The 67,220-nt window shown below is 43.4% G+C and overlaps 2 protein-coding genes and 2 non-coding genes across 7 annotated transcripts in view; all 4 read right to left on the bottom strand.

Annotated features, from left to right (window-relative positions):
* Nucleotides 1-7,654: 7,654 nt before the first annotated feature.
* On the bottom strand, nucleotides 7,655-49,223 carry LOC111861277. The gene is made up of 6 exons (XM_023845711.2): nucleotides 49,085-49,223; nucleotides 36,421-36,513; nucleotides 21,854-21,989; nucleotides 18,443-18,652; nucleotides 12,350-12,583; nucleotides 7,655-8,692 (listed from the first exon to the last, which is right to left on the bottom strand). The coding sequence occupies exons 2-6, from the start codon at nucleotides 36,467-36,469 to the stop codon at nucleotides 8,275-8,277; spliced, it is 1,047 nt and encodes a 348-aa protein (XP_023701479.1). The 5' UTR covers nucleotides 36,470-36,513; nucleotides 49,085-49,223; the 3' UTR covers nucleotides 7,655-8,274.
* A 7,837-nt stretch (nucleotides 49,224-57,060) lies between these two features.
* On the bottom strand, nucleotides 57,061-57,132 carry Trnam-cau. The gene has a single exon. It is a non-coding gene; the product is annotated as a tRNA-Met (tRNA).
* A 1,952-nt stretch (nucleotides 57,133-59,084) lies between these two features.
* Trnav-cac lies at nucleotides 59,085-59,157 on the bottom strand. Its single transcript has one exon. It is a non-coding gene; the product is annotated as a tRNA-Val (tRNA).
* Nucleotides 59,158-64,814: 5,657 nt separating this feature from the next.
* The window catches only part of LOC111861278, a 15,975-nt gene continuing 13,569 nt past the window's right edge, over nucleotides 64,815-67,220 (bottom strand). For all 4 annotated transcript variants that reach the window (XM_023845714.2, XM_023845713.2, XM_023845712.2 and 1 more), the window contains one exon: nucleotides 64,815-66,851. In XM_023845714.2, the coding sequence (XP_023701482.1) occupies nucleotides 65,616-66,851 (1,236 nt within the window). In that variant the 3' untranslated portion in view covers nucleotides 64,815-65,615. The remainder of the gene's footprint in view (nucleotides 66,852-67,220) is intronic.

The following is a 67,220-nucleotide window of genomic DNA, read 5'->3' as shown; positions in this document are numbered from 1 at the left end:
CATTCCCGATGAGGTCATTGGATTTTTCAATTAACCTAATCCTTCCAGCCGCACTATGATGGCATAACCTTAAACTTTTTGGTTCAAGATGAACTGGAATATTTCCATTGCACTGATGCACGCTTTCATTCGGGTTGGTAGTGATGCACCCATGATTCGTCCCCAGTAACAAACCCTGTTAGGCATATCTTCTCCTTCATCTGCATACCGTAAGAGATGTTACAAGGACAGATCCATTCGATTCATTTCTTGTTGATCTTTCAGTTTTCTGGGCACCCTCCATGCGTGAACTTTTCGTAGCTTCAAACGATCATGCATTATGCATTATTATGGGTTTTCGGACTTTATCCATCGTCCTGGTTTTAAGATAACTAAGAAAAAGACGACGTACACTGTCTATTGTTAACCTCCTCTCAGGTAAAATCAACTCTTCCTCCCGCTGCACAGTCGCTTCTGTCGCAATCTCAACAGTGTGACCTCGTGGGGCATCATCTGCGAATTTCGAACGACCTCGAGAGGAATTCTCGACCCAGTGCGTCTATAGCATTCCCTGTGAATGTGGTAGAAGCTACATTGGCGAAACAGGCAGACCTCTGGCCGTGCGGCTCCGGGAACATAGGCATAACCTCAAAGAAGGTCTTCTAGAAAAATCTAAACTAGCTCAACATGCCTATGAAGAGGGACATAGGGTAGGCTGGGATGAAGCTAAGATTTTGGATATTGAAAGCCACATCAGGTATAGAAAATACAAGGAAGCGGCCCATATGGCATGCTCGACCAATCCAATTAACCAACCCAGTTTGGACTTTTCTCCCATTTGGATCCCCATTATCAGCAATGAAGTCACCAATTCACATAGAAGATCTGTATGACGTGATATATGTTTTTATTGATTTCTATTAGGTTCTAAATTAGATAGACGTGATTTACTCCATTGTTGACGCTAGTTAGACACTATTAGTTTTTTACTAGTTCTCCTGTGAGGTTATGGACCTAGTTATTAGTTTGGTTTCGTGACATAAATTTCTACGGCTCTATCTATCCTGGTTCCACGCTTGTACGTGTTTGGAACAATTTGTAATGTATATTTTTCTTATTAACTCTCATGGACTTAGCCTGGTCTCAGGTATTTATAACCTTTGTGTTTTGGAATATCTGTCGTAAAGTGATTGAGGTTACCCTTTTCTAAGAAGCTGACCACAATAAGTGTTTCCCCCCCTCATTTGAGGGCGGTGTGTTTTTCTTAGTTATCTTAAAATCAGGACGATGGATAAAGTCTGAAAACCTATATCTCTGTGTGTTATACACCATCGTCAGAATCCTGTAGTAACTACATGCATTATGCTGTATACTAAACCATGGAAACACCCTAGTGAACTTGGTACACTGTCTATCGTTAACCTCCTGTAAAGTAAAATCAACTCTTCCCCTCGCTGTACAGTCGCTTCTGTCGTAATCTCAACAGGGCGACCTCGTCGGGCATAATCTGCGAATTTCGAACGACCTCGAGAGGAATACTCGACCCAGTCGTGAACCGCTGTATGTGTCAAACACTTCCGACTGTAAGCAGGGAATATTTCTTTATGAATATCCTTAGCAGTGAGTTCTTGAGCCCACAAGAACGTTACTTTTCGCTGGTACATTTCTCAAGCACGGACGCTATTTGGGCTATTCAAACCACCTCTAAGTATGCGCATGCGCGTCTACTATCCAGACTGTCATGAAGCTGGACTGGGCTGCTACCTAGTGATACACGTAGAGAACCTATTACGTCCATTAGAGTTGCTTCACTTCCGTTTGTGACCTATTTACTGACTCTCCCTCGTGCGTAACGGTTAATATAAATCTTCATTTAACTGATTATATTTAAAAAGAAAAAACAAGTAAAAGATTGACTCGGCGCCAATAATCTGGTTATCTACAAGTGTGTAGTTCTTTTGCTTATGAATGAATTCCTATCTATCGTCTCCAACTGGAGCTGAAAATGGGAGTGCGCGTAGACAGACTTCCCGTTCAGCTGTTTTACTGTGAGCATCAACTCTTTGAGTCAAGGAGCCCGGAGACCTGAATGACGGCGCACTTCTCCCGAACTTGCACTGTACAATTTCCCTCAGCAATTCGGTTGTTCATCTTCCCCAGGATTTTCAACTGATACTTGAGCTCCCATATTGTCACACGTATGAGCGACTATGGACGGGGTACGGATTGGTAATGGATTCACTGAATCCTTACAGATCGTAATTACAAGAAAATATAGCGCTATAGCTAATTCATATGCAGTGCAGTTCACTACAGCATCCGTCTTCTCAGTCTGCTGGGTCTTCACCAGTCGCTGTCTGGTAACGGCTTCCAACGACGAACGTTCCCCTTGAATGAATGTATGAGGTAGACCTTCTCGGCCCGTGCACCGAGACTACAGTGGTCTATTGTCCTCACTTATCCGGCCCCACGCAGCGGTTTTCAGCTCTCACCAGCCAACTCCACTCCACTGCACTGCACTGCACTATCAAAGTCAAGGTCAAAGTTACTTTACGACTGGTGGTTTACCGCCAGTCAGTCCGTCTTGGCGCCAGTATATTTAAAAGAGAGTTTGTGTGTTGCTACATTGGACAAGGTCGTTACTTGAGTAAATTATATTTATTACATTTTATGTACATAATTATTGCAATGTAAATATTATACAGAAATAATACTTTACAGCTAATCATAAATTCATTTTCTTAAATATCCCATGTACATATTTATATTTAATCAAACATATAATAATAACAGGCCTATGTATTAGTTTGCTTCAAACCCGGCTTTTCAAATAATTACTTATGATTAAAGAGTATTACGTTCGGCAACGTCCGCTATAGCATTAGGTGAGCGCCTGTGAGTTACGTAGTGCAAAATGAACGCACCTTTGGCAAGTTTACAGCTCTCTCGTCACTGCAACACAACTTCGAGAGTGTATATCCCCCGGGCCCCAGAAACACAGCTACAGGTACTCCCTGAACGCGTTCTTACACGTAACTTGTGGGTTGTGCGTGAGGATAAGTATGGCAAGAAGTAGGGGGCAGTGGTTGCAGCCGAACTGTGGAAGTACTGTAGCCAAGGCTTATCTCAGTGATTGGACAGTGATTGGATCTCAGGTGTGTAGGACAGTCCGCAGCGTGTTAGTGCTGAATTGTGTAACCTGGGACACACAAGATTGTGCCAGGTGTTAGAGGAGATGGACCCAGTGGCTTAGCGAGAACTGGCACAAGGCGCAGGGACAGCGCCACAGACACACGGAACGTGGAGTCTCGGGTTGGAGAACGGGTTTGCAATTGTCCAGTTATCACGAGAAGTCCACTGGGAGGAACGTGTCGTAATTGTGACGCAGACATGTCTTCCTGGACGCATGAAAATTCTGGCTCAAGAAAGTAACGCAGAAATAAATATCAGTATAAGTAATAAAAAAGTAAATTTGTCCCTGTGCTTGACTAAGCATTACCCCATGAAGGCGTATGAGGGAGTAGATATATAGATCCATGATTTTCACCTCAGCAATGGTTTGGAGGCGGGTTGAGTAAAAATATAATCTCAGTAACAGACACGAATTATAATAACAGTGATGCCCAGCTGGCAGTCCGCGGACCGCGGTCCCTGTATTGGTCACGTAACATCATACAGACTTACATTTTATTATCTTACCGCTTCTAGTTTCCTTTAAGCAACCAAATAATTAAGTATTTGCCCGTTTTCAAATTTTCATCGTAAAGCCTTTTAAATTTCTTGATCCACTAATCGTTTCAATTGGAATGGTACCAGATAACTTCACGTCATGTCATGTTTTGTCGTGTTGTGTCCTGCTCAAAACGAAGTTTCCAACGAGTGTAGTAAAGTATACGACTGATATGGGCTGGAGTTTTACATGATGCAATTTGTCAACATAAGCTCTCCCTGTTTGCCCGGCACACTAGCATGCTAATTCCGTTCGTTGGTTATCTTGGTGTGCTTTCTTTCTCTCAAAATGTGCTAATTCATTCATTTTGTGTCTTATCAACTAGAATAAATAATCTAATAATTTGCTGATTGCGTGACAATCATCATTGCATCATTTTAATTCAACACTGGCGCCGCTGAAGGTGTGAAGAGAGAGAGAGAGAGTGTGTGTGTGTGTGTGTGTGTGTGTGCGCGCGCGCACTTTGAAACCCGGATACAGTGTCTGTATCAGACGGACCGGCAGTGCAGTGCACACAACCAGAGCACGCACTTTGTTAAACAGTCATATCCTGCTGCGCACTCGGTATTCTGCGCAGAGCTGTGATTAGCGCGTCATGCTTTCGTCACTCATCAATTATGTCTCTGTTTAAAGCTGTCCGCCTACCTGAGTGAATGTGGATAAAATTTGGTACTGGAGACATTTCAACTGCTTGGTACAAACTGTTTCATTAGATCGGCATTTCCCATACTTTATGTACAATGCGACCCCCCCCCCAGCTTAGGAAAGACGTCATCACGCCCCTCCCCCTTCTTAACTTTGTGTTTAATGTAAAGAAATTAATTTTTGGATTTTCATTTTTAACACATATTTGATTCTTATCTGTTAATAATATTTGTGAGGATTTTGAATATTCACGATATTAAACTTCCGATCTCTGACATTTTGAAAGTTACAATCAACTAGTTTTACTACAAAATTGCAGCACTGAAACTTGCGCATCTCGAACGCGCATGTGCGTTTGTCGACGGGCCATAGCTCCAGCCGCACGTGTTCCCAGTAGTGAAAAGGAAGTTGCGTTGTGCAGTTGTTGGAAATGGGTCTCTCGACGGAAAAGAAAAAAATATTCATAGTTGAGTATTATTTCCGCTCGTACGGAAGTGGTCGCCAGACAACTCGCTTCCTTGGTTTTGAGCAGCCATATGTTATCGTCCAGAAACCGCTACACAGTACACGTGTGACGCTATGGTGTGCCGTCTCAGCACACGGTATATTAGGCCCCTATTTCATTGAGGATGAGGAAGGCAATGCTCTTACCGTCACCCAAGAACGCTACAGGGACATGGTGATCGGACAATTTCTTTAGGATTTGAAAAGGTTCTGTCGTGCAAGGGGCCTTCACAGGAATAGACAGTGGTATCAACAGGATGTCTTTTCATTTCAGTATTGTATCTTTGGCGCATACTGTATATAAATTTCCCAGAATATCCCGCGGTCCCCTACCAGCCGCTCATCCCCCCCCCCCAAAGAGGGATGCATCACAATTTGGAAACCAATATTATACAATTTTACAGTCAAATGAGCCTTCAAAGGAAACGAGGAAATTTCTGTTTTTACATGTGAAGACCATGAAATTTCACAATCCTTCACAAGAACCAATAACCAGAGCCAATCAAATTTAGTTCACGTCAGGAAAGCATATTTCCTTATGAACTGTCGAACCGTAACACTGAAACATGAGAAACAGCAGTATCTTCTTTCCACAGTTTATTTAAGTACGGCAAATTGTGACGGTTTCGTTACCCCTCATGGAGCTGCACAATCTGAACACCGTTGAAACACGTAACTAAGTGAGTTCAGTGTATCTTGCTTAACAGGCTGTCATGGCGGTACACTCTACACTTGTATTTGAGTAATGCTTGGTTCGAATCTCGGTCGTACACCGGCCGTAGTCACGGAGATTCCTTTGGTTCTTTGCGGTCACTCCAGGCGAATACCAGAAGAGTACTCTCCTAAGCCATAACTGCTTCCTTTCAAATAACTTGCTAACACGCTATGTAGTCCAGACTGTGAATGTTTCCCAAAACAACCGACAAACGTTCAGCAGTGTGTTTTTGCATGTTAAACAAACGCTATGCACGTCACATTTGTTTCCTTCTAAAAAGACACACTTATGGGGGTTGGAACATAATGTACTCGGCGCTTCTGACATCGTTGAAAACAGTTTTTAAAATCCTGAAGAGGAATCTCTGCCAATTTCTTTCCACAGATGACTTAATGTCCCCAACTTCCGAGAAACGCTTTGCTTTCAGCACACTCTTTGAGTTCTGGAAGCAGCCAGAAGTCAGCTGGAGCCAAGCCAGGAGAGTACGGCGGATGGTCCATGGCAGAGATGTCTTTTCCTGCTGAAAGCTGTGACACTCGAAGCGAAGATTCAGTGAGTGATCTCTCTACATCTCTCCTCGCTTGCGCCTGATGGCAACAATACAATACCTGCACGTAGAACGTCTGATTAACAGTGGTCCCTGCGGGTACAGATTCAAAGTGGATGATACCACTGATGTCGGAAAAGCAGATAAACACTGTTTTGATCTTGTTCTTTGACTTCCGTGGCTTCTTTGGCCTGGGGACTCGCCATAAACTGGTTCTAACATCTCTAACGTTTCTGTAGTTTGACACAAACATGCACAGTCACTCTCTGTTCCGCCGTACGCTCCATTTTCACGTCTGGACAAGTGACGAGACTCAGCGAACTAACGAGCTACTGTTCAACGAATACTGAACGCAGCTTATCCAGACTTTCCATGTGAGCTCTGTCTTGTTGCGTCACCGAACATTCCAATTAGCAGTGTTGCCAGATCGACCGGCGCGAAATTAAAAACGAGACTCGAAACTTATTCGCCCGACCATGTGTAGGTATACTGCACCGTCTTGCACAGCCACGTGTAAATAACTGTTTCATAAACACCTTTGTGTTAGTAAACAAGCTGCAGCCCCTGCTGATATCTGACGTAAATCATATAACTTGCAGACTTAAACGGCAGTGACATTTACATCATAAACAAAACACACACGAGTACAGGTACAGTTCTAGCGAATGATATAACTTCACGTATTTTGTAATGCCGTACTACTTAAAATATTGTAAATTCACTTAATAAATATAATAAGCATACCAATGATTTTCAGTAAATAACAGGATAGCGCATTGGTTATAGCGACGGTCTACGGGCTGGACGACCCGGGCTCGATTCCCCGGCAGTCCAAAATTTTTCTGTGTCCTACAGCGTCCAGACGGACTCTGGAGCGCACCCAGCCTCCTAGCCAATGGGTAGCGGGGATAAGGCAGCAGGGACGTGAAGCTGACCATTCACCTCCGTCTAGTGCCGAGGTCAAGAATGGTGGAGCTATACCTTCACTCCCACACATATCTTCATGGCGTATTGCTTAAATGATTAAAACCAGGGACAACTTTACTTTATATATACCTAGGGCACTGGGTTTCGTTTCCGTCGGCTCCTGTAACTCGCAAGGGTAGAGTGAAAGTTTTCGAACCCGCCTTCACGCGGTGTTCCTCCACTTATTATATTCGACACGGACCGCATAGAAAACACCACTTCCAACAGTTCTTCTATTGTTGCGTTTGTATTCGTTGCGGAGGGAACGTGTTTACCGATCCGTTGCAGAGCAATGGCAGGTGTCATAAAACTCCTTTCATTTTTTAGGGAGCAGGAGAAAGGTAAGCTGTCTTGTTAGCCCATTTTCTGTATATTGAAAGATAAATTAAAGTAGGTTTATGCGATATCTATGCTGTCTGTGTGTGTGCATCCCTTGTATTTAGTTTTGAATGGCTGAACCGATCTTTATGAAACTTGGCACCTGAACCCATCTCAGAGGCGTGCTTCATAAATCCCTCCCATAAGCCTGTGTTACTGTATGTGTATCCCATATTATTGCTAGGCAACGCATCAGTAAAAACATTACCGCGGCAACAAATACACACACACAATATAAGATTTGTTGGAAGAGTTGTTTTGTATGCGGTTCATGTCAAGGAAAGTAGGCAATTAGTTCTTCCCAGAACCTTCTGTTTATAATGATCTACTGCAATTTGTATATACTGGACATTTTGCAATTTCTGTTTTTTGGTTAAAAGACAGGACATTTCGTAAGCTAGTTCTGTTTCCGTCATTAAGTAAAAATATGAATTATGTTGTACTGAGTTCATATCCTTGGAAGGTGTACAGATTAGCTCCGCCCAGTGGGCTCACCACGGCAACTTCCGTAGTTGTTCCTAATGCCCTAAGGAGATTCGTAAATGTTGTGTTTCCTTTGTAACCGAAAACTAGCTGGCGGAAAAAGTCTCAGGTAAGTTCAGAAACTGAAGTTTGGAGGACGCTGTGACCACTAGCGTGCTCCACTTCCTGCTGCAATCATAAAATCGTATCACACAGGCGTGCACATCTCCCTCACTACTCAAAGGTTCAGGAACTCGAGTATTTCTTAACCACGCCATAAGTATAAACTCGTGGTGCGTGATGTCGGATGGCTCGCCTGATGTGCGAGCCATCGCGTTTCAGTGCTAGTCAATAGACGTTTCTCTTGCCATATTGTATATAGGCCAATATGGGAAGTCGCTGCGTCAAAAAGACTGAAAGCCACATACCGAAATTTAATATAGGCCTCCATATCGAACCCAGAAACCAATTCCTGAGCACCACTTCATGCACGAAGATCTGGTACGCAAGAAGCGCTCTGCTGTGAAATGACTGTGGGGATTTGTTCTTGCTTTCTGTTGTCTCGACGCCTGCTAGACGCATGGTGAAGCTCAAGAAGGCGTCGTAGTCGAGGAAAGGGACCATGGACCACATACCTTGGATCAAGGAACGCGACATCTGGTCGAATCCCTCTGAAGGTTTGCGTAATGCAGGCACAAACACCTGTTCCAGCATCGCCTGGCACAGCTGTCTCGTCTCGCGCAGATTGCACCTGCAGATGTTGAACCTGCGAACAAGTCGTCAAACCTGCCTCAACATCTGCTTCCGTAGCAGTTACAGTGTCTCTTGGCGCTCTCGTGGTGTTCCTCAGTATCTCAAGTTGAATGCCAAAATGCCATCCCATACAGATTAGGGAGTGGGGCACGCGGTAGTGTAGTTGGTTAAGGCACTATGCTACAGGCCGGAAGGTCGCGAGTTCAATTCCCGATGAAGTCAATGGATTTTTATTTGCCCTAATCCTTCCAGCCGCATTATGGCCCTGGGGTCGACTCAGCCTCTAACAGAAATGAGTACCAGGAGTCTTCCTGGGGGTAAAGAGCTGACAGCCTAACCACCATCTGTGAGCGGATTGTCTAGAAATTGTGGGAGTCTCGACGTCTGACAACCCTATGGGCCTCCACTGCCTGTTACAGGGGTAGCTTTACCTTTTTCCTTTCCCCATACAGATTCATAATAATACACCATTTTTATCCATAAATTCTGTGGTAATTATAGTGCATTGTACAAAGTATATGTGTATTTTGCCGTAGTTCGTTAGGTACAAAAAGCAGCGTAAGCAAGGTCGTATAACAATCGGGTTTTAAGAACATTTATTTCCTGTGACAGTCTTGTTACGTCGATCCCTTCTTAGAAATCTGTTAAGGGATGAAGTGAAGATGGCTTATACAACACTTAAGCTGTATAGGGTACAGTGGGTCAATACAGATCAAATTAAATTTAGTAGAAATCTGTTGATCGCTTTCGGAAAAGAAAGTGTTAGGCTGCAAACACGGATGTGGGGGATGTGTGCTCGTTTGCACAGCGGATGAACTGTGTACACGTCTATCCTTGTCTGACTCCACGGCTGATTGCAGAGCTGCTTCGAGCGACTGCTCTGCGGAGCAAGCTATCCTACTAACAATGCTGGAGGCTTCTTGCCAGTAGGATTCACTCTAACAATGTATGGCAGAAACAGAAAGTAACATGACTCCCTAAAGATTTTACTCTAGCGTGTATACTGAAGTGTGCATAAGGATCCTGGAGGTGCAGTCCAGCCTGTGGATGATGCTTTGGTGTATAGACCCGCTGCTAGGCAAAGACCTCGACACAAACAACGAGACAACAGCCATGCTTGACGCCAAAACAAACTGATTGGCGGTACACCGCCAGTCGTAAAGTAACTTTGACTTTGCTGAGGGGCAGTCAGAGAGTGTAGTTACGGGACCTGAGCGTGGGAAGCCGAAGGATCTCCACTGTTAAAGCCGTTGCTATGGAAAGATTGCTGAAGACAATGCAGGCTGGAGAAGACTCAGTGTTTGCAGCTGTGTAGCGCTGTAATTACTTGTAGTTCCGAGTGGTGAGTGTATAAGTGATCAATAAATCCATTCAATGAGTCCTTGCCCCGTCTATAGTCACACCCCAAAATCGTGACAATAATTTGGTCTGATCTGAAGTTATGTGTGATATAGGTGGTGATAAGTTCATAATTTATTCATCTTTAGGAAGAGTTTTGGATGAGGTTCTACTGATGACTGTGATGATTTAAGTCTCTCTTTTTTATTAATTATCCGTCGTTGCATTAGATTAATTCTTCAAAGCGTTTAGTTGCGTTTTATTTTGAAGTGAAATCTGAGTTGATGATTGTACCTATTTTTGCCTCTTGCTGGAAATTGTGTTGTCCCGATATGCCAGAAAACAGTTTGTCTTTGGGAACGGAATAATGAAGCGACTTTTTTTTTTCTTTCTTTCTCGTCCGCAAGGTAAGTGGAAGAATATTGTGAGTTTAGAATCTTATCCTCGTGGACTGTTTCGAGAAAACATTTATTGCAGTCAAGTATCAAGGACAACCTTTGACAGAAGAAGGAGCTCTTTTATCGTTTTACAGTGATGCGTGTTAAAGAGAGCATATTTAGAAAAGTTGTCGACTGGAATGTATCGCAATGCAGTCCGTTTGGAAGTCACCCGACGTTTCGGAGGGACACGTCGCCTCAATCTTCACAGTCGAAAAAAAAAGCGAAGCAAGAAACCAGCTGGCTCCGCTTGCCACCTGCTTTGACTGAAAATGGTGGTGACATTTCCATCCGAAACGTCGGTCGACTTTCATCATACTACATGGCATTACATCTCACAAGATAAGCACCTCTGTGAGAACCTGTTTACAATGTTCTGATTGCCAGTGAACGTTCCAGTGAGAACATTACGGAATCCCTGCACCAAGAAGCAGTACCGAAGACTGAAATGTGCAGGTTTAGCTAGTTCTTGTGATATGTGAGTTCGAGAAGTGAGATTACGTTTTAATTCCATCTATGACAATGAATGGTGCTGTTCCTTTAATGCGAATGGGTTGCCGGTCGTTAGAGGTACGGGGAGAAGGGGGGGTCAGAATATTGTGTGGGTTTGTGGTGGAGGAAAGCAGGGGGGAAGGGAGAGTCGTGTTTGATGGATGGGAGTCCAGCCGCGGCGACATTTTTCTGGAGCACAAGTGTCGCAAAATTCAAGGAATTGCTAATTGTTCATTGCAGCTATCTGTTCATGGTCCATTGTCTCGTCTGAATATCAGCGAACGGGGCCCCCCTCCGAGTTCTCAGGCTCAAAATATCCTCTATTGTTGAAAAAGTATAAAATCTTGGTTTCGAGAAGCTCTTAAAAAAAAAGAAGAATTTCTTATGAAAATGACGAGACAGCTGACGACAGAAGTCTTTCCTTGGGAAATTAATTTTCCGGCAGAATTATTAATATTTGAGAACAGAGTGTGTAGCGCTCTTTCTGCGCACTGTGTAAAAATAATCTTGTTCAACGTCATTACATTATTGTGGCATATAGACCCGTTGCTATGCGACGGCGCGAGATAGGAGACTGTACAGAGGCCGTTGCTAAGCAGCGGTCCGCAAACAACAGAGGGATGGTGCTTTCTGCACAGTCCGCTAGGCAACAATTCGATACAACAATAATTGGCTCCGCAACAATGGTACGCAACAGAGGAACAATGTCTTCTACGCGGTCCGTGCCGATCTCTACTTCTTGCATAGCTGCGGCCCGCATAAAAGACACCTATGATCGTTCAAGTGACTAGACCGCTGTGGTAGCGAATACTACTAGAAATAGGGCATAGTCTGCTGTACTGAGCCTGGATTGACAGAAGCCCTGTTTATATTGTACATAGAAATAGGAATTAATATTAAATTTGTAAATATATGTAAATACTGACAATGAACTTAATAATACAGGCTATGACTGACAAATGACAGACCCGACCTCTCGTCAGAGAGGGCGCCCCAAATGGACAGGACAGTAACTCTCATATAAGTAGAAAGAAGACGGTCAGTCGCAATGCGACTTTGACTTTGACTTTGACTAGAGGACACCACGTTGAACAGTTCCTCTGTTATCGTGTCGGTTGTCACAGGAACGCTGTGTTTAGCAACTTGTTACCTGGTAACGACTCGTTCGTTGCTGTCTGTTGTAACGGAAACTAGTGTTTGATTAACCGTTGCCCATCAACGGACGTCTAGCTCTGGCTCCACTATTCCGGCTTTCAGCCGTCACGTCACAATATTTCCCCCCGACGCTATATAGTCTCTAGTGAAAGCGCGCTCAAATAACCCGTAAAGAAACTGAAGTCCCGTTACAGGGTCCTCTCGAAACACTAGAGACCAGGGAAATGCTGTGACGTAATTCGAGTTACCTGTCCTCAATCCCCAGAAGATGGCCCACTGTTCTCCAAAAGTGGACGAAGCCCTCCTGCTCTTCAGGGGATCCGATGAGCCCCAATTTCTCTGACGCCAGCAGCCCGAAGCCCATAAACCCGAACTGGGTCATTGCCATGTCCAGCTGAGATATGGACCCTAATCCCGCCTTGCGAGCCTTTCGTGCGGCGGTGCAGTGGCGTGCCCTGACCCCCAGCAGGGACATGTGGGCCCTGAAAGAAAACAAATCATTTGCGAAGCTTGAGACATTGGCAGATAAGCAACTGCCACATTCTGAAGAGTTCTGACGATTCTGTCTATCGTCCGGTATCCTAGAGGACACAACGTTACGGAAATCTGGTCTGTTTCCGGTATCCTAGAGAACACAACGTTACGGAAATCTGGTCTGTTTCCGGTATCCTAGAGAACACAACGTTACGGAAATCTGGTCTGTTTCCGGTATCCTAGAGGACACAACGTTACGGAAACATGGTCTGTTTCCGATATCCTAGAGAACACAACGTTACGGAAACCTGGTGTGTTTCCGGTATCCTAGAGGACACAACGTTACGGAAACCTGGTGTGTTTCCGGTATCCTGGAGAACACAACGTTACGGAAATCTGGTCTGTTTCCGGTATCCTAGAGAACACAACGTTACGGAAATCTGGTCTGTTTCCGGTATCCTAGAGAACACAACGTTACGGAAATCTGGTCTGTTTCCGGTATCCTAGAGAACACAGCGTTACGGAAACCTGGTCTGTTTCCGGTATCCTAGAGAACACAACGTTACGGAAATCTGGTCTGTTTCCCGTATCCTAGAGAACACAACGTTACGGAAATCTGGTCTGTTTCCGGTATCCTAGAGAACACAACGTTACGGAAATCTGGTCTGTTTCCGTCCTCAGTCGAGAGCGGCAAACGCTTACTCTGTTGGGTCCATCGGAAAGAGCTAACCTCAATCATTGCCGAGATTCTTCTCAGGGACCCGCTCACCTGAGGACTGAAACGGTTCCAGTTTCCTAAATATTATGTTCTTTAGAAAACCGGACGATGGACAAAATAAAGAAAGAGTAATTCTGAACTATCAGGCTGCCTGCAATCTGTAATGAAGTTACGCTAAACCGGTAAATGATGTAACTATATTTTAAGTTTTATGAAGTTTAATGATGTTTTGTTAAGTTAAAAGGGCACGAAACACTGTAAGATGCCCTTCGGTCATAGCATAAAGCGGCAGAATAACCCTGATGTAAATAGTTATTTTGCAATAGCGAAATTAAGTCCTACGCTCTGCACACGGCTCTAAGAGTGACGTTATAATTCTAAGAATTAGCTGAGGTCTGCAGAGACCAAGCTGAACATTTTGTATATTCTAATTTTTATGTTTTTGGACAACAGACGCAAGGTACTAGACTGAATGGTAACAAGCATTACCCGAGTTCAGTCTCCTCTTAATTTCATCCTGAATCAGGTTTTGAATTGTTATCCTCGTTCCAAAATATCTGAACTGTGCCACATTTTCAAAACATCTGTTTCCTATTTTTTTTATTGCTACTGGGGTGGGACTAAGTCCCTTGTACTGGGGCCACTTCTGGCCTATTGTACCAGCCCCAGATGATAGGTGAGGGTCATTGTGGAGCAATTGGTGGAATGAAGATTGGCAAGGGAAACCGAAGTACTCGGAGAAATCCTGTCCCAGCGCCACTTTGTCCACCACAAATTCCACTTGACCAAACCCGGGATCTAACTCAGGCCGCCGCGATGGAAAGCCAGCGATCTGTTTCCTTTCTTTATGTCATAATTTTGCCCTGCATTTTGGTGACGAGACAGCAACATATGCTTAGTTTTATCTGTGTTTACTTCTAGACAAACCTCCTTACTTGCGTCAATTAAAGTCTGTATGTTTTTCTTTATGGTATCTACATTATCACCCAGTAGATTCACATCATCGGCGTAGACCAACAGCTGATGTGTCCCGTTTAATTTAAGTTCCACCTGGTTTCCCTGGTCCTTCCTAATGGCATTATTGAAAAGGCGTGGCGATAAAGCATCACCTTGTTTTAGACCATTCTGGATAGGAAATTTATCAAACAAATACGTGTATTTACCTATACAGACATTACTATACGTTTCGTTTAAACACATTTTAATCGGCCGAACTAGTTTCGTGGGTACCCCAAACTCTATCAGAATATTGTACAACACTTCCCTTCTAACTGAATCGTAGGCTTTCTTGCAGTCTATGAATAGCTAATTTCGTGTAAACTTTCATGCCTATTTGTTGGTTTGAAAATTTCTTCCCTACCTACTTTGGCATTGAAATCTCCTAACAAAATTTTCATATGATATTTAGAGAAATACGAGTAGATGTTCTATTTCTTCATAGAACCACTCTTTTAAATCACCAATTTTATCTTCTTTTGGGGCATGAACATTCACAATGGCATCACACCAGCGACATTTTAGTATTATGTACGACATCCCATCACTAACGAACTCTACCCTCTTAACTGCTGATATGATTCTCTTATGTACGAAAAAACCTGTACCTAATTCATGATTCTCAGTCCCCTTTCCATAGGAAAATGTATAGTCTCCTGCTGGTTCTGTACCACCTGAGTCCCATCTGACCTCCCGCTAAATCTAACTTACATTTTGAAATTTATTCCGCCACTGTCCTAAGAAAACTTGCCCTATACAAAATTCTAACATTCCAAGTACAAAATTTCATATCCATTTTCTTTCGCTTAGGTCGTTTATCCAAGGGATCCGTCTAGGTCAGAGGCTTCTTGTGATCTTTCGTAACAAGCTTATTTTTTACGGTGAGGAAATGTTAGCCCTACGCCCAACACCCCAGCCGTAGTATCACCCCTTGTCGGCTGTCCGCGACTACTTATTAAATATATTCATAGCCTTCCTCCATACCTGGAGGGTGTCTGCTCCATCCGCAACCTGAGGACGCGCCCTGCCGTGATGACAAGAGACCCAGCTAACATGGTTGTATCTTATTATTACTACTTATACTTCTACTACATTGTTCTTTTTTTTTAATTTTATTAGTGTTCTGTTAATGTTTCTTTCTACGTATTCATGCTGGCTTTTTAAGTGTCCTCTGCGCTGTTAAGTTTGCACGTAAAGAGACAAGAATCAAATTATTGTCGGCAGTGTCCTTAACGCAGGCTGTGTAGCTGTGGCTACGGCAATGCTTAATGAAGAGCAAGTAGCAGGGAAGTGAAGGGAACCAGTTTAGGCTCAAGTTAGCTTACATCCCTGCATTTGCATGGACGAACTGAGGAAAACTATGAAGATGAGCAGCCGCCGAGTTTCGAACTGGGCACCTCCCGAATGTAAATCAGAAGAGTTGCCGCTTAAGATAACCTGCTCGTTGAATTCTTTCTCTCTGGTTGTTTCTTTCGTCTTGCTAGCTGATTCGCTTATTCTTCGACCTCGAAGATAGTAGCAGTACGTTACTCCGAAACACCCATGAACTTCTACCGGACTTCATTTCAAGCACTAATTCAGATAAGCTGTAGGAAGTGCCTCTGCTCTTGTATGAAGTTACATTTCAGTTATCGAACCTGTAGACCTGTAAATGCAGAACGAGAAACTTCGGCAATCTTCGGGTGTGTTTGCGAGACCGCTGATGATTCTTGATATGTAAAGTTAGTAAAAATGTTCGTACAGCTCAGTCGACATAGCGATTAGGCTATGGGATGGACGACCGGTGTTCGATTCCCGACAAGAGTAAGAGACTGTCCTCCATAGCATCCACACTGGCTCTGGGGATCAGCCAGTCTACTATCCAGGGTGGTGCCGGGGATTACATCCCTAGAGGTAAAGTGGGGCGTGAAGCTGACCACACACCTCCATCTAGTGCCGAGGTCAAGAATAATGGAGCTATACCTCCACTCCCCCTTACGTCTTCATGGCTTGGTGCTTAATTGCATGATTAAGTACGGGAATATCTTTACTTAGCGTAACAACTCTTGCTTAACTACGAGGAAGGATCAGTAAATAGATCGCAAATGGAAGTAAAGCAGCTGTAATGGACGTAATACGTTTTCTGTGTGTGTCACTAGGTGGCAGCACATTCGAGCCTCGTGACAGTTTACGTAGCAGACGCGCATACACATGTTCAGAGAGACTGGTTTTAGTAGTCAAAATGGCGACCGTAATTGAGGAGTATCCTACCGAAGGTCGACGTTCTATTGTTCGATTTTTGTGGACAAGGGAACTCAGTGCAAAGATATTCATAAAGTTTTTTTTTTTTCTGTTTACGGTGGGAAGAGTTTTTCGTGTAAATCGGTTCACAGCTGGATCGAGAAATTCTCTCAAGTACGTTCGAAAGTCGCAGATGATGAAATGGAAGTGCGAAAGTGGCTGAGACAACAGTCAAAAGACTTCTATGCTGCGGGTTTCGACGCACCGGTAAAACGATGGGACATATGTAACGATGTTGGTGGGGGATATGTCGAGAAATAAACTTTTTCCATGTGTGAATATCATATATTTTTCGCTCTGTATCCATTTGAGACCTATTTAAAGACTCGTACCTTGTAATCCGTATTGGACCTACAATGAGTGCGCCGTTTTCCCCCACAACCTTTGCTCAAAACTCTTCTCGCTTCGATAAATATGCAACGATTTGATCTCGAGATACGAGGACAAATTCACGCATGTCGTCACATAAAGTGTCCATAATTTATGTCCCCGTTTAATCAAAACTGGAACGCACTAATGTATTTTAGTAGAATTCTCTAACATCACATGTTATTGAAATCCATTCAACGGTTATCGGTCTCTTTCATGAGTACAGAGAGAGAGAGAGAGAGAGACGGAATTTCAATATGCCATCAGCAGAGTTGTGAACGATCTTAAGATCAAACGATTGGGCCATGCTCTATGTGATGTTTCCTTGTACAAATGATTATGGATGTTAAATGGAACTAACTTCATGGAGCTGAGCCCTTCTTGAGAAGCCGCTAGTTGCGTAGCTCCTCAAGAATTTCCAAAAATTTTATAGAACCCGAAGGTGTTTATCGTGTTCACGAGAGCCCTCAACTGGTCCCTATCCTGAGCCAGATCAGTCCAGTCCACACCACCCCATCCCATCTCTCTAAAATTCGTCTTAATACAGTTAACCTTTGCTAATCCGGTTACAATTAATCCTAATGCTGGATAATCCGGATCGAAGTAGGAAAAGTTAACAGTTCTGTTCACAGTTGAGTACATACTTTGGCATTTAGAAGCAAAAGGGATTAGAGTAAGAGGAATTTCTGACTGTGTTCAGGACAGCTGGAGAGACTGAAACTACTCAAGAAAAAAAAAAGACTGGCTCGAGCTGGATGAAGGAGAGCCCGGATTTCATATTCTTACAGAGGAAGAAATTGCTAAGATTCTTTTCTTTAAGGGCTATGTTTTGCTTCATTAATCCGGGTTAGCGAGGTTTTATTGTATTGTCCTCCTACCTACATATATGTCTTGCTAGTGGTCTCTTTCCTTCTGGCTTTCCCACCAATATCCTGTATGCATTCTTCTTCTCCCCATGCTTGCTACATGCCCTGCCAAGTTCGTCCTTGGCGAAGACATCGAGGAGACGGCTTTCAGATACGGAAGGTAGCTGTGAATTTAATATGACTTCAGCAGAGTAGGAGCCGGGATAGCGCAGTCGGTATAGCGACTGGCTACAAGCTGGACGACCAAGGGGTCAGAGTTCGAGTCCTGGTAGGGCCAAGAATTTTCTCTTCTCCGCGTCGTCCAGACCGGCTCTTGGGTCCACCCAACCTCATACCCTATGGGTACCGGGGGCTTCTTCTCCGGGGGTGAAGCGACAAGTGCATGAAGATGACCACTCACCTCCAAATAGTTCTGAGGTCAGGAAAATGTGGATCTACACATCCAGTCCCTCATACGCTTTCATGGCCTAGTGGTTAAGCACAGAGACAACTTTACCTTTACCTCAGTAGCGTTGTGAAATTGCGTTAAAATGGAACCTGGTCTTAAACGTAAAAATGTTGAATCAGATCCATCGGTACCACGTTTTGAAGATGTACAAAGCTGACATGTTGAACGTTACAGACGAGTGTCGGCCTACCTGGACGTAGGCTCCAGTAGATCACCTTCGTACCACTCAAGCATATGTGTGAGGGTTGCCACATAGCGCCTGAACGCTGTCAGAGGCTCGCTGGACTGGCGAGTGAGCCTGAGCACGCGCTGAATGCTGGGAATCGCCAGGATGGTGAGCAACCCGCACAGCTTGGCAACAAACAGCGCGAAGTAGTTGTTGTGGAAGTACTGCTGGCCCCTGGTAATGTGACGCAACGAACGGGTTATTGCTTCGTAAGAGGGAGGGAGGGATGAAAGAAAAAACAAAGCAACAAATTCTGCCGTACTGCAGTTGTTCGGTCATTTGCGGTTAATCACTTCTGAAACTGCGTGCGGTGACCCCAACCCCTCTCCTGGAGGTCGCGACCCTCTATACCAGACACCTGAGCAATTGTTTAAAACACAGATGTACCCATGCATAGTTCTGCGAGTTAATTAAGTCAATAAGATTCAATATAGGTTAAAGTAAGTAAAGCTATCCCTGTTAAAAGACCGTGGAGGCCCATAAGGTTGTGAGACGTTGAGGTTCCAACATTCGGCTCACAGATGGCAGTAAGGTTGTCGGCCTCACGCGCCGTCCGCCATTTACCCCCCGGAAGATTCCTGGTACTCATATCTGCTAGAGGCTGAGTCGATCCAGGACCATAGTGCGGTTGGAAGTTTTACGTAAATTTAAAAATCCACTGACCTCATCGGGAACGGAACCTGCGACCTCCCGGTTTGTAGTATAGTGCCTCAGCCAACTACACTATGCGTGCCCCCGATCTTATGTAAGTGTAGAGAGACTGTAAAGCTATTTAGGTTCCTGCTGTCACCGTACAGACTGATAGGGACCTGCAACAGTGTGTAGAACTGAACTTTCCGTGACTGCAGAGGAACATTTTATAGCTTACTGTAGGTGTACAGAGGCTGTAAAGCTATTTAGGTTCCTGCTGTCACCGTACAGCCTGACAGGGACCTGCAACAGTGCGCAGAAGTACATGTCTCGGCGATCGGCAGGGACTGGAGAGTGGGGGATTATATAAATGCAATTATTGCTTTATGGGATTGCGGTATCGTAAATTTTGAAAAGTCCTGGATTAATTGAGTCGTATTTATCACGAAGAACGTAACTGTCACACCGCCATTTTGGCCACAGGACTCCTCACTGCTTGACTCCACGGCCCCCTAGATCTGAACACGCGTAAATCATTCTCTGGTTGTTGGAGTTTAGGTTATCGCAGCGGTGGTTGTGAAGAGTTCTGTCCTCTGCAATATAACGACGCGTGGTCCGTCGAAAGTCTGCAGACGATTCGGAGAGAGATGTACGTGAGAACTCACTCATCAGTCTCTCATTTAATGGTTTCATTTATTATCTGACCCATTCAAATTGCCATCGCAACCGTATCAAACCTTCACTCGTCGTTCTACACGCTTGTGAAATTTGTTATCAACATCCTTTACTCTTCTAGTAATTCTTGTGTTACTGTGGATAGGCAGTATACCCGAGAGTTCTGCATGCCTGACGTTCTGTCGAGAGATACACTCTACCGGCCTGTTAGACAGTATTGTCAGGTGTATGAGTGATTATAGACGGGGTTTGGATTTGTAATTGGAAGTACTGAACACTTACAGAACGTAACTACAAGTAACTATAGCGCTATCGCTAATTGACACACACTGCAGTTCAATACAGCACACATTAAGCCTTCTCAGTCTGCTGTACCTTCACCGCCTGTCGCCTAGTAACGGCTTCGAACGCCGTAGCTTCAGTGTTCACGTCCTTACTGGCTGACGACTGTCTAACAACTCACTAAACGTTAGACTTGTCCTGCTTTATAACACCTTGGCACGGATTGCACAGAAAATACCTCTCTCTACAGTTCTACTGTTGTGTCACGCAGCTATCGCAAAGGCCTCGTAGAGAACACCGTTTCAAATTACTCTATTGTTGCTTGTTACGAATCTGTTGTGACCATTTCCTAGCAACGTCCGTTTTTACAGAGCCGATGGCTAACAACGGCCAGTGTATAGGCTGCATATTTCGTGGTCGCTGCCTAGAAACTGGTCTACGTGCCACAGTATAAAGAAACATGAAGTGTGTGTGTGTGTGTGTGCGTGCGTGCTAACACGCGGAGGGACGTAAACGCAGTGCATTTGTTCGTACGGAAAGAACTGTCGGTGTAACACGGGACGGTATAATAGGAAGTCCAGGAGAAACTGCTAGACGTTAAGCATAACAGACGGGAGATCTGTCATCATGGCTTGACGTCGTTTCCGTGTAGAACGCAGCGGAGCGATAGGTTACGCTTTTGCGAGGGAGCTCGGAGCGCTACTGGAGGGAAATCCGGGTGTCTCTAGTGTCACCTCGTTCTCCGATGAAGCTCACTTACACTTGGATGGTTACATTAACAGCAGACTTTTGCTTTGATAACAGACACTTTATGATCCGTCCTGTACGACACCAACTTGTTACTCAATTCAGCACCGTCAACGGCAAAAAACAAATTTCTCAGGTGTATAGAGTAGTCCGTGGAAGTCTCATATGCGGATGTCTGATATTCCGGTTCGAAATATGAAGAATGAAAAATTCTGTTCACAGTTGAGTACGTATTTGAAAAGACACGTGAGGTTTAGGAGCAAGAGGACTTCTAGACTGAGTTGAGGGCAGCTGGAGAGATTGAAACCACGCGAGAAAGTACCCGAAAAGCGCTCGATTTGGATGAAGGAGACCCTGGATTTCAGCTTCTGACAGAGGAAGAAATTGTTGCAGTGATTTTTTTAATTACATTCATCAACACTACCTACATAATTAAAATTTGCATTAGTTTGTTTTCTAAGTTCTTTTTTTTGGTCTATCACTGGTCAGTTAATCCAGATGACCTCCCCCTAATTAATCCAGATTAGCAAGAGCTTACTGTAATTGTGTTCAAAAGGCTGACAATAACACCGCCATCTGTGAGCCGACTGTCTAGAAAATATGGGAGCCTCGGCGTCTCTCAACCTACTGCCTCCACGGCTTGTTACAGGGATAGCTTTACCTTTTCTCTATTTACCTTTAACATACAGGTCGGTTGAAATAATCTTTTCGTGTTTAGCTACTAATAACTTTGCTTTGCAGTTTTTGTGAATAGGCAGCATCTTATCAGTCAAGAGGCCCTTTCAGTGATTCAAGTGGATGACACATTTATTGTTCAGTTGTAACTCTTTCCAAGTATTTCGTCCACGAAAGTGAGCATCAGGCCTCTACCCGACAGTATCAATAAAGGAAATATTTTTGGCATCTAATACAGGACGCTTCACAATGGTGATGAAGTAACAAAATAATACAATGAAATACGGCATGGAGAAGGTCAGTGTATGTATTGCCATTAATGCAATGCATGCAGAAGGCTACGGTTTATACTCATATAGGACTTACCTCCGAAACTTGTCCCAATCAAACCATGGCGGTAACTCGATGGTGTGATTAGAGTTGGCAACAGCAAGCGCGCCATCTGCTAGTAGGAACTTCAACTCATCAGTCACACTCAACGTTGACTTGGAACTACTGCCATCTGTAGGAAATTAGGGATATAAATTTTCGCCATCTGTTGGGAATAGATCTCATTACGTCATAATATTGTTATCCGCCATCTATTAGCAAATTATGTTACATACGACGGGCAATTTCGTATTGAACTTTAAGCATTCCATGTACGGTGACGTCAGAGGTGAAAGTGAGAAAAATGTGCCGAAGCATACCTGAGAATGTAAAAGTTTTCCTTTCCTACTTAAGAACCAAATAACCAATGAACTTACTGACGCCATGAGTTGCTAAGAGTACTTCAGGGATATAATGCGGTGTAGTCCACTGAAAGTGAGCCGATGTTTCGGAGGAACATATTACTTCCATTTTCCTTGGCTTGGAACCTGCTTTCACGCTGGTGTCTTGTTCGGCTTATTAGACCCTGAAGATGGGGGTGATATGTTTCTTCGAAGCGTCGGTTGACTTTCAACGGACTACACAGCGTTATGTCACAGAAGATATAAACCCCAAGGTTTACAACAGGCCGGTATTATACCCTATCCTAGTCCAGTTTAATCCACTTCATGGCCTCACGATCTATTTCTTAACAAGCCATTTCAATACTACTGCGATGTATTTTGGGGGCATGCGGTAGCGTAGTTTGTTGAGGCACTATACTACAAGTCGGAAGGTAGCAGATTCGATTCCCGATGAGGGAAATTGGATTTTTCAATTGACCTAATCCTTCCAACCGCACTATGTCACTCAGCCTCTAACAGAAATAAGTACCAGGAATCTTCCTGGGGTAAAGGGCGGCTGGCGCGTAAGTCTGACAATCTTACAGCCATCTGTAAGCCGATTCTCTAGAAAATGTGGGAGCCTCGACGTCTCACAACCCTATGGGATATCCAGGGCCTGTCACAGGGATAACTTTACCTTTTTTTATCTTTTACGATGCATTTATGTACTCTAACAAGAACGACAAATGCTTTCTTGGCCTGACATGAAAATAATGCACGACTTTCGCGTACACAACATTACTGTCTGTTGTTTAAACAAAGCGCTGTAAATGCAGAGGACAGTACTGCATGTTCGTATTGTGAAGACACCTTATAGCCTGGTAGGTGAGTACAGTAAGCCTTCGCTAATCCAGAATAAATTGGTGGGGAAAATCATCAGGATTAGGCGATAATCCGGATTAGTAGAGTAAATGATAGCTCTAAAAGACAAAACAACTAAGAACACAAATAAATGTAAAGTTTAATGGTAGAAGTAGTGATGCTGAAAATAAATACAAAAAGGAAATGTCACTGTAGAGCCTTTATTTAAAATCTGTAATAAAAAGACAGTACATTTATTCAGCGATAGAACACTCAGAAGCTGTACTTTTTTTTTTTTGAAAGTAATAATGTAGGTTTGAAGAGACTGTCAAGTTTTGTCTCAACACACAAGTGACTCATCTGCCTTCTAAAGTATGTACTCAACTGTGAAGAGCATTTTAAAATTTTCAAACTTCGATCCGAACCTACTGTAACCGGATTAGCGACGTTTCAAGGTATTATACAAATGCGTTGTTTGCCGTTTCGGATATCTCATTTGGCTGGATGTTAATGTACTGGAGATAGAATTTCATAGCTTACGTTTCAATCCAGATGATGCATACAGCGATACAGCGCCTGCCTCCGAAAACTCGGAAAAATTATACCAGACTAGACAGCTTCACGTCCGGGATTATGGTACTTTTCATAGTAAGCACTGTGAGGACCCTAGGTCTCGTAGTCGAAGGCATAGTTTTCATGGAAACCCTCAAATATTTCGTAAGTTAATCCACAGGGCACTTACAGAAATGGCAGCAGTAACACACGGCAAACTAAGATGAGCTTGTCATCTGCTTCTGCTGGTTTCTTGCCTGATTTACTCTTCTACCATGAAGATGGAGGCTATACATTTCTCCGAAACGTCGGTGGACTTGTACCGTGGCATTTCAACCCATAAGAGCGTACTCTTCATAGCCACCGTTTTAAAGACCTCAAATCCAGTCTGTTCTTGTTATTGTCTCATTAAGAAAGGAGAACTTTACATCAATAACAAGAAAATACTTCAAAGGAGAGATTTAAAAGTATTTTTATGCAAGAATTTACATACAAAGAGAACATAAATCACAGCCCGTTTGATTTTCGACCGCTCTGGGTGAGACGGAGAAGTGCCCCTTTTGTGTGCGTGCATTTTGAGCGTCATACATTCGGTATTGAAAAAGGCAAAGCTATCCTTATAACAGGCAGTGAAGGCTCATGGAGTTGTGAGACGTCGAGGTTCACTCATTCTCTAGACAGTCAGCTCACACATGGCGGTGAGATTGTCAACCTTACGCACCGGTCGGCCGCCCTTTACCCCGAGAAAGACTCCCGGTACCCTATTCTGTTAGAAGTAAGTCAATTGAAAAATCCAATGGCTTCATCTGGATGAGCATGGCATGTAAAGCGCAAAAAGAGAGGAGGAATATGTTTAAATTGAGTTAGCTATCCAGAAGGAAAGAGACCACTGGGAAGACATAGACGTAGGTACGAAGATAATTTTAAAATGAATCTTAGAAAGATAGGCTGGGGTGTTATAGACTGGATTGATCTTGCTCAGGATAGGGACCTAAGTAACTGTTCGATTGCCTTCTTCTCAAAAAGTACTCAACTCAATGGAGTTAGCTACTTTGTAGGTAGATGCCTTGCGACGGGCCGATCGCCCACCCAAGGAGTCCTACCAAATATCTATATACAGATTCCGAAACTCGGCCAATAGGAGTTCTTGGACCACACTGGTCCGTCGTGCTACACAAGAAGTAGGTAATGTTTAGAGTTAAGCCGAACTCCATGCAGACGTATGGGAAGAGTGAAGGCGTGGCTCCTCTCAATTTGAAACTCTGCACTGGATGCAGGTAGGATTGGTTATCTTGACGCCCCCATCACATTAGTTCTGGCTTGGTGGGCCGCAAATCCGGCTTTGAGGTTCTTGAGCCAGTCTCTATACCGACTGAGCTATCCCCACTCCATTGAGCCAGTCTCTATACCGACTGAGCTATCCCCACTCTGTGGAGCCAGTCTCTATACCGACTGAGCTATCCCCACTCCATGGAGCCAGTCTCTATACCGACTGAGCTATCCCCACTCTATGGAGCCAGTCTCTATACCGACTGAGCTATCCCCACTCCATGGAGCCAGTCTCTATACCGACTGAGCTATCCCCACTCCATGGAGCCAGTCTCTATACCGACTGAGCTATCCCCACTCCATGGAGCCAGTCTCTATACCGACTGAGCTATCCCCACTCCATGGAGCCAGTCTCTATACCGACTGAGCTATCCCCACTCCATGGAGCCAGTCTCTATACCGACTGAGCTATCCCCACTCCATGGAGCCAGTCTCTATACCGACTGAGCTATCCCCACTCCATGGAGCCAGTCTCTATACCGACTGAGCTATCCCCACTCCATGGAGCCAGTCTCTATACCGACTGAGCTATCCCCACTCCATGGAGCCAGTCTCTATACCGACTGAGCTATCCCCACTCCATGGAGCCAGTCTCTATACCGACTGAGCTATCCCCACTCCATGGAGCCAGTCTCTATACCGACTGAGCTATCCCCACTCCATGGAGCCAGTCTCTATACCGACTGAGCTATCCCCACTCCATGGAGCCAGTCTCTATACCGACTGAGCTATCCCCACTCCATGGAGCCAGTCTCTATACCGACTGAGCTATCCCCACTCCATGGAGCCAGTCTCTATACCGACTGAGCTATCCCCACTCCATGGAGCCAGTCTCTATACCGACTGAGCTATCCCCACTCCATGGAGCCAGTCTCTATACCGACTGAGCTATCCCCACTCCATGGAGCCAGTCTCTATACCGACTGAGCTATCCCCACTCTGTGGAGCCAGTCTCTATACCGATTGAGCTATCCCCACTCCATGGAGCCAGTCTCTATACCGACTGAGCTATCCCCACTCCCTGGAGCCACTCTCTATACCGACTGAGCTATCCCCACTCCATGGAGCCAGTCTCTATATCGACTGAGCTACCCCCACTCCATGGAACCAAGTGTAGAACAAAATGGATATTGGAGTACGCCATCTTGCGGCTCCTCACGAGGTCTCCTCCTTTCGTCTTCATTTCTAATTCTCAAGTTCCGAAATATTTGTATTTTTGTGGCAAAGCAGGTTTTGATTTAACCCTTTGAAGACAAAATGCGTTCAAATCATATTGTAGCACGTAGACCCGTTGCTAGGCAAGCGACCACGAAATAAGCAACTATAAAACAGCCATTGCTAAGTAACGGCTCTTTAAGCAAGCATGTTTTCACGGCAACAAGAGAATACAGCAGTAATGGAAAAGACGTTTTCTACTCGGTCCGTGCCGAGATTTTATAATCAGGATCACTTAACAAGCTTACAACCGTTGTAGTAGAAGATATGAAAAGTAGGCGTGATCTGATCTGCAAAGTCTTCACTGAGAGAGGGCTTGTATATAATGCAGAAAGAAGATTTTTCAGTAGCCTGCTATATCTGCGATACGTACACTTGAAAGATGCGAAGCCTATTCATAACAGACAATTCCACCTTCTCGTCAGAGAAGACCTTACGTAAGGACTATGACCGCAAGAATTTAGTTGAAAGAAATCTCTGGCCGCCAGTCTCGAGGGCTTGGCGCCAAGACGAACTGATTTGCGGTAAACCGCCAGTTGTAAAGTAACTTTGAATTTGAGCCTCAATCCCCGCGTGGAGGCGGATTCGAGAACCTCCACCGCAGCCCTCCGAGTCGTAGGAGGCGATAAAAAGAGAACCCAGTGCCTAGAGCTACAACTGGGCCACCCTCTTCCTCCAGGTTAGGGGAATCTCGAATCTGAGACAGTAAAATATAGTCATGAGTCCTGCGGGACTCGAACCCGAGAATGACTGCTCTGGTGAGGACCAGCAGCAATAGTAAACGACAGACCTGTCCTCTCGTCAGAGAGGGCGCCCCACTTCAACAAACCCTCAACTCTCTGACTAGCAAAAATTGAGTTTTGGGCCCTAGATGGGGGCTTGACACAAAGACAGATAGGCCGCCTGACAGTTCAGTCGTAACGTACCTTTGACTTTGACTCTGACTTCAGTTGAGGACCGCTGTGGTTCACTCGCTGTGAACTGTCACTTTTAGAAGCTAGTAGCCGAGGCCGGGGACAGTTCGGGAACCCACAGGAAGAGGAACGTCCACCGTTGAAAGCCGCTACCAAGCAACGGCAGTGAAGACGTGACTGTGGACACTAGTGTGTTTGCGTAACAGTAAACTATAAAGTGTAACGGCGCGTTATATCAAAGTGTCTAATAAACTGAGTCATCAATCCAAACCCCCGTTGTAACGGAAGGAGCCGGCAAACGGCAGAATGTGCCAGCATAATGATGGTGTCGCATCCAGCTAGTTGTTATTCACCGAGTGCTGCGATCGGCCTGCGATTATTGCCTTGTCGAGCAAGCGTGCCAATTAGCCGACCTACAGCAGATGGCGGCGATAGGCACGCCGGCAGAACATACTAACACCTTCCGTCCGCACTTCAATCGGACTGCGTGCGCAGTATGAAGAAAAATTGTAATAATTTATTGCCCTTCCTGTCGCGCAGACTCGCCCCACTACTCTCCCCCCCCCAGTACAGCCAGTGCCTGGAACAGCAATGCGCGAGATTCGTTTCCATTGGAACACGCAGCCTTACTAAGCTGATTGTTGGCGTCGTTTCGAAGGCACGTGCCGCCTCCATGTTCAAGGCAGAAGACTAAGGAGATAATTTCGGAGGGTAGAAGACTAAGTATATTGTTCCCGATGTTTCACTGAGACTTACGCCTCTACCCTCAGGGTATAAGCGTAAGTAGATCGTTATCGACATTTCAGAGGGACTTATGCCTCCATCTTCAAGGAAGAAGCCTAAGGAGATCATTTCGGAGGGTAGAACACAAAGTAGAATGTTACGGACTTCTCGGAGGAATATACTGCCTGTGTATTTAGAAAAGAGTAAATCGTTACCGGCGCTTCGGAGGTATATGCTACTTCCATCTTCAGGGTAGAAAAGTAAAATTAGAGCAATCGCGACGTGATACCCCCACATCTCGAATAGTGCACAAGATTTCGTCCTACCTTCATACCTTGGAACATACTACTTGAATTAAACGAGTATTGAAACAATCTCTGTTAGTAGGGCACACTTGTCACGGCCTGCATCTATGAAGGGCGGCTTAAAGTGTCGCAGGCAACAAACAACTGGTGCCCCCCCCTCAGATAGGGGGGCGGGGCGGAAGACTAACAACCCGTAACTATATTTTACACGTCCCCCATTTGGAGCGCCTTAGTAACACGGCGCTCTGCTTGCTGTCTACTACATGCTGATTTTTTTACTTGCGTTACTCCTTGGTCCTGAAGACAGAAGTTATATGTTCCTTCGAAACGTCATTTGACTCTCGCCTAACCACATAACGTTATATCCCAGAATATCCTTCACATTGTTGAACTTCGGGTTCGAGCAATTTCTTGGCCCGTCTGGACGTCTGAACTTTCCCAAGAAGGTACGTTCTCCGTCTTTATTTCCCACCGAGGCACCTACTGCACTGATTGGCGTTCCTCGTTGTTTCTCTCAGTCACTCCACATCAATGATTCGGCTACGGCCACTTGCTTTGTCATCGTTTTCAGTTATTGACTATCATCCAGTTACTTGACGCTCTGTAGACTGAGTTACTGACAACGCATTAAAATAAGANGTGACTATGAAGAAGGCCATCTTCTGGGATGTGGTGCCGTGTAGATATTGTGTTAACCGGCGTTTCGGAGGAACGTATCGCCTCCATATTCAGGGTAGAAGAAAAAAGAAGAAAATCCGCAAGCGAAGAACCAGCTAGACATTAGTCTATTTGCACCTGCTCACGCTGGTTCTTCACTTGCGGATTTTCTTCTTTTTTCTTCTACCCTGAAGATGGAGGCGATACGTCGGCTAACACAATATCTACACGGCGCCATAACTCAGAAGACTACCATCTTCATAGTCACCGGCGTGAAAACCTCAAATCTTACATAAGCAAATAGTAAATTAAAACTACTGTTCTGTTTGTTGTTAGAATCATAATTTGTAGGCCTAGGTTTGAATCCCAGTGGCAGGCCGAACACCTGTAACGTGATAAGATGCTGTAGGATGGCGTTAATAGCTGCTGCTGCAAACTGAATTTGACCCCACGGACCAGTGCACAGAACTGGACAGTTCCTCTAGCGTGAGCTGGCGTCTACTACATACATCTGAATATTGATAATAGCGTTGCTTGAACAAGAAACAGTATTGAAGGGGTTAATAACTTCAGGACAAATTGTGTAACCCTCGGTTCGAGATTCCTCTTCCAATGTTGGACGGTTCTGGCGAGCCTCAACTGAAAAGAAATCTGTCTTGACACAGAAAGTACTTCAACTCTTAGCTACGTTCACAGGGCTTCATCTGATGAAACATTGGGGTCAAGCTACAAATGTCACTTGCTACCTACCAGAGCAAGTGCCTTCTGGTGTCAAAAGAAATTAACAACTTTCACAACGCCCCAAGCGTCGTCATGGTTACTTCAGTTTCCGCGTTACGAAATACCAAACAGATCATGTAGCTGCATGCCTTCGTCCTTCTCAGACAATTTTAAGCGTCCATTTCGAAACTGTTTGCTGTCACTTGACCGAGATAGACATATGAATAGAAGTAGTTTAAGTATATTTCGTCAGCAGAGAACGGATTGGCGTATTGCAGACATTCTGCCTCTCCCTGACGGCACGATCTCCATTTGCGCCACCGTCACCGAACAAAATCGAACGTCTAACTACCACCGAATAGACAAGTCCCTGAAACACAAACAATACAGCAAGAGAAAAGATAAAAACCTCAACAAAACGACCATGACCAGAAAAGATGGACCATATTAACATTCAGAAAAATACCGAACAAGTCACAAACATTTTCAAAGAGATCAGCATGAAAATAGCCTTCAGAACATTCAACTTCTTACGCAAAGATTTAGAAGAAAAGCAATACAAGAGCAATAAATACGAGAATAGTGGCATGTTCAGGCTAAAATATCCTGATTGTCCCCAACAATAAACAGGCCAAAAAGGACGACCCTTCAGCAAAGATATGCAGAACATATACAGGTGACAGACACAACAAAGACGTACCTATACAGGGTGTTTCACGACTTTAGGGCATAACTGCAGGAGGTGATCTCCTATGTCTTTGTGATCAAAACAGTTCATATAAACATGTGTCCGATTTTGGACGGTTACGGAGTTATGACCGTCTTTCCATTACCGTACACGCCCTCGTGTGTACCGCGTCTGTCATCTGGCAGGTCGCTATTTTTAGCTAGCTACAGACAGAGCGTTCTCGTTATCTCGACACTTGAGAGCTACCTAAGGCGGGGTGGGTTGGTATGTCCGGCGCGGTTCACAACCGAGCGGCAGCCTGTGTTGCGGCCGGCGGTGGCATTTTCGAAAATCAGCTTTAAGCACCAATCAATTCAAATTAAAGGTAATTTCACGAAGTTAACTTTACATTTATACTTTAAATATATCATGTATTATGCTGGTTTATTATTTTGTTCCGTTTGTCAGTAATCGTTACCTTCTATTCTGAGTTTAAAACGGTCATAACTCCGTAACCGTCCAAAATCAGACACATGTTATATGAACTTTTTTGATCACAAAGACCTAGGAAATCACCTCCTGCAGTTATGCCCTAAAGTCGTCAAACACCCTGTATATGCATAACATTTTAAACATTGAATACAGGCATAGAAACATAGATAACACTATGACAGTAATCCTACTAGCCCCAAAAGTACTACATACACTGAACTTGCAGGTAAAATAAAAGTATTAACAGAACCTCAGCAGATAACAACAGTCCTATATACTAGACAACTGGTATGTTAATGACATATAGACGTATTGCCAAGTAACAGTTGTGTGAACATGGAACAGTACAAAAACCGTTGATAGGGAACAGCTCTGTGGACAAGTTTCCCCGGCAACGAGAGAACACGCAACAATGGAACAGACGTTTCTTGTGTGGACCGTGCCGAGGCTATATAACGAGGACTAATATAGTACTCTTGACGAACGGCCAAGCGTATTCATAAAAGACAAATCCATCTTCTCGTCAGAGAGGATGTTACAGAAGGACTATTACCGCAAGAATTCAATTGGAAAAAATCTCTCGTCGTGGGTCTCATGGGGCCTGACTCCAAGATGAATTGATTGGCGGTAAACTGCAAGGCGTAAAGTAACTTTGACTTTGACTTTGACTTTGACTTTGTTGAGTCAGTCAGTCAGTAAGTATAAGAAGCTTAAACTTGGCGACGGTGAAGCATACGACCGTTCAAGTGACTAGACTGCCGTTGTGGTGGAAGCTACTAGAAAAGGTCCCAAACCAGGGTGACGTTCCAAGTATGTGTAAGATTAATAAATTCAGAATTACGGTAAACCGTTGCTAATCCGGAGTAAAGGGGAGCGAGAGGTCATCCGGATTAGTGAAGCAAAAGGTAACCATAAAAGGCAATAAAACTTGGAACAAATAAATGGAAAATCTAATATAAATAGTGCTGATTAAATATAAAAATATCAATGTACAGCCTTTATTTAAAAACTATAAAAAACGATACATTTGTTTATCGATAGAAGACTCAGAAGCTGTACTTGTTTTTGGAACGCAATAATGCAGGTTTGAAGACACATGTCAAGTTTTGTCTAAAGAGACAAGTGACTCATCTGCCTTCCTAAATGCCACGTGTCTTTAAAAGTGTGTACTCAACTGTGAATAGCATTTTTCATATTTCGATCCGGATTATCCGACTCTTGAATTATCTGTGACGGGATTAGCGAAGGTATGCTCTATTCTGAACTTTAACAGCCCCGAAGGAAGAAGAAGAAGAAGAAATTAGTGACGTCTGTAGTGCAAAATTATAGGAATCAAGCAAAGCATTCATACACAAACAGATCACATGAAGTTGGTATGACTGGCTGTACTTCACGGTTCAACTTAGTGTTTAGTGCAATCCGAGCTCAGATGCCGAACTGAGACCGGCTTCTATGGCTTGCCTCAATACTTCCGCGTAGTATGCACCTCAAATTGAACACGGCCGTGTCCTGTCCAACTTAGTATTCATTAATCTCCCCATTCGGTAGCTATTGACGGCGTCATTTAATAAATCAAAACGGTAAGGTTGTTATGCTTATTTATGCACCGCGGTACGAAGATTTATGTGGTAGAAGTACAGCTTCAAGCATTGATAACCTCAACATTAAATAGAGGTGTCACATTCCAGCCGTTTTAACCGTACACATTCAGCGGGAGGCTGGGTAGACCCCAGAAATGGCTAGGTGTTATGAAGAAGAGAGCATTTTGATACCTCTGCCTTGCATCGAACACCACCCTTCAGTCGTAGAGCCCGTACTCTGGTCACTGTATCGACTGAGCTACTCCAGCTCCTAAGTATGTAAATAAATAAATTATTTCATTCTATACAAATGGTTTGAAAGTGAATTGAATTTAATCGCGAAGTTAGGAAACTCTTTTTCTCACAGCTGTAATTGTGAAGAGTACGGTCTTATGGGTTCGGATAGAATTGGACGTTTCGTAGGAACATATCGCCTGCAACTACAAGGTTGAAGAGTAAGCCAGACAACAAAACCAGCACAAGGAACACGCAAGATTTGTTGCCTTATTGCCTGGCATAATCTTCAACCCTGAAGTTGGAGGTGATATATTCCTCTGACATGTCGAAATGTCTAAGAACTTAGAATCGGAGTGGGCATTGGCCAGACTGCCAGTTTCACAACTCTCGTTTTCCCTACGCTGTAAGTCCACTGAGTATCTTCAGACTGGTTTGTTGTTCCCTCGAGCACAGAAACGAAAGTTGAATTCCATGACGACCTGCCTCAAGAAATTGCCGTGTTACAGCGAACTATCGGGAGCGACAGACCGTTCTTGTGAATGTGTGACCAGGTGCCGGATCTCATTCTACAGCAGCTGTGTTACTGGATTCAGATCACAATGAATCTTACCACGGTTGGCAGGTACACTCCATCTGCTATGGGAACGAGATTCCGTCATCTTCAGCGAGTCTTTACGTCATCATTAGAAGCTTACCAGATTCTAATTTCAGCACACTTCCAGTATTCATACGCCGGTGGGAAATGCAAATATAGTGTGATACGTAGACCCATTGCTAAGTAACAGCTGTGTAAACAGGCGAAAATAAAACAGCCGTTGTTAGGGAACAGCTCTGTGGACACATGTTTCCCCGGCACCGAGAGAACATGAAAGAATGGAAGAGACATTTTCTGTGCGATCCGTGCCGAGGCTTCTGTTGTAAGGACTATGACCAGAAAAGTTGACCCATTCAAGTACTAACCAAGCCAAGCACTAACCACGCCCAAAGTTGTTTTCAACATGGTATGGCCGTTCATACCCGTGTGGAGGCTGGGTCGAATACCTCCATCGTGACCCTCCGAGTCGTAAGAGGCAACGAAAATGGAAGTCTCAAATATGAGACAGTAAAATATGGTGCGAGTCCCAAGGAACTCGGACCCGAGAATTTCTGCGCTGACAAGGGCCAGCAGACACATCCGTCCTGTCGTCAGAGAGGGCGCCCCACAAAAACAAATTCGTAACTGTCAAACAGTAATAAACATCTGGTCATGATTACTGACTTACTGATCGCCAGTCGCAATGTGACTTTGACTCTGACCTTTTGGAAAAGTTCAGTTGAAAAAAATTGGTGGTCGTGAGACTCAAGGGGCTTGGCGACAAGACGAACTGACTGCCGTAAAGTAACTGTAACTCTGACTCTGACTCTGACTCTGACTCTGAGCTTTTAGTTGAGTTCGAGGAGATTTGTAGTTGTTGGAATTGTAAAACTGGTAACTGAGACCGCGGAGAGCCCGGGAACCCAGAGGAAGGTAAAGGTCCTCTGTTGGAAGCCGCTACCAAACAACGGCTAGTGAAGATTGAGAAGACTTCATGTATGCTGTAGTTATGGTGATCTTTGGCGTGCATACTCAGCGAGACTGTCATAGTTACTGGACACTTGTCCAGTAGAGCCGGTTACCAATCCAGATCTGTCTAGAGTCACTAAACACATGACAATTCGTACACAGGAATTTTCTTCCAACACAGGCTATGATGATCCGTGGTTCAAAGCGTGAAATGGCTTTACAAAGGCATCTCACATTGTTACTCTAGCGAAAGTTTTACGATACGCTGATAGTGGGAATAAAACGGAATTCTAAATGCGGGGACCACCGAATTTTATGAATAATTCTGTTTGCTCGAATTTGTTCTACCTGTATGTCTTATGGTTGAGGAACATTTTAATATGCTATGCTCGGTCGATTGACTCCTTCAGTCTGACGCTTTGTTCATCTTTACCAGCGTTTCGCAAGCTGGGAGCCGCGGCCCCAAATTGGGACCCTGAGTTTCGACGCCCGCTGAATGTATTAATTATCTGATTATCGAAATAATTATAAATTTACGATAAAGGGACTCATTAAGCTAGAAACAAAATTGAATAATTTGGCCTACTTTGAAGACATAGTTTCCGTTAGTGTTTATATTTCTAATTTGCTAAATCGTGATTAATGATATTCTTAGAAATTCGAGGCTTCACGTATTTTTCTTCACATCAAGGGAGATTCAGTGTAGAGGAGTTTGGGAGCCATTGATCTACTCAGTTGAGAAAGCGACATTGCATAATCCAAGGAACTCAGCAAAGTACAGATAAAGCTAGCCATTCATCAATCCATACCCCGTCTGTAGTGACATATACGTGACAATGTTGTGTGTGAGCAGCTTAAATCGCAGGCCCCTTCAGCACCGGTACCCATTGGAGAGACGGCTGCCTGGGCCCGGAATACGTTTGGACGCTGCGAAGAAGGTTCCTTGTTCAGTTAAGATGTGTTTCATGTGCCATCAAATGTTAATGTACTTCTTTATTGTTTATTTAACGACTCTGCCAATAGCTTAGGCTACACAGAGCGGCCTCCGTAGTCTAGGGGTAACGTTTCCACCTCATGACTCAAGGTACGCGGCTTCAAACCCGGCGGAGGTCGTGGAATTTTTAAGGGCGGAAAAATTCAGGGAACAAGTCCTCCGGGAGGGACTTTAAGCCATGGGTCCCGTGTCGTAGATTTACGGCACGTAAAAGATCCTCATGTCTCTAGGAGACCTCTGAACAAAATTAGGTAAAAGTTTCCCGCCCAAGTAGTTTCCAATGCCTCCGGTAGATGGCGAAGTATTGGGAACCACTGTCAGCTTCGCAGGGTATGGTGATTGGTAGAATATCAAAGGGGGACGTACAATAGACTATTAGTCTCGGTGCATGGGGAAACCCAACCCCTCCAATAATAATAATAATACTAAATAATAATAATAGGCTACACAGTGTTGGACGTTAGGGTGAATAGTAAATGAAATGGGAAATGTGGAATCAAGGGGCGATTCCCTAATTTGACGTCTTTCCCGGAATTTTTCCAGGAGGGACTGAGGAAAAGCAGGAAAACCTGAGTCGTGATAGCCGGTATCGGGGCCGACAGCTCTCGAACCAGAAGCTAGGGCGCCACCCACTCGACGGCAAGTTTCGATACTATCAGTGCACAGGTTATCAGCAGACACAAACAGAGTGAGCATACGTGAGTGAGCAACGTCTCGCCTCCACCTTTCATAGAACTGCTCTTGTCCGGATGTTTTTAGGGACAATCAGGGGACTGCGACCCACTGAACTGGTCAGCATCTAGAGCAGTGGTCCACATACAGTAAACCCTCGCTAATCTGGATCGAAATATGAGAAATGCTGTTCACAGTTGAGTACACACTTTAGAAGACACGTGGCCTTTAGGAAGGCAGATGAGTCACTTGTCCGTTCAAACAAAACTAGATAGTCTCTTCAAACATGAATTATCACGTTCAAAAAACAAGTCTTATACCGATGAATAAATGTATTACTTTTTCATAGTTTTTAAATAAATGCTCCACAGTAATAATTTTTGTATTTATTTTCGTCAGCACTAATTATATCATTAAATTTTCCACTTATTTTTTCTTTTTTTGCCTTTTAGGGCTACCTTTTCTTCACTAATCCGGCAGATAGCCTCCCCCTAATCACTCCGCATTATCGAGGGTTTACTGTACTTCTTTTCTCATCGATTCCCAATTTAAAATCACATTCGCCTTGCAATTCGAAGGTTACAGGCACCTATTTACCCCCATCCCGAGCAATTCGCCGTTAAGAAGAAACTTATACTGAAATTGCCTATGCTTCCTGTACTTACAGAATAATTTTAGCCATAATATTCGCTTCATTGTTTTGGGCATTCGCGACGCAAGTTCGGGTCACGACCCCCCGGTTTGGGAACAGTTGCTCTCGAGCATTTGTCGTGTACTTACCGTCCTGGGACTGCGCCCCCTCCACAGCCACTGGATGTTCCCTGGACATCCTACAAGTGTACGTGTACCTTGCTTGCCGTCAGGATCCGAACCCTGTAAGAGACAAGATCATTACTGGACCGCGTCCAAGGGCTGGGGAAGCCACTTGCCGTCATGAGTGTGGGACCTGGGCTTGCAGACTTCCCAGGCCGCGACAGGCATTGGTAAGACCGTCGGCTCGCAGGTTCTGCGCTACAAACCCCTTCCGGATCCTCTGCGGCGGAAGTTGCTCAGCCCAAGTCAGGCTCGCAGATGAGGGTAAAGCTCATAACTGGGCTTCTAGAGTCTTCTGTTCCGAACAGAATGCAGTGCTTTAGAAACGGATGTTTCCGTCCTCAGGCGAAATGTAGGAAATCACCAACTCAGTTGGGTCCTCTAGAGAGACATAATCTCAGTCACTGGTCCAGTTTGGTCCGTTAGAGACAGCTCATCTCAGTAATTTGTCCATTGGGGTTTACTAGAGAGACATAATTTCAGTCATTGGTCCAGTTGGGCCCGTTAGAGATCTAATCTCAATCATTGGTCCGGTTGGGTTTGTAAGAGAGATCTAATGTCCATCGTTAGTCAAGTTGGGTCCGCTAGAGAGACATGATCTCAGTCATTGGTCCAGTTGGATCCGTTAGTGATCTAATTTTGAATCACTGGTCCATTTTGGTCCAGTTATCGTGAGAGACCAAGTGTCACGCCCATAAAAGCAAAAGACATAATTGTAGTATTGTATAATTTATTTCTTGCGTGCTCAGATAGCGGACGGGAAGACAAGAAATTCTGAACTGAATGTAGCATATCGGTAATGAATGATATTGGTAGCATTTTAATTTCGCGTGGAAGCAATACTACAAGTATATCTCTATCTGTCTCTGCTCGAAAAATCACCATTGACCCAAAGTCTTGTTGGGTTCCAAATTTTGGGACATTTACTGCCGCTCTTTTTGTACGAATTTAGACGATCTGTGAGGCTTGTTTTCTGTGTGGAATTGTTCACTGCAGGAAGCCGGCTTTATGAAGGTGCATGGCAGGTCCCGCCCAGAAAACACACTTCTCACTCTGTTAACAATTCGCACCGCAAACAAACTGCATAACAAACTGCGCAGTTTGTTAATATTAACTTTGGCTTTAACAGTGATCGCAGAGAGAGAGAGAGAGAGAGAGAGAAGAGGCAGAATGAAGAGGTCATTTAATCTGTCATACTACTTCAGAACTTCAAACCAGAATGACTACTGTATTATCACGTGTATAGGGTGACCACAGGCGGAGTTTGGATTGATGATTCCATTTACATACGACTCAAGACTACAATTAATTTTAACGCCATCGCTGATCTCCACACTTCACAAAACCCTGGAGGACACAGACTAGTGCCCTCTCTCTGTTACAGTCTCCACCAGTCGTTTGCTGGTGACGGCTTATAACAGTGGAGATTCTACAGCTTCCGCGCTCACGCCATTCCCGGCTGGCCACCGTCTCACAGCTGAACTAAGCTCAGAGTCACAGTTACTTTACAGTTACTTTACAGCGACAGTTCACCGCTAATCAGTTCGTCTTGGCATCAAGCCCCTTGAGACTCACGACCAACTTTTTTTGCAGCTGAACATTGCGGTTGTACTCCTTATGTGACATCCTCTCTGATGAGAAGATTGGTCTGTAATTTGCAATTGCTGCTGGTCCTCGCCAGCGCAGTCATTCTCGGGCACGAGTCCCGTGGACTGGGCTGGTCTGACCTCCCTTCATAGCTTCGCTGAATTAAGCTTTGAACTTTTTCCCGCTTATAACCCTTTGACACTGTCTAACAGAAAACACAATTTTCTATTGTTCCATGCGTTTATGTTGCGGGCGTTACCTAGCAATGGCCGCTGTTTACAGGGTCACAGCTTAGCAACGGATCTATACGCCACAGTATACATATATCATTGGGTTCAACATCTAACAGTTTTGCACTGTTTCCACAGAGCGTATTTACGTGTTTCTTGTGACTTTCACAGTACACAGACATCCCCATAAACAGTATTAACTGGCTAGTCTGTGTAAGTGCGACGCACTGTGTTTTCTGTCTGGCAGGATGTATCCTTCAGGCTTCAATTCGAAGGTCCTGCGACGAGCCATTTGATTTCCCTCGTGCTAAAGCGACTTCCTCAGATTTAAATTATCTCTCCGTCCTCTTACTCAAACCCAAACAAAATTTTGTTTACTATTCACCAACATTTCATTTTGCTACAACAGTCACTTCCCTAGCCGCAACTACTAAGGCTGAGGCCACACGAGCGCAGAAAATGCGTCCGTTATAACGAACGTACTTTATGACGGACGTTGTTGAGCACACCACATAGTTGCAGAATGTGGTGCGTAGTTTTTTGTCTGCAATGGAGCCAGAAGAAAGTGGAGTAGTCGCCTCTTATTTCTACAACGGACGTTGTAGAAATCACTCTGCTGGCGAGGGCCAGCAGGAATTTAGTAGCCAGTCAGTCGATTCAGTGACGACCGAGGAGTCGGGGTTCGATTCCCAGCTTTTCTCGTGTACATAACGTCCAAACCGGCTCTAGGGCCCACCAAGCCTCCTATCCAATGAAAACCCGGGGCTCTTATCCGACGATTAAAGCGGCAGGTGCGCGAAACTGGCCGCTCATCTCCATCTAGCATCATAGTTAAGGAAGGTGGCGCTGTACCTCCACTCACCCATACGTCTTTATGGCGACATAATTAAATGGCTGTTCATAGTAGCCGCGCGGTCTAGGGCATGAACTGAATTCGCTCGCTCGGAAACCGGGATCGTGGGTTCAGATCTGTTTCCTGTGAGGTACGAACTGAATTCTTATATATTATTCTTATACACTGCCGGTCACACTGACTGACAGATGACAGACCCGACCTCTCGTCAGAGAGGGCGCTACACATGGACAGGACGGTAACTTTCATTGAAAAGACATATCTGGTCATGAGCCCCAGCTGGGGCTCGACACCAAGACCGACAGACTGACTGACCGTCAGTTGTAACATGACCTGACCTGACTTGACCTGCCGGTCACAGTAGCCGAGCGGTCTAAGGCATGAACTGAATTCGCTCGCTCGGACGCTGGAATCTGAGTTCAAATCCCATTTAAGGCATGGATGTTTGGTGTGTGTGCGCTTATTCTGTTTTTGTGTTGTCCCATGTTTCGGCAGAGGTCTTGTGACGATCTGATCACTCGTCCAAGAGGTCCTACCGTCTGTGAAAACTGATTACGGAACTGAATAAGAGGTCAGGCCTTGAATGGGCTGGAAGAGCCATTAAAAAAGAACCTAATTAGACGAGTCCGTGGGTGACTGTACTTTCACTCTCGAGACGCGAGTTTCGCCTGGGAACCTTCTGACAAGCATTTCCTTCTTCCCCCCCCCCCAGTCCCATGTTATCAACATGTCTCACTTAGGTCCCACCTCTTATTATTAACTGGAGAAACGTGGGCGAACCGGTATAGCGACTGGCTACGCGCTGGACGAGCTAGGGGCCGGAATTTGAGTCCGGTAGGATCAAGAATTTTCTCCTCTCCAGGTCGTGCGGACCGGGTCTGCGGCCCACCCACCCTCCTATCCAACGGGTACCGGAGGCTCTTTCCCCGGGGGTAAAGCGACAGGGGTGTGAAGCTAACCATTCAACTCCAACTAGTGCCGGGGTGAAAAAAATGCGGATCTATACGTCCACTCCCCTCTACGTCTTCATGGCGTAGTGCTTAAGTAGTTAAACACAGGGACAACTTTAATTTTACCTTAACTGGAAATGATGTGTAAGGAAGGAGCCGTGGCCTATTTTACGATACTATGCGACATTTGTCTGGACGGACTGAGAAAAACAACAAAAGTCGTCAGCCAGGATAGGTGATGTCCTCTCAGAGATTCTAACCACACACCCTATTAATACAAGTCTGGCATTTGAGCTAACTGTTCGGTTTCAAGGAGTTTAACTCTTTGAACACACACCTTGAACAGGCTGTCCCTGAGCCAGACAGGCCTGTTGTCAGCCTTCCGCACAATTCTGTGCCAAGCTGAACACATCCCAGACTTCGTCGGATCGTGTAACTTAGGCGATTTTTTGTGAAGCTCACGCATTTGCCGTGGTCGCGTTTGTTAATGCCTGACTGGTTGGTTGCGAAGGGGATCCTCTAAGCATTCTCGAAATCGACAGTGAACGTAGAGAAAACAGGAAACTTCGAGGGTCGCCCGCCTTGATGGTTGTCCAGTCACTGTCAAATCGGCCCATTCTGGAAATGATGATGCAAGCATTGTGGAAGGACCTACTATCAGGAGTTAAAATGAACCGAGATGTGGCGGGAGAGTGGTTGCTTTGCATTGCATTGTGGAAGAAAGGAATTGTGAACTTCTGTTTGAATAAAGCATGCGCACTCTGCAAGCCTTATCTCAGTTGGTGGTCTCGACAGAATTAACCGAGCAATCTCTTCACAGCGACGAGTCGTACTTTTGTCGGGAAGGGTCCCGTTGTCATTGCCAGGCCGGGGCTGATCATGTTTCTTGCGATGCATTCAGATCTAGGCTGACATTCACTGTCCTGAGAGCTGTGGTCTCTCCCTCCTGAGCCTATTGTTGCATTGCATCTGAAGTTCTAACGGCAGTGTCTAAGAAGAGTACAGTATTCTGGATCGTAAAGCGTAGTTCGGAGAGAATTCGACGTTTCGGAGAAACATGTCATCTCTGTCTTCAAGGTCCAACAGTGAACCACGCAGACGGAAAGCTGATTCTTTTCAGCTTATTGGCCCCTTTCTTCTCTGTTTCTTGCTTGCCTTATCCTTCGACTCTTAGGACTGAGGCAATTCTTTCATCCGGAAACGTTTGTGGACATCCACCATACTAGAAGGCCGTTAATTCCAAGAGAACTTACGCTTCAGAAACAGTTGTATTTGGGTTTGGACGTTGTATGTGTTAAAGCAAATTACGGCTTATACTTTCTGATGGCGATGTATCGGGAAGGAGTCTTCACTTTCCTTTCGTTATTGTATCCTTCTTTCTAATAATTTTCTATTTTTTTTATAAGTTTAATCTTCTCCGTTCTTCTTACTTTTCTTCTTTCGCTCCTTCATCTCTTTATACTTTTGCCCTCCTTCTCCCTTTACCGATTTCTCCTTTCCTTGTCTGTCTACTCATCTCTTCCTTTTGTTCTCTTTCTCCCCTTCTTGGCCTTCCTTTCCTCTTATTCATTCCCCCATTTCCTTTTTCTTCTTCTGTTTATGTCCTAACTAACACATTTATGCGTTCAGAGTCTGAAATGGTTAAAACTTCGGCTTTCTTTCTGGTTTCTATTCTTTATTCTGTTTTTATTCGTTTCTTTCTTATTTCGTTTGTTTCGTTCTTTTTCTTTTTTGTATTCCTGTCTCTTTTTCCATCTCTTCCCAGCGTTACTCTTTTCTCTATCTTTGTTTTCGTTTTTGCCATTTGTCTTCCTTTCTTCTGTGTGTATATGTCTTAAGAAATGCGTTGGCTGTTCGTTCCCTTGCACAACGCTGTACCACATAATATGGGAGAATGAGGTTATGAAATTCGCATGCTCTGATTTCAAGATGGAGAGCGTGTGGTTTCGCTCGCACGAACATGGCGGAACTGTTACAGTGCTGCCAAACTCTGACGTTGCCACTCGCCGCATTATCATCGTTCAGCCAACGGGAACCGCCGGGAGGGACGTCCTTCACAGGACGCTTTTGCTGCTCCCCAGGGCGTAACGGCAGTCAATTTTATTATTCGTGCGGCATTCTGGCACGTGGAGATTTTGTTACCTTAAACATGGAGAGTAGATGCATGAAACTTCCCTTTGCGTATTTTCTCCATTCCTCAGTTCAGTACAGCTTGTTTTTTTTTTCAGCATTTTGTTCATACGCTCAGTAACCCCCCCCCAATTTTAACACTGTGCCTGCTGGAGACAGTGATCTGCGTCACGAAATTTCGCTTTACGAACTCTCTCCAAGGGAGTATATTCATAAGAGTGGGAACTTCCTGTGCTAGTGAGGGGCAGCCGGACTTCTCAGCACAGAGAACGGACAGTAACCCAGTCAGCAGCACCAGAGGAGCTGAGGTCCTTATCAGTCCTTGTCGCAATATATCCATGTCTGATCTGCGAAGCTAAAGTGAAGTGCCGTTTCTTGAGTTCGTCCTGGATTCAGTGCCACCAAAACCACTGCACTATATAGCGTGTGACTGATATACTACATCCACCACGGGAACGAGACAGCGTCATTGTTGGCTAGTGACGTAGGTCATTATGTCATCTTTACAAAGTAACTAGATTTCATTTTCAACATAGGCTGACGGGAAATTCAAACGCACTTACATAGGACTTCTATTTCGTAAAGTTGCCTACACAAGGTCTGACGTTGCCCTGCTCCGTAAAGTAACGCAAGGAGATGCACTGGATTTGAATCCAGTTTCAGGGGTGATTACACGGTAGCGTAGATGCCACAAGCCGCAAAGTTGCGTGTTCGATTCCCTATGAAGTCAATGGATTTCTCAATTGACCTAATTCTTCCAGGCGCACTATGGCCCTGGGGTTAGCTCGCCTCTAAGGGAAATGAGTATAAAGAATCTTCCGGCTGGTAAAAGGCGGCCGACCGGCGTGTAAGGCTGACAACTTAACCGCCATCTATGAGCCGACTGTCTAGAAAATGTGAGAGCCTCGACGTCTCACAACCCTATGAACCTCCACGGCCTCTTTACTGTTACGGCTTTACTTTTCCTTTTACCTAGGTGGTGACTCACAGCGACCCTCCTGATGCCATCGAGTTTTCTTTTTCAGATCAGAATAAGCCACGGATGTAAATACAGCATATTTTCATATAACATAACATAACGGTTTCCTCGGCACTCCTACAGTTAAACCGTCTTGCAGTGTGGTCCTACTGGGACGCGAACACGTTTTCTTCTGTGTACGTGAAGTGTCATGTAGTGTTTATTGTAGACTATGAATTCTGTTTCCGCATTTTTGTGACGGGCCAAGTTAGTACACGGGTATTACTCTCGATTTCTATACTGTACGTACTCGGTTTGACCCTTGATCAGATTATCACCTTTAAGTAGGCCGCGACCGTTTCCTTCCGCATCCTTGCCAAGTCATCGTTCGTGAACCTCATCGTAAGTTTATTTATATTTTGTTCACTGGCACTGACGGTAACTCGTAACGAGTAGAATAATTGAATGATACTGAATAGGTAAAGAAAAGGAAAAGATCGAACCAAACCCCAGAAACAACGGAAGGAAATCCCTTTCTCTTTAATACCCAAAACAGACATGAAGAGCTCTCACGGCCCTCAGACGAGGATATGCAAACAAACGGGGCAAATGAAACAGCAACAAACACTAAAAATAAACAACCAAGAGAACCTAAACCCCCACCAATATATATATACATATTCATTCGTTCATCAGTAATCTGTCAAGACGACAGGTCCACAGTCTCTTCCAAAACAATTCCTCCATTTAATGCCATCTAGAGCTTTCTCCTTCAAATGACAGTATCCTCTTCTGTCCTCAAGGTCATCCAGCATCTTCTTACGTCTTCTTCCTCGTCTTCTTGTCACCTCTATCCGCCCCTCTATCTTNTATATACGAGTATATATATATATATATATATATATATATATATATATATATGGGGTAAGAAACTACCGCGAAATGATAAAACACCTAGCTACAATAGAAGAAGAACAGTCTTACTGCAAAGCACTCTCAAATGAAACGATAAAAATCAATGTGACCACATCAGAATCCTATTGAAAATTAGACAGCTCCAGGAAGAAAGAATAGTACATCATACATACCAGATGAAAGAAGAAAGGGCCTATAGCGTAGTAATACTAAATCTCCATCACTCAGTAACCACGAATGAAATAAAACAGGAACTAGAAAAAGAAGGTCATACTGTCCGCAATACACTAGACGTCAGGCATCGTCAAACAAACGAATCACTCACTGCCTTTATTCTTCATAGACCAAGAAACTAAAGAAAACAATAAGAGCATATATGAAATTAAATACTTACGCAATATGAAAATAACAGTCGAAGCCCCAAGAAAGGAAAACGACATTGTGCAGTGCACGATATATCAGTGCTACGGGCATACAGCAACATAATGCGCAAGACCGTATACTTGTGTTAAATGTGGAGGCGAACACAACACAACCCCGTGTAAAAAGAACGCAAATGCTTCAGAAAAATGCGCCCTAAGCGGAGGGAACCGCTCAGCCAAGTACAAAGGTTGTGACATATATAAAAACTGACAAAAAGCAAGAAGCAAAACAACAATTCAATTACATAACACAAATATTAACATCAACAATAATAACCGATTTCCTCCTTTAAACCACAATCAACCTCCGGTCCCAACTCCAGCAAATCAACAGCTCACTATCCCCCAGTACTCACACAAAGCCTGCAGTCACCCAACATATCAGAGCAGCTCTCAACCTTCTTACATGAATTCAAAGCTATGATCAACCAACTACTCAATCAAAACAGCATGGTACTAAACATGCTAAGAACTCTTGTAAACAAAATCGTGCAATAATGGAAAATTCGCAACGAATTTTACTCTGGAATGTCAATGGGGTGTCAAACCACAAACCAGAACTGCAAAGCTTTCTACAAATACACAAAATTGATATTGCATTAATATCAGAGACACACTTCACTACTAGAACAATGTTCAAAATACCATACTATAAAGTCTACAATGTTCACTCAGAAGGCACTGCCCATGGGGGTACAGCTGTTATAATTCGAAGTGCAATCACTCACCATGAACTACTGCACCACCAGTCAGACAAAATAGAACCTGCCAGTGTTCAAGTTGATGCTAACCCATGGCCTTTTACAATCTCCGCGATCCCAGGCAAGCTATATCTGCCGAATAGGACATAGCGCTTCTTCCATTCACTGGGATCTAAATTACTGACAGGTGAAGACTTAGACGATAAACATAAAGAATGGGGAGCGAGACTGATAACACAAAAAGGACGAAATCTCTTACACGCCATAAATTGACAAAACTGTAAATATCTCAGCATCGGTGAACCGACGTACTGGCTATCAGACCCAAATAAGTTGGCAGAACTGTTGGACTTCTCTATACTCCACGGCATAACGACAAACTACATGCAAGTTGGATGCAGCTTCGAGCTATCGTCGGACCATTCTCCGGTAATTGCAACTATGAGCGCATATGTGATGAGTAAATCAACTACTCCAGCACTTTCACAAAACAAATTGGGACAGCTTTCGTACATGCACAGAAGAACACATAAACTTGAACTTAAGAACAAAAGAACCGAACAAACTGGACGAGGTGACTCAGTATTTTACCGCCTTAGTACAGGAAGCAGCCCGGTACTCAACACCCACCCCAAAGGAAGGAAGAAAGAAAATAAATAGTATCCCTTTCCATATACGTGAGCTGGTAACCGAAAATCGCAGAGCACGAAGTAGATGGCAGAAATCAAGAAATAATGATGAAAGGCTTATTTATAGAAGACTAAGGCGAAAACTACATAACGCCTTAACAAACACGAGGAATGAAACATTTGAACACTACATCGCGCCTCTCTCTAAGGTGACCACACAGTCTGAAAGGCAACCCCAAACATCAATACCGCCGATAAGAAAATCGGACAGAAGCTGAGCAAAAACCGACAGTGAAAAAGCCACAACGTTCGCGGAACATCTTGAACAGGTATTTGCACCACATTCTAACATAAATCAAAACGACAGCTTAATTGAAGACTTCCTGGAAATACCATGACCAGTGCCGTTACCTATCAAACCCTTCTCACCCAGAGAAGTGGTACAAGAAATTAAGAACATGAATCCGCACAAAGCACCCGGTTATGACCTTATCACAGGAAAATACTCAGCCAATAACCAAGAAAAGCAATACTATTGCTAGCAGGCATCTATAACAGCATGCTCAACGTCGTACTACCCGATTATGTGGAAATTCGTCCAATCATAATGATATTGTATCTAAACCTGGGAAACCAGCCAATGAAGTAAATTCTTATCGGCCGATTAGTGTGGTGCCCATCACATCGAAGCTTTTTGAAAAGTTGCTATTGAAGAGAAGTAGAAAGGACATAGACCTCTCAACTGTTATTCCCGATTACCAATTTGGACTCGAGGACAGTCCACAATACAAAAAAAAAACGCAATAGAACCGTAAAGAAGATCGCAACAAGTCTCGAAGGGAAAACATTGTGTACAGAAATTTGCCTTGACGTAGCTCAGGCGTCTGAAGAGGCCAGGCGCACTGGCCACTGTATAAAGTCAAAAATGCATTGCCCAGCCCATACTACATACTTTTAAAGTCATACATCACTGAAAGGCACGTTCAAATAAAATATAATAATTCATATTCAGATTGCTACCAGGGGAAATCAGGTGTACCCCAAGGAAGCGTGATGGGGCCTCTGCTATATTTAATCTATACTGCAGACTTGCCCATAACAAACAGCACTACTATCGCAACCTTCGCGGGTGACACAGCCCTGCTAGCAGCAAATGATGATCCAGTAGTAGCATCACAGCAGCTTGAGCATCACTTAAACTTCCTCCAGTAACGGCACAGCAAAGGGAAAATCAAAATAAACCGGACAAAATCAGTGCAAGTTACATTCACTCCGAAACGCATAACTTGGCCGCAGGTTAAATTTAAAACTACGAGAAATGTCCTGGCTTTTGGGCCGTAAATCCAAACTATTTATAGAAAACAAATTTCTATATATAATATGTATAATAAAATCCACATGGACATATGGTATACAGCTATGGGGCTGTACAAAACCATCAAACGCAAAAATAATTCAAAGGCTTCAATAAAAATTCTTGCGCTCAGTAACTAAAGCACCTCGGTATGTCTTCAGCTTTACTATCCACGGTGATCTGCAAATCAATTTATCACAGAAGAAATACACAGACTGTCAGCACTCTACCATCAGAGCACACTCGGACACAGCAACAGACTAGCTGCAGAAATTAGCAACCCACGAAATGTAAGAAGATTGAGGAGGCTGTGGCGGTCTGACCTACTGCAACCCGCAGATGACGAAGATTAAAAGCATCACCATTCCTCTACAGGGCCTGCCAGAGTATCATCAGTGGATGTCTTCTCTACTCAAGACGCCTATTTAGAACAAATTTACTTATTACTCCATATTATCGAGAGTACATTGTAAATATGTTATTAATTAAATAAATAAAACTGCGTCGACTCCATGTGCCATATGGATGGGTTAGCTCACGTGGTGACGTACCGGCACGTAACACGGAGCTTCACCGGTTGCATACAGAGAGTCCCTACAGTGAGATTGCCTGCGTACACCAGCGGGAAATGCATCGTGTAATGCAGACGCTGAATGTCACCTGGGCCAAGCTGTCATGACTTGCATCGTCACATTAAGACGTACAAGGAGTGGAGGAGGTGTAGCTCCTCGTAGTCTTAACTTCGAAATTATATAGAGCTTGGTTGCCAGCTTCACGATTCGACCTCTTTATCCCTGGGAACATAACCACAGTTACCCACCTATTCGACAAGAGGCTGGCCGGAGTGAGTTGCTTGAAGCGTGAAGATTGTGACTTCTATTCGAGTTCGAATCTCGGCCGATAGACGGACCAGTTCCTTCAATACAAACACCGAGATAGTCCCAAAGTAGGCCACGATCACTTCGTTCCACATTCTTTTCAATTTCTTAATCACAATTCATCCTATCATCCAATTAGGGTCCCTAAAACATTGCTCAGTAAACTGGAAATGAATAAACCGTCGCTCACTTCCGCCCTTGCAGATGATGCTGGAAGTTACGTGACGCTACGCTACGGTTATACCGGAAAGGCCAGTATTCTGGGAGGTCATAGTATCGGTCATTCTAAGCAGTAAAATATATACGTGCATGTGGCCTATTCCGAACGGTTTCCGAGATAGAGATAATCCACTGTACAGTTCCAAAACTGCTGATAAGAAAGAAATATTACTTATTTTTCTAATTTTTTTTTTCCTTGGCACTACAGCCCCAGTGGGCCTAGGCCTACCTCCATGAACTTCTCCGTTCACTTCCGTTTTTCTAGATCTTACACATTCGGTAGGACTCCTTGGGCGGGTGATCAGCTCGTCGCAAGGCCTCTACCTGTACACGAACACAAAAAAACGCACACACACAAACTAAACATCAATGCCCTGAGTGGGATTCGAACCCACGATCCCGGTTTCCAAGCGAGCGAAGACAGTACATGCCTTAGACCGCTCGGCTACCGTCACCGGCTTACTTTTCTAATAGTACTTATTGTTCAAGTGACAAAGTTGGTACAGTTTACCTAGTGCAATACATTTTCGAAAATTTCACCGTCAATGCACTTTGCAGCTCGTGTGAGGACATGGCGTGTTGCTCGTCTGTACAGTGAAATAGCTCCATCTCGGTAAATGTTCGGAATAGGACACATGTACCTATAAATATTTGCTTACGATGACCGATACTATGAGCTCCTAGAATATTGACCTTTCCTCTTGGGACACCTGTATATGTTTACTCAGTTCATTATCATCTTAAATTTCAACTTTACAGAACTTCGGTTCTTGAAGCAATGTCGCTTTAGATATACTTTACTTACCACTTATTATCATGCTGACGCCTCAAGACCTCAGCAGCTGACTGAGGTTTCTAAAAGTCACAGAACACAATACGATCACAGAGCAAGCTGAATTGACACAGCATTGTTATAACGTCCGCCACCGAGCCTCAGCGCTGCAGACACGCACACCGCTGTCTGTTGTCCGTCACTACAGCTGCTGCTCTCCTGGCCTGTGGCTTTAGAAAGGCAGTCGCTCTGTGACGTCACTGACCCACATCCCCGTGTGCAGCTGTTTTATTAATCAAAGCCGACAGGTAGTGGAAGCTCGGACTACAGCGCCGTCAGTCAGGCGCTAGGCCTCTCACCTCAGAGCCGCGGGTTCAATCCCGGGTGACTCTATGTGGGATCAAGGCGGTGCAAGAGCCAAGAAGGCCCACCCCTGATACATTCATTATGTGGGATTCGTGACGCTACAGCCGGATTTTCTGCAAGTTTCTTCGGTGTTACCCTAGTAACCTTGCCAGGCAGCACATTATCATATCCTCAGTTTATAACTTGAAGGTTTCGTCCCTGACTGGCTACGTTCAGAGTGAAGCAAGTTTATTCTAGCCAGGTAGTGTTCCTAACAGCCCGGGTTCGCTGTTCCTCTTGCAGTTTTTTTTATTCCTAGTGGGGTGGGACTAAGTCCCTTGTACTGCGGCCACTTCTGGCCTATTGTACCAGCCCCAGATGATAGGTGAGGGTGATTGTGGAGCAATTGTTGGAACGAAGATTAGCAGGGAAAACCGAAGTACTCGGAGAAAACCTGCCTGAGCGCCACTTTGTCCACCACAAATCCCACTTGACCAGACCCCGGGATCGAACTCGGGACGCCGCGGTGGGAAACCAGCGACTAACCGCTTGAGCTATGGCGCGGCCCTTCTCTTGCAGTTTATAAATTCGTTGAATAACATAATTACTACCTCTGTCGTACTGTCATCTGTATTCTGTTAGGGCTACGACGGAACTGTTGTGCTCTGCAAGAGAAACTTATATTCAATCAAATCGTCAAGAAGTTCGTCATCTTCTATGGAATACTAAGTTTCATTGCTATGTTCATTAGAGTAAGCCACCGGACTCTATTCTGAGCCATGTGAATCCAATTCACAGCCTCACACTCTATTTCCTAAGATCAATTTTAATATTATAATCCTATCTACGCGAATTGGTCCCGTTTGCCTAGATTTTCTGGCTAAAATGTTGCCTTCTTTTTTAATATTTCCTGTACTTGCTGCATGTTATGCCCACCTTAACCTCCTTGGCTGTATTGCCTCTATAAAGTCCAGTGAATACTATCTATCTGTTGCTCCCACTTGGAGCAGAGGGCATCCGTCAAACGCTTCGTTTCACTTCAGTTTCTTAATCTTATACTCCTTGGATGGGGGGTTTGGCTGACACAAGGTCGCAACCTACACAGGACAGCACAAACACAGAATAAACGCAAACATCCATGCCTTGGGTGGGATTCGAACCCTCAATCCCAGTATTCGAGCAAGTGAAAACAGTTCATGTCTTACACCGCACGTCCACCGTGATGGGAGTTAGTGAATACTAGAAGTAAATAAATTATAGAGATCCTAATTATGTATGCAATTATTCCCGTTGTCCTGTTAACTTCCTCTTTCTGAGATCAGATTCTCCTCGAGCCCTACCCTGAAGCTGTCCCCGTTCGCTTGCTCTGTCGGAGCGAGATATCAAATTCCACACCCACGCAAACAACAGCTAGTCATTTTGTGCGTGAAACCCGACGAGGCTTGTTTATCGGAGTGAAAGTGAAATCCGTGCCTGACAGTAAACATAATCGTCGGGGCGGAAAGTTCATCAGAGTAAAATGGTTAAGCTATCCCTGTAACAGGCCGTGAAGGTCCATAGGGTTGTGACATGTCCAACATTTTATAGACAGTCGGCTCACAGATGGCGGTGAGGTTGTCAGCCTTATGCGCCGGCCGCCCTTTAGTCCCAGGAAGTTTTCTGGTACTCATTTCTGTTGGTGGGGCTGAGTCGACCCCAGGGCCATAGTGCGTCTGGGAGGAGTAGGTCAATTGAAAAATTCAGTGATCTCGTCGGGAAGTGAACCCGCTACCTTCCGGCTTGTAGCATAGTGCCTCAACCAATAAGGAAAACACAGACACAGCCTACGCTGCTATGGAGACTGACGTAGAAGTAAACGCAGAGACCACTGGGTATATGTAAATGTCTCTTCACAAGAATACAGGACAAAATCATGACATGAATACAGGTAACATAAGTTTTGAAAATGTGGTAAGTGCAGATATTTGAGAACGACTGTAACAAATGAAAACCTGGTCAAGGAGGAAATTAAGAGGAGACTGAACGCAGGTAATGCTTGCTACCATTCAGTCCAGAACCTTTTGTCTTCTCGTCTGCTGTTTAAAAACATAAAAATTGAAATATAAAAAAAAAAAACCTATAATTTTGCCTCTGGTTCTGTAGGGGTGTGAAACTTGTTCTCTGATATTAAGAGAGGAACATAGACTGAGGGTGTTTGAGAACAGGGTGTTGAGGAGAATATTTGGACCGAAGAGAGATAAAGTGAGAGGAGGTTAGAGAAAACTACATAATGGGGAGCTTCGGAATTTAGTGCCCCTCTCCAAACATTATTAGGATGACGGTATGAAGTAGGATGAGGTTGGCGGGGCATGTGGAACGCAAGGGTTGGAAAAGAGTGTAGACATTGTTTTGATAAGCATAATCGAAGGAAAGGAATAGCTTGGAATATCTAGGAGTACATATCAGGATAAGTTTTAATGCTTTCAAAATGTATTTCCACTCCGCAATCCATGTTATTGTATGGTGCTTAAATAAGTGCAAGGGCTACATCACCTTCTTACGTGTGCTGTGTCAGCAACACAGTGAAAACACGGAGATACTAACCGCCGCGAGAGAGCGGCAACTTGTCAAACTGCGTAGTCACACGTGTAGTCTATGCAGCATGATACAGGAGGGCGGTTTGATAACGCATTTGACCGACACGCACAAAGACACAAATGCTGTGGCGTATAGACCCATTGCTGAGCGGTGAATCTGTGAACTGCTCGGTACACGGGCTCCCGCGGCAACAGACACGCCTCCAGGTGTTGTTGGACTATAACTACACGTATGATAACAGTGTGTTCTATGTGGTTGGAGCCGAAACGTTAAAAGCAGGGTCAGTCGAGTTCCGGAGTTGACAGTTGGCGGTCAGTTCTATATGGGAAGCTGTGAAGAGAAGATACTATGTGTGCTGCAATACAGTGATATTTGGAGTGTGTACTTCAGTGAGAGTGTTACAGTTCCTATGTTATAATCCGTTACCAGGAAACGGTTAGTGGGTAGTGTAAAATCTGAGGACCCTAGTGTGTGTAACAGTAAACTGTAAAGTGTGGAAATAGCGATAGTATCATAGGCATTTGTAGTTCCGAATGGTGTGCATAAATTGGTCAACAAGAGCCGGTATGGCGACTGGCTGGACGACTGAGGGATCGAAGTTCGAGTCCCGGTAGGGCCAAGAATTTTCTCTTCTCAACGTCGTGCGGACCGGCTCTGGGGTTGACCCAACCTCCTATTCAATGGGTACCGGAGGCTGTTTCTTTGGGGGTAAAGCGGCCGGGGCGTGAAGCTGACCACTCACTCCCAGCTAGTGCCGGGGTCAATAAAATATGGATCTACACACCCACTCATTGGCCTCCGTAGTCTAGAGGTAACGTTCCCACCTCATGACTCGTGGTACGCGGGTTCAAACCCGGCGGAGGTCGTGGAATTTTTAAGGGCGGAAAAATTCGGGGAACAAGTCCTCCGGGAGGGACTTTAAGCCGTGGGTCCCGTGTCGTAGCTTTACGGCACGTAAAAGAACTTCAACTGAGCCAAATTCAAGGACGTTTCCCGTCCAACAGTAGTCTCTAACGCCTCTGATAGATGGGGGAAGCATTATAGATACCGCCAAGCCAGTAGAGGCCAAACTCGCTGGCTCAGTCGGGACTGTTGGTACGCACCAATATCGGTAGGGTATAGAGACTGGTAGAATATCATAGAGGGAAGCACAATGGACCAATACTGGTCTAAGTGCATGCGGAAACCGACCCTCTCCAATAACTTACTAACTACACACCCACTCCCCTCTACACCTTCATGGCATATTGCTTAATAAGTTAAGCACAGCAACAACTTTAGAAATTCAATATCCAATCCATACCCCTTCTATAGTGGTACTCCTACCTGTGACGATATTTTTCATGAGAATTCCCGTTACTTAGCGAATATATTGAGAATGTTATATTTTAGCGTCCCGCTGCACTGACTCATGTCCATGATCTATGCTAACCGTCTTACAGTGCATACACTTTTCTCACCTTACTCTTCTCTTTTGCACCACATGTTTCAGCACCAATGTGCCATCCTCAGGTGCGCCCTCTCTATGCACGTCCAACTACTGCATTGCATGCCTTGATGTCCCCACACTAAAATGACCAAGGATCTGTTGTTGTATGTGACGAGTGTGTGTTTTGGTCATTTTATTGTGCGGACATCGGGGTATGCAATGCAGTAGTTGGACATGCATAGAGAGGGCGCACCTGAGGATGGCACATTGGCGCTGAAACATGTGGTGCAAAAAGGGAAGAGTAAGGTGAGAAAAGTGTATGCACTGTAAGACGGTTAGCATAGATCATGAATATATTGAGGCCTGCTGGGTTATTTTCGCTGGAAGATGGGCGCCTTCGTTTAGGAGGGACATGACGTTTCCATCTTCACGTCAGAAGTGATTATCCTGAATTGTATTCATTGCGTTATTTGTACTTTATTCAGTGATGCCGCCGGTAGCTCAGGCTATATAGTGTTGAATAATTCGACGATAGTAATGCATAGGAAAGGGCGTGGAAGAAAGTGGTCGTGGACCTGCTTTAAGAAAACTATCCGCAATTTACCTGTAAGGAGTGAGGAAGACCACGAAATGTACACGAAGGGACAGGGCACTATTAGCGCCAGTCGGTGAAAATGACTCGCTGTGAACTAAACAGCACATTTGAATTCCGAGGGATCTCGACTCCCTCGCTTCGTTTCTCCGAGAGTCTTGGCCGTCTTCCCGGTACAGTTGCACCTGGACTCATGACGTCATTGATCCTGTCTTAACATTCCGACATACACACGCGCCGTTGTGCCCAGTGTAAAAGTTTATTCACAGAAGCTGAGAGTATGAACAGCCTAAAGCCAGCAGCAGGGCTACGGGTAACAAGAATGAAAATACTTGGTACTCCAGTCAGCTTCTCACCGCAGGGCCTTGGGTTCCATCCTGGGTGACTTCAAGTGACATTCGAGGTGGACCAAATGCCGTTGGAGCAAAGTTTTCTCCGAGCATCTTCGGTTTTACCCTGCTAAGAATCATTCCACAATTGTTTTATATTGTAGCGCACAGCCGTTGCTATGCAACGTTCGTGAGACGGGCGTTTATATCAAGACCCATTTCTGGGCAACGGCTGGGCAAACACGTTCCCGCGGCAACGGTTACGCATGCAACAGAGGAAATGGTTTGTTGTCTATACGATCCGCACCAAGGACTTATAAGGAAAAGAAATGGAGCAGTTGGAAGCTGGCATTCAGTTCTGTAAGGGACTTGAGCATGGAAGTAGAGAAATAGCCATTGTTAATATCCGTTACCATGGTACATCTAGTGAAAACACTGTAGAGGAATAGTCATTTTAGAAACCATTGCCAGGAGACGTCTAGTAGCAGGCTGGAGATGACTTAGCGTGTAGTGATTTGTAGAGTGTGGAAATCAGCGATAGTGTTATAATTTCTTGTAGTTACGAGTGGAGTGTCAATCGAGCCACACCCCTTCTATAGTCACATACTACATGTGACAATATTCATCTCTCAATGCCCCCACTCCCCGACGTATGACGTAGCCCTTGACAGGTAGAACGTTATCACATTCTGAGTCTTTAATTTTGGGGCTCCGCCCCTGGTCCGGAACTTGTCTGGCTACAGGCTGAGGAAGTCATGTTCCTTACCATTCTGTATGTCACACTAACTTCGTGGTAATTCATTGCAGATACAAATACTCTGTTGAAGCCGGGATAGCTCTGGATGTATAATGACCAGTCTACGGGCTGAATGACCGAGGGGCTGGGGTTAGAGTCCAGGTAGAGCTATGAGACTACTCTGTCTACTGCTGTGTCCAGACCGGATGAGGTGCCCAGTCAGTCTTCGGTCCAAGCTTACCAAGAGCTCTTTCCCCGTCGATCAAGTCAAGGAGAATGAGGTGGGCATGGCATGTAGCACGAATGGGGGAGAAGAAGAATGCAGATAGGATATTGGTGGGAAAGCCAGAAGGAAACAGATCACTGGGAAGACCAAGGCGTAGGTGGGTGAACAATATTAAAGTGGATCTTAGAGAGACAGGCTGGGATGACATGGATTGGATTGATCTGACTCAGGATAGGGACCAGTGGAGGGATCTTGTGAACACGGTAATGAACATTCGGATTCCATAAATCACTGGGAAATTCTTGAGTAGCTGTAGAATTGGCGGCTCCTCAAGAAGGACTCAGCTCCATGTGTGTGTGTGTGTGTGTGTGTGTAGTTTAAATACAATATTTTCTAATAAGTATGAGCTTCCAAGTATATGAGCGGTTACAAGCTATCCTCCAGTAAAAGTAGCAGCGTTTCTTCACGTAAATCGTCTCAGTGCCCTCCACCGAGGCGATCCTGTATTAAAATGCAAAACTATTCCTGTAAGAGGCCATGGAGGCCCATAGGGTTGTGAGACGTCGAGGCACCCACATTTTCCAGACAGTCAGCTCACAGATGGCGGTGAGTTTGTCAGCCTTACCCGCCGACGGCGGAAGATGCCTGGTACTCATTTCTGTCAGAGGCTGAGTCAACCCCAGGGCCATAGTGCGGCTGGAAGGATTAGGTCAATTGAAAAATTCAATGACCTCATGAGGAATCGAACCTGCGACCTCAAACTCCACATTATTAAATCTATTTTTTGGGGGCGCCTTTTACCAGTCCTGCTGGTCGAGTCCGGTAACGGCTCTTCTCGTTCTGCTTCTTCGATATATGCGCCCGGATTTCCCGCCTAGCGATCAGAGTAATAGAAAGCGGCATCATCATGAACACGTGACTCTGAAACGGAAGCGAACCTGAAGAAAACTTTATTTGCAGTTTCAGCTACAACTGATCTCCCCAACAACCTCCTTAAGTAATGTACTAAAGTTCTGAGTCACTGCAAATGGAAACGAGGAACACACCTCAGTACGCAAGGAAAGATTCGTGATATGCACATCAAATTAAACCCGCTTTTACAGTCCAAGTATGCCCTCAGTAAATGCGCCCACCCTGCTTAGGCATTTCGTGCACTACGAACACAGAAATATGCCTACCGAGTCTGCAAACTCAGATGTTTTCCAGTGATAAAGAAAAGGTTTCAGCAGCTCAATATGTTATTTCTATCACAACAACAACAAGAGAACATTGCTGTTTCTTTTGTTGTTGTTGTTGTTGCCGTCGTCAGTAATAACATATTCCTGATAATTTTGCTGTGAAGACATTGACAATATAAGAATTAAATTTACATTCAAATATTGAAATATGGAGGAAGGTAATTTTACTTTTCAGTTTTGCTTTCCTATAGCGTATTTATGATTAAATGAAGAAAAAAGAAAATCAAAATATTTATGTTTGTAAATGAGAGGTATTAATTTATCAAATTTGAATATTAAATACTACAGCACAGTATTTTAGATTCATGTATATTTACACTATAAGTGTCATATAGTGTTATACTGATTTGTGGATTTCTGACCTAGCACGCTTTCCCTGCACTACATTTCACCAACGCTTATAAACTTCGTAACACAGAATGTGCGTTACAAAATTCTGTTTATAAATAAAATAAACGTATAATGTAACACTGCCATGAAATGCAACGAAAATAAACTTAATTATTAAAATAATAATAAACATGAGTTTAAAATTATTAGCAGAGCGTGGTTTCGATCCACGGACCTCTGGGTTATGGGCCCAGCACGCTTCCACTGCGCCACTCTGCTACACGCTCTAAGTTGCTGATAATGTATATACATCAAGGACTTCTAGTTTTTCACTGCGATGACTCTAGAGATAGCCGTCTTCTGGAATGTGGCGTCGTGTAGTTTTAGTGTTAACCGACGTTTCGGAGGAACGTATCACCTCCATCTTCAGGCTAGTATAAAAAAAGAAGATAATCAGCTAGCGAGGAAGCAACGCGTTTAACACAATATCTACACGGCGCCACATCCCAGAAGACTGCTTTTTTCACACAGCCCCTCTTCAGAAGCCGCCAATTGTGTAGGTACTCAAGAACTAGCATTTTATGGAACCTGAGGATTCAAAACTGTATTCATAAAAATCCTCTATTGGTCCCTATCCTGCAAGGGGATCAAACTGGGATAGGAGTAAGGGAAACATGGTGACTACGGTAACTACTGCCTCTATATTTGGATGTAGAATCTACACACACTGATGCAGAGTCTTTCATCTTCTTTCAGTTTAGAGGCTACCAGATTTTTGGCAGCAGTGTTCCAGAACGTTAGACAGAAGCCTAAGGGCATGAGGTGGAATTTTGATGAAAAATTGTTGGCCCTGTCTCTCCTTATACGTAGCCCTAAATCCTATATCCTTCTTCGTTCACTGCTCCCCCTCCCATCCAGACAATCTTTGCAGTCTGTCCTGAATACTGTTCCATTTAGAACAGGCATCAATGCTCATGTATTTCATGCACTCCAACAGTCTCTGCAGAAAATTTCTGGTAGAAATCGCTACTGTTCTCTTATGTTTGACAAAATGTCAATCAGGGAGAACTTGCATTTCAACCATAAATTTGACTGCATTGAGGGTTTTGAGGAATGTGGAAGACAGGGCAGGACATGCAATATTGCAAATCATGCTCTAGTTTTCATGATCCATGGCCCATGTGGAAAGTGGAAGCAACCAGTAGCTTACTACTTTACTCATGAAGCACTAAGGCAGATATGACTGTGCAGTACTTGAAGAAGGTTCTTGATGCCTGTCAGAATGCTGGACTGAAGGTTGTTGCCACTGTGTGTGACATGGGGGCCAACAATGTCAAGGCCTTGAAACTGTTGGGCTTCCAAAAGGAAACCACTCTTCAGATTTCATAATCAAGAAATTGCAACAGTATATGATCCTCCCCACCTCCTGAAGTGCACCCAAAACCTATTCCGGAAGTATTCCGGAAGGGTGGAAATGATCGCTCACCTGAATTTGGTGCCAAGGTCGAGAATAATACAGCCATATGTCCACTCCCTAGTATGTCATGCCATAATGATTTATTAATTAGTTAATCGCCGGAACAAATTTATCTCAATTCCAAAGACAAAACAACTCCGTCCTGTGTGACTATTGAAGTTTTTACTACTTGAAAACTTAAGCACCCTTACATGTTTCGGTCCCTATAGACCATCAGCAGAGGGACATCGATACTTTTTTGGAAAGTGAAAACAACACAGCATGCCATGAACAAACAAAGGATAATACCAAGAATTTCCTTCTCAAGAGAGACAGGCGGCACAAGTTCAGCCCCCATCAAGAAAGACAATAGGAGAAGGGACATGAACCTATTTAGTTTATAAATTTTAACTTAAATAACAAAGTTTTAAAAACTTTAATATACCAAGAAAGCTGTTGTAGTTGTGAAAAAGTTGGACTTTGTATATATTGTGCATTACAAACATTGTATGTAAATGTATTTTAACACCCAAAACACCCATTGTGATAGTAGTTTCCAAAAAAGCATCGATGTCCCTCTGATGATGGTCTATAGGGACTGAAACATGTAAGGGTGCTAAGTTTTGAAGTAGTAAAAACTTCAATAGTCACACTGGACAGAGTTGTTTTGTCTTTGTAATTGTTAGTGTGACGAAACAGAATGAAATAAATCAAATTTACCTCAATTCGTTGATCTTATAAACATTACATTTTTGTCACGTGTAAAATAAAATTATGTTTCCGCCCGGGATCGAACCGGGGACCTTGCGCGTGTGAGGCGCACGTGATAACCGCTACACTACGGAAACTTCGGATCATGGGTGGTTAAGTTATTTTTATATATAGATCGATGATTCCTTTTAATGTGTGTGAGCAATAAGTTTCTCAAGTGCGCTTAAAAATTGTACATACTCGTATTGCCCACTTTATTAACATTTTATTTTAGTTTTCTGAGTAATGTGCCCATCCACCTGCAAAAGACTGAATGTTCTGGAGTAGTGCTGTATAGATGGCAGTGCATCATAGATCGTTATCGGTCGGTATAGCGATTGGCTACGGGCGGGATCGAATGAATTTTGATTCTGGAGTCAAGAGGACAGGGATCTTAAAAGTTATAACCGAAACAAAAAAAAAGTATACATTGGCCACATCTATTTACAAAGTCTACTGGTGGTGTATGTTCACACAGCCTGCTACGCTATGCCATTCCAAGCGATGCGACAAAAACAGGCATCTTCATCTGTTATCTGAAACATATTTGGCGGGCATCATCATTATGTAGTCATGTAGCTCATTGCGTCATCATCATAAAGTTACTAGATTGTGTTGTCAACATACGATGAGAACCTAACCTGTCACGCAGAAGATATCATTGAACACACAGGCCTTTTCTTCCATAATATTGTCTACCCACTTTTTGATGCACCCTCAGAGATGTTTTGGAGAAACTAATATGTACCCAAGTGTTAAGACTGCATGCTATTGCAAGCACGTATTAGTAAGTGCAATGTTAGTAGTAACCACAAGACCACGCCATAGCTCAAGCGGTTAGTCGCTGGCTTTACACCGCGGCGGCCCGGGTTCGATCCCGGGACCGGTCAAGTGGGATTTGTGGTGGACACAGTGGCGCTGGGGCGGGTTTTCTCCGAGGACTTCGGTTTCCCCTGCCAATCTTCATTCCACCAAATTCTCCATCATCATAATCATCAGGGGCCGCTGTGCCGAGTGGACCCAATTGGGCTCCACCCCCCACGAAGCGAATTAAAAAAAAATAGTAGTACCCACAAGTGGCAATGGTGTGAAATTCAAGTATGTTTGATTCATTGGACATTCCTCATTGGAGGAAACGGCTAAAGCAAAGATATGCTCAACTTGTTCAAACAAAACCACAAACTAACAAAAACATACCAGACAGAAGAAGAAAAACAAGCAAAATATAATACAATCAGCATCATTATGGCCTATAGCAAGAAGAGGGCAATAGTCAACTTAATTTTATCTTTAATATCAGACATTTCAACCGTTATATTCCATATTGATAATGAAGTAGTAAAAACCATGAAGTATAATGCGTACTAGTTACAAAATGCACACGTTTGATACGAAGAGACGGAACTCATCTTGCAGATGGACACAGCTAAATGATACCAAGATACATACGGTGGTGTTGCCAGGCAAGAGTTTACATGCATGCGACAGTAGAGCAAGCTGTTTCCATGTGCCCAGTGGCTGGTACAGGAGTGGTGACATCACACATCAGTAGGTGGCTGTCACATGACATATGTTTCCTGTGTGTGTCAGATGCGCATGTGCAATGATGTCACACAGCAGTAGTTGGTAGGGGTTACCTGATATGCGTTTACTGTTGGTCGATGTCCATCCCTCGGTTATATAACTGAGCAGAATTCTTGAGCTGCCAGAGGCGGCGTGGTTGAATACCTCCACCGTGACCATGCGAGTCGTAGGAGTCAACGAAATGGGAAGTCTCAAATTTGAGACAGTAATATATGGTCTCAAGTACCAAGGGACTCAGACCCAAGAAAGACTGCGCTGGCAAAGACCAGCAGCATGTACAAAAGACAGACCCGTCCTCTTGTCAGAGAGGGCGCCCAAAAAAAAACGAGACTGTAACTGTCAAACAGTAATAAATATCTGGCCATGAGCCCCAGGAGGGTGCTCGACACCAAGACTTACTGACTGACTGGTCGTCAGTCACAATGTGACTTCGACTTGAGCTGCCAGAGAGAAATAACAGTGACGGTAGCAGGCGAGTGAGTGAATTTGAACTGGTGAAGGCTAGCGGAAATAGACTGAGAAGATTAATGTGGAGAGCCCAAGAGGGTTCTGCAGTTGAGAGTACAAGGGCGAGAATGGAGCGCAAATTGTGAAGATGGAGTACAGATTAGGACAGAGGAGTACAGAGTGACTGGAGACAAGAAGCCTTCATAGTGATTTGAAGTGATAGTGTCTGTGTTGAGATTCGTTGCTAGGAGATGACTAGTGCATGTGCAACAGAAAATTGTAAATTGTGTGTATCAGCGATAGCGTTATTTTTTGTGATTAAGAGAGATTGTAACCAAAACGCTAATAAATCCAATCATCCAGACTAGAATCTGTCATTCTCGTTACGGGTACCGCCCTATGCATGACAAAATTTAATAAATCTTTCACACAAACACTTCCTGAGAGAAGTAGGTGGAGAACTGGACCAGCACCTAACAGAGATAGGCGTCTAATGCACTGATGAAAATTTGGCAGAGAAGAATTTTTTTCTTTAATGATCTCCATTATTTTTATGACTTATAATCCGATACAATTAGTATACTCCTCCTCATTTACTGTTTATAAGTAGTCCCATTTCTTTATGCTATGTTACAGGATAAAGAGATAAATATTCCACGCATATTTACTTACTTACTTACTCACTTATGGAGCTGAGCCCTTATGGAGGAGCCGCAAATTCTGCAGCTACTAAAGAATTTCCCAGCATTTTATGGAACCTGAAGGTTCATCACCGTGTTCACAAGAGCCCTCCACTGGTCCCTACCCTGAGCCAGATCTATCCAATCCATACCATCCCATCCTATCTCTCTAAGATCCATTCTGATATTGTCCACCCACCTTCCCTGTGGTCTCTTTCCTTCTGGCTTTCCCACCAATATCCTATACGCATTCCTTGTCTCCCCTATTTGTGCTACATGACCTGCCCACCTCATCCTCCTTGACTTGATCATTCTAATTATACTTGGAGAAGAGTACAAGTTATGAAGCTCCTCATTGTGCAGTTTTCTCCAACCTCCTGTGACTTCATCTCCCTTTGGTCCAAATATTCTCGTCAACACCCTGTTCTCAAACACCCTCAGTCTATGTTCCTCCCTTAATGTCAGAGACCAAGTTTCACACCCATACAGCAATCCTTAAGGCAGATTATAAGAAAAGCAAAATAGAATAAACCCTTTCTACAATGGACCCAGATATGATTACATCTGATTACATTCAATTACGAATTTTTAGAGATGAGGAGGTACTAAGAAGATTTTGTAGGTATAATTGAATTGAATTGAATTGAATTTATTTACATTCTGTAAATCCTAAGTAGGTTAGTACCTTTGGATACAGAATAAGTCAAAAGGTTACATAAATAAGTACAGGCAATTTTAGCTTAAAAATTAATATAACTTAATTTTACATCATTCTCTATTTACATTGAAGTATTCATCTAAAGAGTAGAAGGAATGAGCATGTAGATAATTCTTTAACTCTGATTTAAACTTTTTAGTATCATTGCCCAAGTTTTTAATACTTTGTGGCAGATTGTTGAACACTTTTATGCCAGTAAAGTAGACTCCTTTTTGATATACTGATAAAGTTGATGAGGGTAGGTGGAAGTTATATTTTTGTCTAGTATTCATGTTATAGACATCAGAATTTAATTTGAATTTATCTTTGTTGTAAACAACAAATAAGAGAAGCGATAATATGTATTGCGATTGAAGAGGTAGAATTTTTAATTTCTTAAATAATTCTCTACATGAATCTCTACTTCTACATCCTGTAATGATTCTAATTATATTCTTTTGTATTTTAAAAATTATTACACTATGTGAAGAGTTCCCCCAAAATATTAATCCATAGTTCATAATAGAATGAAAGTAGGCATGGTAAACCATCTTCAATGTTTCCTGTGACATAAAAGGCTTAATTGATCTCATCGCATAGCAAGCTGCATTTAATTTAGGTATAATTTGTTCAATATGTATTTTCCAAGACAGTGTACTGTCTACATGTATTCCAAGGAATTTTGTATCAAGTACTTTACAGATTAATTTGTTGGCATAACTGATGTCCAGATCAATTTGGTGGTTGTTTTTAGTTGTGAATGATATGTAATGGGTTTTATCAAAATTTAATGAGAGTAAATTGGCTTCGAACCATCTGTTTAAGGCTTCAAATACAATATTTATGTCATTTTTAAAGTTTTCAAATTTAGAGTTCTTAAATATTATACTAGTGTCATCTGCATATAGAATTGGTTTAGATTTATTGTTGATGGTTTTAGATAGATCATTTATGTAGAGAAGAAAAAGTAAGGGACCTAAAATTGATCCTTGTGGAACACCGTGCTTTATAATTCCCCAGTTTGAAAATGCATTATGACTGGAGTTTTTATTATTTATTTCAACTCTTTGATACCTGTTTTTGAGGTATGATTTGATCCATTCATTAGCTTTGCCAGTTATTCCATAGAAATTTAATTTCGATAGTAAGATATCATGATTAACACAATCGAAAGCTTTTGCTAGATCACAGAAAATCCCTCCCACAATTAATCTGTCATTGAGAGCACTTAAAATATCGTTAGTTAGTTCATAGGTTGCTTTTTCTGTTGTTAGGTCTTTCCTAAATCCAAATTGCTCTTTGACTAGTATGTTGTTAGAATTTAAGTGTTCAAGTAGTCTATTATACATAACTTTTTCAAAGACTTTTGAGAATGAAGTCAATATGGATATTGGTCTGTAATTAGAGATGCATTTTCTCTCTCCTTTTTTAAAAAGTGGTTATTAATCACATTGTGTGTATTGGCTATGTATGTTATAGTGTACTTTTGTGAATATTCCTTCACATGGTTACAGCAGGCATCAGTGATAATGGACACCCTGTTCTCCCTGCAAGTTTGTAATAACTAGGGTTTACTGTGTTTATTTCTAAATTTGGAGTTGGAGAAATTGATACATAGTGTGGCACATAAATAAGATGAAATTGGTCAACACAAGAATGGGTTATGCTAATATTTTTATATGACGAGGTGTGCAGCATTAAGTGCCCTTTCTTCTTCTATCTTGACAAATTGGGCCTAAAGGCCCTCTATTAGTCTAAATTTAGCACACTCCTAATTACAACACAGACTCCAATTTTGGAAGATTAATTTAATTCTTACACATCTGCAGAACAAAATGTAACTAATTCATAAACACAATAATTATCCACATAAATCCGCTTTGGAGACGTTTAATTGAAGTTTTCTGCTGAAACATTAAAGAAAAGAAAATAGTTTCCATAAATAATTACATTTTCAGGCAGCACTTTGTAAAATACCCAGGAATTTAGAATATATCCAAATAAAACACAGTCACTTTTCAAGTTTGTATTTGGAGGAGACAAAGTTCAAGATATATTTAAGAAATTACATCATCTTTGGTTCAACTTCCAGGTGACTCTGGGTGTCAGTACTTCTGAGCACAGCACCTGAACTGTGTGCACAATCACAGCAGCAATATTTTCTGCACTGGCAAATAACTCCCTTCATAATGAGCGTCGCCTTGTCCTTCACTTCTTACCTACACCCTTTGCCCCTTAATGTTATCTATATAGTTCCAGTGAGATATGTGACTCAGGTACATCTTGGATTTTAGTGCAGTAATATTGGTTGGGAGATGCTTAATTTACCCAGTAATGACAGAAGAAGCGTGGTTGAATCAATGCTTTAATCATACACAATGTAAACAGACAAAAATGGCACATTTACAATAAAAAATTAAGCTACAACTTTTTTAAGTATATCACAACTTTGAACTAATATCAGGAGCTTAATATGAAATTTTAAATAAAAAATGTCTTCATATGCATATATAATGGAATGAAGAGTACAGTCTTGTAGTATGTGGTGCCATGTAGTCTGGCAGAGTTACTAATATTTCAGGTAATAAATATGGCAACGTTTCCATTGCAGTCATATGTTCCACAAGGGCCGGAACAATATATCATTTTAAACTTAAAAAACTTGGCTGGATTTATAGGACGAGTATCAGCTATCCAGATTAGATCTTTCATTTCCTTAAAACATACAATACCTTCTCTTTAACTCACTAGCCTTTAAAACAAAAAATTTCAGTATCAGCAAAATTTTCTGCCTTCTGTTTATGATGGAATGCTTTTCCTTGCATTCTAACATCACAGAAAGAAAGAAGGAAATTAATAAAAAAATATAGGAAATCTCAAAAACTTGGGCGTGACATGTATATAAAATAACAAACACAACTCTCAAAATGTAGTCTCTTGAAAATTATCATCAATTAAAAAAAACTTATATGCATCACAAACAAAAAATACCTAGTTACAGTAAAGAGATCAGGATATTAAATACACTGCAATTACGAAATCTGCATCTAGCACTGTGGATAATAACAATGGACTTTATAATTAAAGGTATTTTGTAATTTATCACCAGTGTTGAGTTTCATGTTATTATACAGTAGTATGTCTAACCTCAATCTTTAGGAACTAAAACCTTAAATCTTCCTGCATGAGCCAGACAGCTTTCACAAGATTCAGGGCCCTTAAATTTACTGGCTACATGAACATTTTGTTTGCCTGACTGATGCTTGTTAGTCGAATTTTTAATAGCAGAGTATTTCATGCATAAGAATTTACAATGTTTCACATAACTGCTTTTCAAATCTGTGCTTCCATAAGTACATGCATCTTCCACACAAACTGCCTTTTGAGAACTGCACGGCTCTAAACCTGAGCTCAATTCATTTGCATTTACAGCACTGTCATTAGTATAGATATCAATATCTATGTTATCCAAACTCTGACTTACATCAGACATTCCGACATCCTGGAGCAAACCAACAATTTGTTTTGAATCAGTTTCGTTGTCTATAACCTTATTCAAACTGTTCAATCTGAATTCTCCTCTCTCCTCATCTTCTGAAGAATCAGAAGACGACGGACATATTTCTTTGAACACCGTGTGTTTTGTAATAATGCCAATCTCATTTACACAAGGAATGTCTGAACCAGACCCTTCTGCTTTTCCATTATTAATCTCATCAGAATGTTGTACTGTCTGAGTAAACAATTCACTCTTACAAGACCTCATCTTGTTTTTTTGCTTATGAGTTGGGGAGCTCCTGGAATCTCCGGACTGGGTAACTGGAACTTCACAGGCATCACACATTGAGTTTATGTGTCTGACTGCAATGTCTCCTAGTTTCCTGACATCTGTTTTGAATGAACATATAATAACCTCCTCCTCATTGCCTTCGCAGGAACTGACGCATTTCTTCTTGCTTTCTTGGTCTCGTTTGGTGTGGATATTATTACTTAGAAGTGCTGAAGTTTTTAGCTCTACAAATTCTGTTCCTTCTCTATTTCCTTTCTCTACGGTTTGTTCCTGCTCCATTGCAAACCATGTAGGAAATGCTTCTGTGCATTTGCCTTTCTCCTTGTCTTGATCAATGATTTTTACTTTTCTCTGCTTGTCTGAATCTTCATCCCTTCCTTCCTTACGTTTTTCTCTGTCTCCTGTTTCTGATTTCTTTCCATTTTCTGTTTTTTCCTTTTCCCTCTCTCGTTTTACTTGGATGGCCAACCAGATGTCTTTCAGTTCACCAGTCAAGTCACGGTCTTTTAGGACAGAAAACTCACGTTTAAATTTCACTTCTGGATTCATAGCTTCGACAAAATCTAACATCAGGTCCACAAGAGCATCACGATCCTGAAAGAAATAAGACCACAATTTGTATGTTAATAGGGATTTCTTTCAAGATGCAAATTCACATATCTGAGAACATACTATAAATGGAAACTTGGGTTCCAGAATGGATAAAAGTAAATGATGAGGTTGCTGTATTTTCAGTTGTAGGAACACGTCTACTGTCTTCTGGGATGTGCTGCCATATAGTCTGCTAGATATGTACGAGGGGGTACCCAAAAGAAACCGAACTTATTTTTTTTTAAACTTATTTATTCAAACTTTAAGCACAAACCTTCAATCCCCTTCAAAGTACTCTCCACTTACACTAATACACTTGTCTAGTCTTTTATTCCATTTTTCAAAACATTCATCTAATTCATCTTTTGAGAT

Source organism: Cryptotermes secundus, unplaced genomic scaffold (assembly GCF_002891405.2).
Source record: "Cryptotermes secundus unplaced genomic scaffold, Csec_1.0 scaffold104, whole genome shotgun sequence".
NCBI classification, from domain to species: domain Eukaryota; kingdom Metazoa; phylum Arthropoda; class Insecta; order Blattodea; family Kalotermitidae; genus Cryptotermes; species Cryptotermes secundus.
The sequence above is the reverse complement of the archived record's forward strand: the minus strand, read 5'-3'. Positions and strand labels throughout refer to the sequence as shown.

Coding starts and splice junctions, on each gene's coding strand:
- LOC111861277 (XM_023845711.2), bottom strand. CDS start 36,469: ATGTCCAGGGAACATCCAGTGGCTGTGGAGGGGGCGCAGTCCCAGGAC. Junction 21,990..36,420: donor GGGGGCGCAGTCCCAGGACG/GTAAGTACACGA, acceptor AATTTCCTACAG/ATGGCAGTAGTTCCAAGTCA. Junction 8,693..12,349: donor CTTCTGGGGATTGAGGACAG/GTAACTCGAATT, acceptor ACTTGTTCGCAG/GTTCAACATCTGCAGGTGCA.